Source organism: Stomoxys calcitrans, chromosome 2, assembly GCF_963082655.1.
Source record: "Stomoxys calcitrans chromosome 2, idStoCalc2.1, whole genome shotgun sequence".
Lineage (NCBI taxonomy): Eukaryota > Metazoa > Arthropoda > Insecta > Diptera > Muscidae > Stomoxys > Stomoxys calcitrans.
Window position 1 is genome coordinate 224,134,715 of NC_081553.1, and position 71,649 is coordinate 224,206,363.

Below are 71,649 nucleotides of genomic sequence, written 5' to 3' on the forward strand. Positions count from 1 at the left end.
TGATTCCATCGGGTCAATCCGGTACATACAACCTGCTGCGATGGGATTAATCGGTATTTATTATCTGTTGTCGCTCGATACGATAATCATTTATTTAATAATAACAACAGACAACCACTTCATGAAAAACGAATATAGTACTAGCCTTAAGAGAGAAGAAAAAAGATTTTGGGGGAACATAAAAACTCAAGGTGGATTAATGAAGGTGGTCTCACGCGAACAGCTGAAAACAGCCGGCCAGTTTGATGGTATTTTGAAGTCAGTTATGTGTTTACATTCACAGCAAACAACCCCATTTTTTGTATGTTCTCTTTGTTTGTGTTTCTCTTACTAGTTTCTTTGGTTGTGTTGAGAACATGCCAATTTTGAAATAACATCTTAATTACGAGATGGCGGATTGCACCATATGATTTGAGGTTGTTGTACAAAATTGTGTCGCCATGGCATGTGAGCAAAAATGAACAACAAACAAACAAACGAGACAAAATTACAATATTCAAGAGAGCGATTGTTAATGCGGATGGATAATGGTAGGTATTTGAGAAAAAAAGAGTTCTGAGCTTGACAATAAGTTTTTATACCCTCCACCATAGGATGGGGGTATACGAATTTCGGCATTGGAAATAATCGTCAAAGACCCCATAAAGTTTATATATTCTTGATCATCATGACATTTAAAGTTGATCTAGCAATGTCCGTTCATCCCTCTGTCTGTTGAAAGCACGCTAACTTTCGAAGGAGTAAAGCTGGCCGCTTGAAATTTTGCACAAATACTTCATTAGTATAGATCGGTTGGAATTGTAAATGGGCCGTATTGCTCCATGTTTTGATATAGCTGCCATATAAACCGTTCTTGGGTCTTGACTTCTTGAGCCTCAAGGGGGCCCACTCTCGTCCGATTTGACTGAAATTTTGCACGTGGTGTTTTGGTAACACTTCCAAAAACTATGCTAAGTATGATTCAAATCGGTTCATAACCTGATACAGCTGCCACATAAACCGATCGATCTTGGATCTTGACTTCTTCAGCTTTTAGAGTTCGCAATTCTCGTCCGATTTGACTGAAATTTTGCACTTGGTGTTTTGGTATCACTTTCAACAACTATGCTAAGAATGGTTCAAATCGGTTCATAATCTGATATAGCTGCCATATAAACCAATCTTGGGTCTTGACTTCTTTAGCCGCTAGAGGGCTCATTTCTCATCCGATGTGGCTGAAATTTTGCATTAAGTGTTTTGTTTTGACTTCCAACAACTGTGCTAAGTATGGTTCAAATCGGTTCAAAACCTGATATAGCTGCCATATAAACCTCACTGGCATCTTGACTTCTTGAGCCACTAGAGGGCGCAATTCTTATCTTATTTGGCTGAAATTTCTACAACGGCTTTTGCCATGACCTTCAACACACGTGTCCAATATGGTGTGAATCGATCTATAGCCTGATACAGCTCCCATATAAACCGATCTCCCGATTATGCTTCTTGAGCACCTACAAAGCTCAATTCCTATCCGAATGGACTGAAATATTGCAAATTTGCAAATTTTGCCCATGAACATTCCACTAAGGAACAGGGGCAAGCTTCTCACATAACAATGAGTGCAGTCCGATTCAAGTTTTAAGCTTAATGATAAGGGGCCTCCTTTTTATAGCCGAGTCCGAACGGCGTGCCGCAGTGCGACACCTCTTTGAAGAGAAGTTTTACATGGCATAGTACCTTTCAAATGTTGCCAGCATTAGGAGGGGAAAACCACCGCTGAAAATTTTTTCTGAGGGTCTCGCCAGGATTTGAACCCAAGCGTTCAGCGTCATTGGCGGACATGCTAAACTCTGCGCTACGGTGGCCTCCACTTAAATATTACCCAATGATTTCTACTATGGACTTCAACGTTCAAGAAATCATTGGGTAATATTTCAGTGGAGGCCACCGTAGCGCAGAGTTTAGCATGTCCGCCTAAAAAACTTGAATGCCGAAACCACCCAATAATTTCTACTATGGACTTCAACGTTCAATTCATTTATGGTCCGAATCGGATTTAACTTGATATTGCTTCAAAAGCATAACATTTCTTAGCCATTATTCTTGTTTGCCTAAAAGGAGATACCGGGAAAAGAACTCGACAAATGCGACCCATAGTGGAGGGTATATAATATTCGGTCCGGACGAACTTGGCACGCTTTTACTTTTTTAATTTTCAAAAAAAAAAATTGGTGAAATTTTTCTTAAAAAATTATTTTCAAAAGACAAAATAAAATTTTTTTAAGACAAATTGTCAATAAAAATTTTACAAAGATTTGGTGGCAGATTTCTTTAGTTTTCTTGCAGCGAAATATGGGGCAAGTAGCCGTTCAACCTATCGTAGATGCCAACAATTCCAGTGGTCTAGTCATAAATACAACTTATGCTTGTCAACCACTCTGTTGATTTGATCACAATCGTCTGTTCCCACCGCAAATTGGATCTACAAATTACGTTTGCCTTGTTTAGGTCAATCCCTCGGTGTAGATTGCCCTCTCCCTTGTTATTAACCAAAAGTAAGCAGTTGACTTTTAGTAAAAGTGAAACAAGTTCTTTTATTTTGTGTTTAATTTAAAATTTTTATTATTTATAACTTTGAGCTAAATTTATATATATCGTTAAAACTTAGTTTAAATTGAATATAAAAATAAATTAATAATAATAACAATAAAAATTTTATGAAAAATAGGTAAAATATATGCATGTCCACAAAAATAATAGAACTCTTCTAAATGGACAAATCTAGATCGGTCAAGAAGAATAGGATTTTTATAATAGTTTTCTATAAAGGAGATCAGTTTGGATTTCTTTAAAAGCCTGGGGCTCATGTTCTAGTACAACTTGTCTTAACTAACATTAAGTTTAAAATTTGCTTCTTTTTTCAAAATAAATGCAATCATCATATATTCTTTTTGAGCTTTTTCAATTGCTACGGATTTGGTTACTAACATTGGATTTTAATTTATTTTTAATGTAATTAAAAGAACTAATGGTCGTTTGTGGTAGTTTTTTTTTTAGTTGATTCAGAGGGGAAAAGTATAAATTTGTTTTTGGCAAATGTTTGCTTAAGCTTTCTTTCTTTTGTTTTATATATGTATGTATTAATAAATATTCTTATATTGTCCTAATGGAGCTTAAATTTTATTGCTAAGTAATCACAATATTTACCAAGTTATCCAAGGGCAGCTCTGTGTTATTATTATTGGAATGGGGATTAAAATTAGTAGCCGCCACATCTTCTTCGTCATGCATTTTCTTCATGTGCCCTAGAAAATTGTGAAAATGAAACTGATTAGCATGTATTAAGCTGAGTAAGAAGCAACTCCCTTTTTTGGATTTAAATCTCGACGTAATGGCTGACTTATACACCACGACATCCACCTTTGTAAAATTGTATATGTTTTATATTTTATAACTTACATTTGAACTTTATGTGCGTCACAAAGCTTTCACTGCACAAATCGCATTTGTAGTAAGTTTTTCCACTGTGTATACGCTCATGAAGACGCAATGACTTTTCAAAAAGATACGATCGGCCACACGTCGAACAGGTGAAATTCTTTTCAAGTACTAGAAGAACAAAAAACAAGAAATGAAGAAAAACTATAAAATAACAAGTAAAAGCGTGCTAAGTTCGGCCGGGCCGAATCTTATATACCCTCCACCATGGATCGCATTTGTCGAGTTCTTTTCCCGGCATCTCTTCTTAGACAAAAAAAGGATATAAGAAAAGATTTGCTCTGCTATTGCAGCGATATCAAGATATGGTCCGGTTTGGACCACAATTAAATTATACGTTGGAGACCTGTGTAAAATGTCAGCCAATTCGAATAAGAATTGCGCCCTTTGGGGGCTCAAGAAGTAAAATAAAGAGATCGATTTATATGGGCGCTGTATCGGGCTATAGACCGATTTAGACCATAATAAATATGTATGTTGATGGTCATGAGAGAATCCGTCGTACAAAATTTCAGGCAAATCGGATAATAATTGCGACCTCTAGAGGCTCCCTCTAGAACCTCAAGAAGTCAAGTCCCCAGATCTGTTTATATGACAGCTATATCAGGTTATGAACCGATTTGAAACAAACTTGGCACAGTTGTTGGATTTCATAACAAAATACTACGTGCAAAATTTCATTCCAATCGGGTAAGAATTGGGCAATCTAGAGGCTCAAGAAGTCAAGTCCCTAGATCTGTTTATATGACAGCTATATCAGGTTATGAACCGATTTGAGCCATAGTTGGCACAGTTATTGGATATCATAACAAAACACGTCGTGCAAAATTTCATCCCAATCGGATAAGAATTGCGCACTCTAGAGGCTCTAGAGGCTCAAGAAGTCAAGACCCAAGATCGGTTTATATGGCAGCTATATCAAAACATGGATCGATATGGCCCATTTACAATACCTACCGACCTACACTAATAAAAAGTATTTGTGCAAAATTTCAAGCGGCTAGCTTTACTTTTTTGGAAGTTAGCGTGCTTTCGACAGACAGACAGACGGACGTATTTGGCTAGATCGACATAAAATGTCGCGACGATCAAGAATATATATACTTTATGGGGTCTCAGACGAATATTTCGAGTAGTTACAAACAGAATGACGAAATTAGTATACCCCCATCCTATGGTGGAGGGTATAAAAATAGTTTCATTCGTATAATCAGTTGAAATATGAGAAATGCTGTCATTGTTTGCAAAATAGCAAACATGTTTTTTATTATCTCTTTGGATTTAAAAAGTGTACGTGAGTGCTATTTAAATCCGAATCATGGGGAAGGATGTAAGGCTTTGCTGGGTCCCAGGTCATCAATTGATAATGGGGAACGAGGATCCGACTGGTGCTACGGTGTTAGTGAGCCCTTACCTTTGTGAGCTTCTACGTTAAACAAGCTGTTAAAGCGTGGGCTGTTGCTGTGCATTGCAAAGTGGCGAAGGCCTTGTGGCCGAGTATTTGACGTAACAGGACATCTCTTATACTGGGGCTGAGCAAGCATAACTTCGCACTGTTGATAGGAGTTCGGACTGGTCATTGCAACGTAGGTTAGGTTAGGTTTAAGTGGCAGTCTGCCATCAGACTCACTTAGACGTTTTCGATCATTGTGATACCATAAGAACAGAAGAAGGAAGATGCCTTCTAGTTCCTACCGTTGAACCATCCATATCGCTTTAAAAAGCCCAATAACTTGCGAATGTTCACATCCGCTAAATCAGACACGTTATCAAAGAAATGAGAACCTAAAGTGGAACTCCTTCTAACTGCTAGAGCGGGACACACACACAGAAGGTGTTCTATAGTCTCTTCTTCCTCGATGTCCTCGCAGCTTATGCAAAAGTCGTTGCTGGCAACCTTCATTCTGTCAGCATGTTTTCCGATTAGACAGTGACCTGTCATGACGGACACAATGACTGAGACGTCTGTTCTAGCTAATGACAGCAAAGCAGTTGACCTCTTCAAGTCTAGATGAGGCCACATAGTTTTGGAATGCTCACAGCCCCCTCTTCATCGCCCATCCCCATACTGCAAATCTCAAGACGCAAAATCTTAGAGATTGGTGTTTACTATACTTGGCTATTTAGAGCATGTATGTGTGATTCGCAAATTTTCCGTGAATCACCAATAGCCTTAAAAAAAAATTTTAATTTTTCACACATTTTTCTTTCACAATTTTTTTTATGTGGAGTTTGACAGTTATTCACGTAAAAAGCCAAACAGAATACCAACCCATAAAATAGAAACTGAAAGTTTGCTAAAATAACAGACACGACTGCTTTCGCTTTACAGCGGGCAAAAACTGCAAACAGCAAACTTTTTGTTGATATTACTAACATATTTAGCAGAGACTTTGTTGAATTAATTCACTTTCGTTCTATTCATTGGTGATCTTATTTACCTTCGTGACTCCTTCGATGTTGTGTTAAAACATATTTCAAGGCAAATCCTTTACCACAAATATCGCAAATGTTGGGCTTTTCTGAGGAATGTGTTTTCAAATGCCATTTCATATCTTGCGAACGTTTAAAACGCTTGGGGCACTGTGGACAAGCATGAGGCCTATGTAAAATAAAAAAAAAACTCATTACAAATTTGTTTGGAAAACCCCATGGCGAATTAATTAAAGGTGGTCTCATTTGTACAACAACCATAAATCATATGGTGCAATCCGCCATCTTGCCATCAAGCTGATCGACGTTTTGTCAGCACTCACAAAGAATTTTGTGTGCGTGTGTGTAAACGTGAAATGTGAGAAAAAAGATGACAACAACGTGAATGCAAACAAAAATCTAACATTTTAATATCGTCAAACCTGGCGGGCTGTTAACAGCTGTTCGCGTGAGACCACCTTTTTAAATCCGCCTTGGGAAAACCGTTTAGCAAACTTACCTTCCTTCCGTTGAATGCACAGCCATGTGTCTTTCTAAGGCAGACTTCATATTGAAGCGTTTATCACACTTTTCACATTGAAAAAGGCCGGTAAAGCTTTTTGGCTTTTTGTTCATGATAACACGCTTGTTGTTGGCTATTTTCACAGCGCCCTTATTCTCTTTGTGATCCTCGAGCATATGATCCTTTAGGATATGTTCATTTTCATACCTTTTATGGCAAAGCATACATTCTGTTTTCTCAATCAGTGTTAAATTATCCAAATGGTATTCGAGCATGTGAAGGCGTTTTTCAAAATATGAGGTAAAAACTGTAAATACAAATACTAATATGAGAAATTCCCTAAAAAAAAATTTAGTCATTTGCTACAAACCTTCGGTACAACGACCACATTTGTAAGGCTTTTCACCACCGTGTTGACGAAAGATGTGCCACCTTAGAGTTTTTAAATGGAAGAAATCTAAAATAAGAAAAATTAAAAAAAATCTTATATATAAAAATCAATTTGTGTTTGTTTGTGTGTTCCTTATAGACTCAAAAACGGCTGAACCGATTTTCTTGAGATTTTCACAGATGGTGCATAATGATCCCGTGGTGAAAATAGGTTACTATATTTTTTAATATCTGAATGGAGGGCGGACTCTCCCCCTTACCCTTATTTTCAGAAACGCCAGATCTCGGAGATGGGTGGTGCGATTTAAGCGAAAATTTGTGTGCCCTCTTATAGTAGTCTAAAAACAAAAATTTGGTATCTAAATTTTGGATGGGATATCTGGGGGAACGCCCCACCCCCAAAACCTACAAAATATATATATATAGACCAATTACGACAACATGGGACTCAAATGAAAGGTATTTAAGATGAGAAAACGTATCTGATATCCAAATGTCGGACCAAGTGTTTGGGGGACCACCCCAACCCCCAAAATACCCCTAAATCGGACATATTTTCCCACCATGGCAATATGGAACTCAAATAAAAGGTATTTACGAGTAGAATACGAAACTGATATCCAAATATGGGACCAAGTTTCTGGGGGCCACCCCTTCCCCAAAAAGCTATTTGAGTGTTCTACACTCGCGATTCTGATATCCAAATGTGAGACCAAGTATTTGGGCTGCCGTCCCTTCCCAAAAACATCCCCCAAAGAGTACAAATTTACGACCATAGCAATATGGGGCTCAAATGAAAGGTCTTTGGGAGTATAGCACGTATTTGGTATCAATATTCGGGAAAGTATCTATTGGGCCACCCCGCCACCATAACATCACCCATATAGGAAGTGTTTGCTGACCATTGAAATATGGGGCTCAAATAAGATGTATTTAAAAGTAGAACGCAAATATGATATATACTTCCAAGGCCAAATCAATGAGTGGGCGCCCCATTCCCCAAAACACCCCCAAACCGGTCATGTTTGCCGATTATGGAAATATGGGGCTCAAATGAAGGGTAGGTACTCAACCTAGTAACTTTGGGAGTAGACCACGAATCTGATATCAATATTCCGGACCAACCGTCTAGGGGACGTCCCACCACCATAACAACCCCCAAATAGGACGTATTTGCTTACTAAGACAATTTGGTTCTTCAAGACAGTGGAGCTCGATATTGATAGTTTTTGGGGCCATACATACATATTAGCCGAATTTTGCAATAAGGGGTTTTAATGAAAGCTATTAAGATTAGAAAACGAATTTGCCAATGCCAATAAGGTTCAAATAAATGATATATAGATACATGAGAATAGAGCACGATGCTGATATATTTTCAGGGCTTAGTGTTTGGGGGACCACCCCACTTCCCAAAACACCCCTAAATTGGGCATATTTACCGACCATGTCAATGTGGGGCGGAAATGAAAGGTATTGGGGGGTAGAGCACGAAATTGATACCCTCTTTTGGGACCAATTTTCTAGGGGTCTACCCCTTTTCCAAAATAGACCACAAACAGCAATTATTTAGTGATTATCGAATTATGGGGCTCAAATAAAAGTATTTGGGAGTAGAATACGAATATTCAATGTGTGACCATATATTTGGGGCACCGCTCTTTCCTCAAAAACCCCACAAAGGGTAAAAATTTGCCAATATGTGGCTCAAATGAAAGGTATTTGAGATTAGAAAACTAATTTGAAAACCAATTTTGGGGCCAAGTGTCTAGGGAACCACCTCACCCCCGAAACCACACCTAAATCGGACATCATGAAAATAGGTCCGATTAATGGCATTAAACCCTCCGAGCGAATTCGTGGTCCAATAAAGATCATATGGAATTCAGATAAAGGCACTTATATGGTTATACTGTTAGTCAAGCGATATGCAGATGGCATTTTCGTAGCATGGTATTTCACTAAAAGCTCTTTAATTGTCGAAAATAAATATTCAAAGGATAATTTTGTTCCATAGAAAAGAAGGCGCAGCAGAGCGGGCCCGGTTCAGCTAGTATTATATAAATTTAATTATAAGGAAAATAAGTGAAAATTACGTTTTTAGAAAGTTTCTAATTTCGACCACTTTCTTATGAAATTTTAATTTTAATAAAAACAAATCACCTGGCATAACATTTTCATTGACAAATTTTGATCTTCTAGTCCAATGAATCATACTTACATTTACCACAAAAGGAACAAACTTCCTGACTACGAAATCCCGTATGCGTTTCCTCATGCACCTTTAAATGCCTTTGATTTATAAACAGACGATCACAATAGCTGCACTTCAACTGTTCCTTGGGATTATGCCATTTCATGTGATAGTTCAAACTTTTACTGGAACAAAAACTTTTCGCACAGAGAGTACAATCAAAGTCGGCACCGCTGTGGTATTTTTCCACATGATTTCTCAAATTGAATTTATCGGCATACTTCTTGCCACACGTATCACAGGAATATAATTTTTGACTATGCACTTCCTTGAGATGTGTGGTTCTTGAGGCGGCATCCATGAAACTAACACGACAATAGGGACAATTATATGGCAGCTCTGAGCTGTGCAACTCGGTAATGTGAGCCAATAGCTCTTGTTGGGTGTGAAAGTTTTCGCTTCCGCTATTCTTCCATTTGTAACAGTATTTACATTCAAATGATATTTTCAAATTGTTATCGCTAACGATTTTATTGTGTTCGTTGTTGTCGTTGTCGTTTGGTGGTATCTGGAAGGTTTGTTCTAGGTTTGGATAGATATTATTTTGATTTTGGTCTTGGTTATCTTCATTCTCAATGTAATTTTCATCGGCCTCTTCAATGATGTCCAATTCATCGATGAGCTCCTCAATGAGATCGTTTTCGTCTAAATCGTTGGTATCTTCTGGTAGTAGTTCGTTATTCGTTATGGAAGTATCATTGCTATCGCTTAAAAAATTGTTGGGTTCTCCAAAAGTGGTTTTTTCGATTCGATTTTCTAAAACGGCAGTGTCATTAATATTTACGTTTGGCATGGTTTTAAATGAAACCTCGGTGTTGTCGCGTTCTTCGTCTAAGTGTAAAATGCCATTGGATGCATCGGGGTCATCTGAAATAACAATGAAAGATATGAGTTTATTTTTATAACATCGTATCTTATTTGTGTAATCCTCACCATAGTTTGGAGGGAAAATAACTGTGTATCTAAATTTATATCCTGATCTCCTTGACTTTCTAAGTAAACCTTACCCATTCCGCCCATCGGTCGAATCACGAATTAGGCAGCACGCTTAAAATTTTGCATAGATTCTACTCATTGAAGAGGATTGTACATATAATGCACTAATGACCTTTTACTCCATAAACGCTCATAAATAGATATAGCAACCTTCAACTTACCTTAAGGGTAGTATGCACCTCTGGCGAAATTGTCATTATCATAAGAATGATAGGTATTTCGTTACCTGTACCGCTTGCAAGTAGGCAGCTCAAATGAAATTTTGTTTGCGTAGCATAATAGGCATTGGCGAATTTTTCCTTGCAACTACGAATTAAAATGTATGCTTAAAAGCTCCGTTCAACATAAAGTGAAGGTATTTGCAAACAAAAACTAATTAATTTCAGCACATATGTACTTTATTAGCCAAAAATGATTAAAATTCGGCCAAAATTATAAATCGATGTTTGTCGCCATCCCTGTACCACACCACTACTGTGGTACAGGGTATTATAACTTAGTGAATTTCTTTGTAACACCCAAAAGGAAGAGAGATAGACCCATTGATAAGTATACCGATCGACTTAGAATCACTTTCTGATTCGATTTAACTATGTCCGTCTGTCTGTCCGTCCGTCTATCCATGTTAAGTTGTGTACAAAGTACAGGTTGTAGTTTTTATCCGATCGTCTTCAAATTTGGTACAGGCATGTTTTTCGGCCCAGAGACAAAGCCTATTGAAATTGGAAAAATCGCTTCAGATCTAGATATAGCTCCCATATATATGTTCGTCCGATTTTATTATAAATAAAATGGTCATTTGTTAACCGATTCTATTGAAATTTGGCAGGAAGTATTTTTTTACAACTCTCGACACTACATGTGAATTTCATGGAAATCGGTTTAGATTTAGATATAGCTCTCATATATATATATATATCGCCCGATTTTCACTTCTGGAGCCACTGCAAGCACATTTATTGACCAATCTTGGCAAAATATTCCACAACTTTATCTGAGAAATTTGCTCGAAATCGGTTCAATATTAGATATAACTCCCATATATATGTTCGTCAGATTTTGGGTAATTTGCCATAATATTGTCATTTGTCAACCGTAGTTTTTACAGTTTGAACATATTTGCTCGGTGAGGTTCATCAAAATTGGTTCAGAATTGGATATAGGTCCCACTTTGTACTTATAGGGTAGGTGTAGGGTATTATACAGTCGTCATCGCCCGACATTTGCCCTTCCTTACTGATGTTTTATATTTTTCAGTGGCGACTTAAATATTTTGGCTGCAACTGAAAATTTCGCCAGAGATTCTTACCCATCTTTACCGATACCGTTACGGAAAATTTCGCTGGCAAGTACGCAGCTCAAATGAAATGTTCTTTTGGTAACAGGGTGATATAATGGCATTGTAGAATTTTTTCATGCAATTACCAATGAAAATTTATATTGTAATAGGCCAATGCAAGATTAAAATCAATTATTTGCAAATAAAAACGATCAATTTTAGTGCATATGTACTTTGTTAGGCAAAAATTTTTAAAATTCGACCAAAATAATAAATCGATGTTTTTCAGTGGTGACATAAATGTTTTGGGTGCAACCGACAATTTCGCTAGAGTTGCATACTTAGCTTTAACTTCTTGAGCCTCTAGAAGCCATAATGTTGGATATCCAAGGTTCGATGTGACCCTTTTACAATAGTGAGGTAATAGTGGCAGTCTGCAATAGACACAAATATAGTTTTTAGTTCATGTTACCTTCCGCCTTGAGCGCCCAGGTAGTTGATTTGGTAATGAGCCGGTCACTTGTAATAAGTGACCACTGCCATTAAAAATTTACCGTGCCTTATTCTTTACCCTAATATAGCAAATATGAAACCAATATCCGATGTTGGGGTGTTAAGTTCAGCTTGGTCGAAATTTATATACCCTCCACCATGTATCGCAATTTAATAAGAATTTCTGCCAGTTGGTGCTTCAGCAGTAAAATCGATAGATCGGTTCATATGGGAGTTTATCCAGTTATAGAGAAAATTTACTTGGTACATATGTTGAATATCATGGAAAAAAATGGCTAGAGGCTCAAGAAGTATAATCGGATGAAAGGTTTATAAGAGAGATTATCAGGCTATGAACCGATTCGGACGCGCAAAATTTCAGCCAAATCGGTTAAGAAATGCACCCTCAAGAAGAACAATCGGCACATCGGTTTATTTGGCAGCTATATCAGATATGGACTGATTTGAACCATACATGCCGTAGATGTTGGAAGTTTCAGCCCAATCAGATGTGAATTATTGCCACTACAAGTAGTCCATGTAGAATAATATGGAAGAGAAAATGACGACTCGTGAAAAAGCCTCGAGACACTCACGATTGACACGAATTTTTTTTCTGACTTCGCTCACGCAGGAAGAATTATGATTCAATCACGGTCACTAGATTGGATTTGGATTAGAGATCGTTTGCGCCGGAAAATTCTACTATAGTCTCCTTAATACACCAAAACCCAAAACTCTACATAAGCACTGGAAATCAGCAAAACGGAAAACCAATTTAGTAATAAAGTCGAATGTTGAAGTAAACGCCCTCAATAGGCTTAAGAGCTCGAATCAAGAGATTGGTTTATTCGGGAGCTATATCAGGTAATATACTGATTGGGACCATACTTGACAGTTTTTGAGAGTTATAGCAGAAGTCATTGCCCAAAATTTCAACCAAATGGATGATAATTACACACTAATCTACTCATAGAATAGATTATTTGAGTAAAAAATTATGGGTGACTGAAATTGGATGCATGACAACATATATGTATATTTGTATGTAGTTGTGATTGTAATATCAATTCTTTTCCTATTGGTTGAGAGTTGATAGATATTGAGTACTTTTGTAAATATAGAATCACAGATAGTTCTCAATGCCAGATTAAGAACTCAAAGTTAGGCTAAGATTTTGAATATAAATAGTTGCTTGAAAATAAGGAGAGCCCAGACTGGTTATGAAAGCTTCCAAATCCAAATCCCAATCGGATGAAAAATACTCCTTTTATGGGCTCAATACTCTTTATCGGGAGATCGGTCTATGTGGCAGCTATAGTCAAATATGTTCCGATCTGGACGACATTCTACAAAAGGGTTAAGAGGGGTACCAGAACTCGCTGTGCCAAATTTCATCGAAATCGGATGAAAAATGGTTCTTTTATGGGCTCAAATACTCTATATAGGGAGATCGGTCTATGTGGCAGCTATAGTCAAATATGTTTCGATCTGGACGACATTCAACAAACAGGCGTAGAGGTCTATCAAAACTTACTGTTTCAAATTTGATCAAATTCGAATGAAAAATACTCCTTTTATGGGCTCAATACTCTATTTCGGGAGATCGGCCTATATGGCAGCTATATCCAAACATGGTCCGATCTAGACGATATTCAACAAAAGCGTTAAGAGGGGTACCAGAATTCGCTGTGCCAAATTTCATCGAAATCGGATGAAAAATGGTTCTTTTATGGGCTCAATACTCTTTATCGGGAGATCGGCCTATATGGCAGATGTATCCAAATATGGTCCCATCTGGACCACATTTGACAGGAATGGGTAGGGGTCTACCAGAACACATTGTACCAAATTTCATCGAATTCGGTTAATAAATGAATCTTTTATGGCCTCAATAGCCTATATCGGGAGATCGTGTGGTAGGTCTAAGGGCAGCTATATCCAAATATAGCCCGATCTGAACCGCACTTCACTAATCTGAATAGGGGTCTACCAGAACTCACTGTGTCAAATTTCATGGAAATCCGATGAAAAATTACCAATTAATTACCTCAAGACTTTAAGTGTGGAGATCGGTCTATTTAGCGACTATATATAACTAAAATCCGACTTTATGAGATTAGAAGGTCAAGTTTATATACAAAGAATACGAAATCATCAAAAATTGATTGGAAAACTTTTATACCCAATATATCTGCAAAAGTATAAATACCCAAAAAGGGCATTTATTGGGTATTTACCCAATAAATACCCAAGCGTTGGGTATTTACCCGGTAGAAACCCATCTCTAGATTAGGTTAGATTGAAAAGGGGGTGCAGATATTAATCCGCCCCATGCCACTATGGACATACACCTAAGCCCCCCATAGGATTTTCGCCGTCCTACCGACCGTTTCGCTGTTCCACAATGTTGCATGCGCATACGTCGCCAACTCCCTTAACTCGGTCTGCGTAAACCCGAAAGCCTTCGAGTTAACCAAGTTTATTAACGGCAGTCCTCTGGCCTTCACCACCAAATCGTCTGCTCTTTCATTTTCCGTTACTCCGTTATGGCCCGGCACCCAAACGATGCGGATTTTGCCATCCTCAGAGAAGGCGTTAATCTTCTTCTTACACTGCAAGACTGTTCGTGACCTTACCGTCCTTGTTGTTATTGCCATTATGGTAATTTTACTGTCGGTAAAGATGTTCACACTCGACGTCCTCGCGTTAGCACCCATCTCTAACCAAGTGTACTTTTACTACCGTTTACTGTACACTAGCAGAAAACATATCCGAGCCCCTGAAGTCGCGATCCTCTTTGCATAAATACACCCGACACCAACCTCCGAGATGACAACCACACCTCTTGTTATGCTACTTAGCCAGTACTCTTTCAAAGATAACTAGCTCTTAAGACGGATTTCTTGGCCCAGATTCATTGGCGGAGTACATAGCCGGGGTGAACACTGTATAGTGAATCCAGGACATCTCTGGGGGAACTCAGACCCCGCTGATACCATTAAATCTCTCGGTAAACCCTTATCGCTGTTCAAAGTCGTTCTCTTCCATTTCGCAGTAGAGCCAGGACATCTCTGGGGAAACTCAGACCCCACTAATACCATTAAATGTCTGGGTAAATCCTTATCGCTTTTAAGGGCATTCTCTTCCATTATCCCCGATATTATATATAGCTGTGTGTTGGAGTTTACCGTCACTAGCCTCAGTGTGATGGAGTTTACCGTCAGTAGCCTCAGTGCTTGAGTTAAATAATCCAAGACTTCCCTTTCTTCAAAGAAGTCATGGCATACCTATGCATTGTCCTTGCCTTTACATTTGGGAATATTTTAGGAGTCCTTTGTTGTCTAGGCCTAATTATTTTTATAGACTGATAATTTTTTGGTCACTTGTGTTACTTAAATAAGCGATAGAGAACAAAGGACTATCCTAAAAATATCACATACACCCAAGGGGCTACATTAAGCAATGTACATTTAAAATATGTATGAACACATTCCCATAATAAGCCTGAATGTGTAAACTACTCCATTAGGGTAATTAAAAATAATGTCCTATATTTAAAATGCAAATCGTTGAATTGCCCATAAATATGTCTGAACAGGATGTGTGGCATGGCATAATCGCATATGCCTAACGTTTGCCACCCACATGTGGGTGGATATAAACACAAACACCCGGAAGTCTAAATAGCTATTAACTGGAAATTGCAAATCGTATGGATAAGATTCAAACACAAAAAGTACTTTACGAGCCTATAGGACGAATGATGGCACAAGTAGTGTAAGGGTAGGATGGATATTTTTGAAACGAATCAGATATCAAAAAGGTTCATTGACCTGCCTCAATAAAAAGCGAAACGAAAATGCAAAAACGACACGCCAACCAGAGTACTAACGTACAACACACCCACACAAACTATTGAATGGTGCTGTTTGAATTACTGCAAAAATTTATGCTACTCCCTGTGAATAAATGAGTGGGCAAGTGAATCTGCCTTTTTGTCTGGCGTTGTTGTGTACTCACCATTTTTGCTATTTCTCTTAGGCAGAATACTCTCAATGGGCTTCTTGGGGGGTTCTGGAGGAGAGACAACATTTGCTACTGCTGCCTCCGTTGCTATTATAACAACATCATTGTGAGAGGTTGGTGCTGTGTGCGAAGCCAATGCTGTTGTTGTGTTTCCTGCTAAGTCATTATCCCGTCCATTACTGGACTGCTCGAAACCCTCGAATACTTCATTGTCCTCCTGTATGCTTTGTGTATCGATTTTATCGAATATATTGCTTAAAATCTGTTGGGCCTCCATGCATTGTAGACGAAATTGCGATACGGTGCAAAATTTCGAAAAACAATCGGTGCAAATTTTCTGTGGCAGCCCATCATTGCAGGATACCTGCAACATTGGTGGTAGAACAGACAAAAAATGGAACTTTACGATTTTTATCTATATAAACTATGTGGGCTACATATGTGTGTAGTTTCATGTGTATGTGTGAGCGTGTGTGCGTGTATGTGACATCTGAATATAAATACCTTAATTTTCCATGTATTTAATTCAATATGTATTCGCTCTGTTTCAGGTTTCCAATGCTGTGCATTGAATAGATCCAACCATTGCGTGGGATTATCAAAATCACATTTAGCACAAGTGCGACATGTTTCCATGGTGGTTAGGAAAACTTTATTTTCTTACGATCTGCACTTGCTTGCTTCTCGAACTAACTGTTCAACAGTTTAAGTTATTTATTGGCCTACTTTTGTTTTATCCAATTTTCAATTTATCTATTTCAGCTGCAGCACACAAAAGCCCTAACACTACAACAGTCCATGGTGTTTGAGTGTTGTTTGCTTATTTTCCAGAGTTTTTCTTCAAATTTGACATCCTTCGAAGTCGAGTTCCAATTGGCAACTGATGGTGAATTCTCCCAAAAAATCGTTATTTCATTAAAACCGTTCAAAGTAGTAGGTATGTCCTTTTTCTGTGTCGAAGGCACGACCACACCACAGCACAAACACACAGCGTGCATAACAAAATAAAATTATGTTATGCTCGTGTGTGTATTTTATGTTTTCCTAGTCGGATTTTTCACACGATGATGTGGATGTTGATGACGAAGCGGCAGGGGATGGGATAACGATTACAACAATTTTGAACATACACACAAGTTGTCGTAGTCGTTTTCGTCGTAGTAGTAACACAGATTTTCAGCTTGAAAGCCTCGGTCAAACTAATTTCTGTTGTTTGTTTATATGCCTGATGGTTGTTGATTGGTGTTTTGCTGGAGCACAAGCTACCATTACATCTCTAAGTGTATGTGTGTGTGTACAACAACATGCTCCTGAGGGAGCGCACAAAAGTTACTAGGTTGAGTACATGCTTCTTAGTCTTTTTGCAAAACATTTAACACACACGCATACGCACCCATTACACACAAACTCATTGCGCGCTCTTTCGACAGACGACCTTCATCAAGTTTTGTTGTTTTTTTGCTTTTCTCTTTTATTTTTTCGTTTTCACCATTTCACACATACTACGTACAAGGGCTGTCAGGTTTCAAGTCAACTACAAAATACAAGTGCTTATGCATTGTTGTTCTTGTTCTTTGGCATTCGTTCATATTGTTTTGTTACACTTTTAGAAGGGGTTAAAAACCTGGCACCTTGTATTTGTTATAGCCCATTAGCAAGACCACACATACACAGATTCCCTTAGATTTTATAAGCAACACACACCACGGGTTTCATTATTTTGGGGGATGCCTGCTTGCTATACAAATCTCAGCTGAGTTTTCTTACGCCTATCTTTTGTCACAACAAAAAGAGTGTCTGCCGGAAATATGAGAAATATTTGTTGTTTCTCTTCTTCTATCATTTGCAAGTTGTTTACATTTTTGTAAGGAAGACCTCTAAATGGCATTTGCGCATTGGGAGCCTTGGAAGTGTCATTCTAAACGTTCTCTCATACTGTGCTCATCACAAGTCAAAAATAAATTTAAACTAAGGCTTGGCGCCAAGACAGCTCTGCCTAGTAAAATTAGTGTTTCAAGACAGTAAAATATGTAGAAAACGTTTTAAATTCCTTTGTTTTCTTCGTATAGTTCAAATTGAATGGCAAATTTCGTTCTTGGTGGCGTATGTTTCATGAGATAAACTTTTACTGCATTAAGTATACGCACAATGGTGCATTTACTACTATCAGACCCTATTGTTTGCTGTAATGCTGACTGATAACTTTTGGCTCTGAAAAACGGACGTTAGAATAATAAAAATGTGAAATTGTCATAGAAAATCGAAATTTTATTTGGAAAATTGAAATTTTCATAGAAAATTGAAATGTTCATAGAAAATTGAAATTTTCATAGAAAATTAAAATTTTCATAGAAAATTGAAATTTTCATAAAAAATTGAAATTTTCATAGAAAATTGAAATTTTCATAAAAAATTGAAATTTTCATAGAAAATTGAAATTTTCATAGAAAATTGAAATTTTCATAGAAAATTGAAATTTTCATAGAAAATTGAAATTTTCATAGAAAATTGAAATTTATTTAAAAAATTTAAAAAATTGAAATTTTCATAGAAAATAGAAAATTTTCAAAATTTAAAAATTGAAATTTTCATAGAAAATTTAAATTTTCTATGAAAATTGAAATTTTCATAGAAAATCGAAAATTTCATAGAAAATTGAAATTTTCATAGAAAATTTCAATTTTCATAGAAAATTGAAATTTTCATAGAAAATTTAAATTTTCATAGAAAATCGAAAATTTTATAGAAAATTGAAATTTTCATAGAAAATTGAAATTTTCATAGAAAATTGAAATTTTCATAGAAAATTTAAATTTTCATAGAAAATTGAAATTTTCATAGAAAATTTAAATTTTCATAGAAAATTGAAATTTTCATAGAAAATTGAAATTTTCATAGAAAATTGAAACTTTCATAGAAAATTGAAATTTTCATAGAAAATTGAAATTTTCATAGAAGATTGAAATTTTCATAGAAAATTGAAATTTTCATAGAAAATTCAAATTTTCGTAGAAAATTGAAATTTTCATAGAAAATTGAAACTTTCATAGAAAATTGAAATTTTCATAGAAAATTGAAACTCATAGAAAATTGAAATTTTCATTGAAAATTGAAATTTTCATTGAAAATTGAAATTTTCATTGAAAATTGAAATTTTCATTGAAAATTGAAATTTTCATTGAAAATTGAAATTTTCATAGAAAATTGAAATTTTCATAGAAAATTGAAATTTTCATAGAAAATTGAAATTTTTATAGAAAATTGAAATTTTCATAGAAAATTGAAATTTTCATAGAAAATTGAAATTTTCATAGAAAATTGAAATTTTCATAGAAAATTGAAATTTTCATAGAAAATTGAAATTTTCATAGAAAATTGAAATTTTCATAGAAAATTGAAATTTTCATAGAAAATTGAAATTTTCATAGAAAATTGAAGTTTTCATAGAAAATTGAAATTTTCATAGAAAATTGAAATTTTCATAGAAAATTGAAATTTTCATAGAAAATTAAAATTGCCGCGTGCGACACATTTTTGGAGAAAAGTTTTAACACGGCATAGTACCTCACAAATGTCGCCAGCATTAGGAAGGGATAAGCACCGCTGAAAATTTTTTCTGATGTTCTCGCCAGGATTCGTACCCTGTCGTTCAGCGCCATACGCGGACATGCTTACCTCTGCGCTACGGTGGCCTTCAATATTCATTACCGTTTTGGAGGCCACCGTAGAGAAGAGGTTAGCATGTCCCCCTATGACGCTGGGTTCGAGTCCTGGCAGAAACATCAGAAAATTTTTCAGCGGTGGTTATCCCTTCCTAATGCTGGCAACAATTGTGATGTACTTTGGCATGTAAAAACTTCTCCCCAAAGAGGTATACGGCACGCCGGTCGGACTCTGCTATAAAAAGATGTCCCTTATTATTGAGCTTAAAATTGAATCGGACAGCACTCATTAATGTGTGAGAAAATTTCCCCAGTTTCTCAATGGAATGTTCATGGGCAAGTTTGCAATTTGCAATAAAATAATTGTTATCCTTCCTATAGTTGGTTGTTATGAAATTGAAACTCTGTAAATAAAACAAATTTCAAGAAAACAATATTTTAAAAATATTTTTTTTGTATATAGTTAAGCATATAGAAAATTTTATATAAATTGTAGTTTTTATTTCTATTTATCATGGCATGATAAAGAATAATAGAATTTATTCAATTATTATAGCTAAAACTAGAATAATTTACATGTCCTAAGCTAGAAAGTAGTAACATCAGAAAAAATAGTAGTAATGTCGTTTACTACATAACCACAAAATAGCCACATGTTATTGCTAATCTGGAGGTAATATACCCATTTGTTGTAAGCAAAGTTTGGCTGCCTGAAATTTGGCTTCTTTCTTTGTGTTGCACAATTTTGCTGGAGTATAGGTTTCATTATTCACCTGCACCGAGAACAAAAACATTCGACTATGTGATGGTCCATTTTCATGGACAAGAGTATATAGCGGTGGGGTCCATTTGTATTTTGTGGTGATTTCATTTAATAGACAAACTGGATGTTTGTCTTGGGGATTTGGAGGAATTGGTGGTGGGGCTCCTCCTCCTCCTCCGCCGCCACCGCCACCGCCGCTACCACCACCTCGTCTTGGTTTCACTGGCCTAAGATCTTCTTGTGCAACTAGTCCACGTTTATCCAATTTCACATCAAGAAGCAAAGGTTGTAAAGAACCATTCTTTTCTCTGCCTAAGCCTTCGCCTGGTTTCCAACCCATTTTCTGTAAAAGGTGCATTCCCATGCCGCCGGTGACCGGTTTGGTTGATGTTAATTGATCTCGTTTAGCCCAGACTTGAGGCCCTGAATTTAACTGACTTGGTTTGAGCACATTAACCCCAGTACTGCCAGTAAATTGTCCTGGCAGATGTTTAGAGGCAGCCCATGAAGACATTTCCCTTTGCGAGTAATATAACATTTTGGCAGCTTCAGAATCCATAGGATTTTCCTAAAATGAAACTTTTTGTTTAAAGTAAGTTTGAACCACAAATCGTAACCCAGTTTTTCTATTACCTGTAGTCTCCTCATGGCATTAAGGCGTTTCGATATTATGGATGATACATCCATGGTATGTGCCGGAGGATCTGGAAACACAGAATCTCTACTAGAAGAAGGGACGGGTACATCGGGTGTAAAGTTATTCGGAACAACTGGTATTGGGGGAGGTACAATAGGAGGTACAGATGGGGCTGGAACTGCTGGCGGAACTGGCTGTGGTGGAGGAACACACATGAAGGGTAATTGAGGCGTCAACGCAATGTTGGAAGGAGGATTATTATTTGTTGGAGGTAGTACTGTTTGGGTTGAAGCAGCAGCCCCCATGGAAGTTGATGTTGGATCGTCCACTGGTTTAAATGCGGGCTCTTGTTCACTTTCCTTGGGCAAAGGTTTACCAAGAGCATTTTTGGGTGCTATACTTTTAAATATACTTGTCGATTGTGTTGCTGCCGGCAATACTGGCAAAGGTTGGAGTTTTTCTTTAGGCTCTACTGGAACCCATGCTTCAGTCATGCGATGTTGCTGGCCCGAGGAAACAGGAAATTGCATTGTTATGGTCTTGGTTTGTTCATCGGTTTTGGCAGGGGCTGGTAAAATGGGTTTTGAGTTTCGTATATGCATTACAATGGGTTCCCGTTCCTTCAATTGAAAGGGATGATGGAAAGCTTTTGCATTTCCACTTTTGTCAATGTCTGATCCTTCATCTGAGCTTAAATCGGATAGATGTTCTCCATTTGAAATTTTCTTACAAAACTCAGTTAGATCTTCCACCGTTCGACCACCGTAGCGCATTTTGAGTAGCACTTTGTCTTTAATATCTTCTGTCATATTGTCGCAGCCGGGAAGATTTCCTCGCTTAAACATACTTATGGCATTCTTGCGAGCAATTTCCAAAAGACGTTTTTTGTCTATTCCTAAATCTCGAGATCTCGAACGCGACTTTGAACGACGTGAATGATAGTTGCTTCTGCGGTGATGACTGCGATATCGATCATTGCTATAAGTTCGGTCAGTCTCTCTGCTCCTGCTACGATGTGAACCAGAGTAAAAACTATTGCTACTTTTATATTTTTTACAATCTGTATCTTTCTCTTTTCTTTCAAGATAAGACTCCTCATCGGACAATGAAATCTCAGATATATCGCCATCAGATACTTTACGGGCGCTAGTTTTCTCTTCAACTTCCTTTTTAATCCTGATGGGTTCCTCTTTAACTCGTTCACTTTGTCTATCTTTGGAGCTGCTTTTGTAATCTTTTTCCCGAAAGCCATCATAGAATGAGTTGTACTTCTTTTCCTTATCATCAGTTTTACGTCGCTTGCTATTATCCACATCATCTTTTTCATGATGCCTCTTAAAATCTGTGGAAGTTCGGTGGGATGATGTGTCATTATGTTTTTTGTTGTCTAATGAGTCTTTGCTATAGTGCCTGTCCTCCTCACGGCTTGAATACTTATAGCTATCTACACGTGGATCTTTTGATTTTGATTTGGCTTTATCTGGAGGTTTATCCGATTCTTTTGCTTTCTTTTCCTCCCGGGATTTGTCTCTGTCCCTTTCCTTGTCCTTGCTCTTTTTCTTTGATTTTGATTTGTCTCCATCTTTATGCTTATGCTTGTGTTTCTTTTTCTTCTTGTGTTTACCACCAGAACCTTGTCCATTGGCAGCATCACCTTCATCACTGTGCTCCTCATTGGGTTTGTTTTTCTTGTTCTTCTTTTTCTTCTCTTTCTTGTGTTTCAAAGATTTCTCAATTAAATTTTTATCGTCCAGCAATTCTTCTGGAGGTGCAGCATTGAACACTTTAAATAGCTCTGCCAAAATCTCGTTCGAACTTTTGACAGGTTCTATATTTTTCTTGTCTTCTTCCGGCTCTTCTGGATGATCTTGAGAGCTTTGAGAGTCGGTTTCATCGGAATCTTCACCATCATCTTCAGAAGTGTTACCATCATATAGGTAGGTCTTGTCCTTCAATGATGATAGCTGCTCATTACATACTGGCTTATCCTGCTTATTCTTTTGATCTATAAGTTTCTTTTCGATTTCTGGGTCAATTTTTTCCTTCTTAATTTTGGCTGCATCTACCGCCTTGCCCGAACCATCTTCATTAGACACATCTTGGGCCATATTTAAATCCTTTTTAACAATGAGCACAAATAATTTTGTGGCAGAACACGATTAACAACAATTATAATCCAGTTCAATTAGATTCATCTCACTAAACACAAGGAATGGATAGGTTCCAATCTAAATAAAATATAAATTCGCTCATTTACTTATTAGTGGATCTAACGTAATGTGAAGTAAACGTGTCAGCTGTTTTCTATTGGCATGCAATCTGGACAGAATACCGACGGCAAACGCCCAAATTTTTTGTATCAAAATCGCTCTGACCAAATTCTTTTCAGGGCAGTATACACCTCTGGCGAAATGTTTATACTATAAAGAAATGCATTGACTGCAGTGTTTTATTTTAGTCCTATCGAGGGCAAGTCAGAAGTTCTGGATAAAAGTGCCGGTTCTGAATAGAAGTGCCGGTAACTGTACGGTTACCGTTACCGAAATTTTCTCTCGCAGGTACACTCCAAGCAATATGAAAATTGGCAATTCGAAGAAGAATTCAAAGAAATTCGACCAAAATTCTTCACAAATATTTTTCAGTGTCGACATAAATGTCTTGGCTGCAACCCATGGCGAAACAATTAAAGGTGGCCTCATTCGTGCAACAACCACAAATTATATGGTGCAATTCGCCATCCTGTCATCAAGCTGATCGAAGTTTTGCCGACACACACAAAGAAATTTGTGTTCGTGCGTGTATACGTGTGCGTACATGAGCAGAGAATAATCGAAAAAGAAGATAACAACAAAGAGAATGCAAACAAAAATCGGTCTTCTGAATATCGTCAAACCTGGCTGGCTGTTACCAGCTGTTCGCGTGAGACCACATTTTTAAATCTGCCTTGGGCCATAACCATTATATAAAACGTCGATCAATCAATTTTATAATCGACTATTCGGGTTATTTATCTACTAAAAGTCGTCTGTGACATTTTCACACAAAAAGTCCAATAATCGATTAGTCGATAATCACTTTTAAGGTCCCCACTTCGTTCTCTAAATCCTAATATTGAAATATAAAATATATAAAATATAATAATTATAAAAATATATTCTGTGGCCTGAAAAACGGAAAAGTGTATAATATGATTGAATTAAGGCAAAGAAATTATAGATGTGCTTTTAATAAACACGACGGGCCGATATTAAAAATACCACTTGGTTTTTAGTACATACAAAGAAAAAACGTAAAAACTGAAGAGGAAGGAAATTCGGTCGGTGTCTGTCGTCGCTTAAGATTTTTTTTCGAAATGTATTGCCTGCCCTTTAGATGTTGATATAATTTTGCTGAGAAAGAACAACAGAACAATTTTTACTTCCATCGAAACAAAGGCAATCAGCAATTTTTAAGTGTCTCGGTGTCTCTGTGGCTGATACCCATTTTCGTCAGTCTGTCTGGTTTTTTTTCTTCTACCTCTTGCCCCGTATGTTCTAGTGGGAGCTAGTGGTGACAATAAGCAGCAACCTGAAGCCACGAACGGTAAGTTTGAGTTGTAGCAAATAATGAAATAGCGTAATCAAATAATAATTACATATCTTCATACATTTCGTGGAATCTGTAATGCGTTTGTTAGTTTCATCAGTGACTCACTATTGGTGATTGAGTCCCATCAGACGTGAGTTTTGGTCATTGATGAAATATACTAGGGATGAAATACTAGGGAGTGTGTCCTTTTAAACGTTAATTGGGCATTCGTAAATTCAATGTCTTGTGTTGATTACATTTGTCGCAAAGTATTGTCATATTTAATATTTAAATGAAATGCTTAATTTTGCCAACCTGATTCTGGGCATGTTAGTTCAAGGAATTAACTACAAGTCTTTGGTAGAACTTTTCTGGTGCCATTGGTACGCCTTTTGGTACAATACAAAGTTTAGTTTTGAATTCCATCAGTGTGGTATTGTTAAGTTTTAGTACTCGGTTGTTTTAGAACAACTATTTTGTTTACATATGAAATTTGCCAAGCAAACATTTTGTTGACATGAATAATTTAAAAGGAAACATCTGCTTAGGAACATTCGCACAAATTCATAATAAGTAAATGCGTAGATTTCCTTTTAACTTTTATAAAAATGCCAAAAATCTAAATTTCATTTTTAGAATGGGTACATATATAAGACATAGTCTGTGTTGCCACAACGAGAAAATCTGACAACTTAAAGTTTTCAAAAAAAAAAACCTACCAAATCCCCACCTTGCTTACCAAAGTTAAAATTAATGTCTCCTGATCTAGCTTCAGGAATCTGGCTGGTTCAATGTGAGCCGTCTACAACGAAAGGCAGTTAGATTAGTTGGTTGTTGTGACCACATAACTGCATCTGGCACATTTCGCCGCTCAAAAATGACAGTTTTTTAAAGGTGTCAACAACTCTACTTGTCATATCTAGTATCACATACACTCAATATTTCAGCAAGAACACTGAGACTCTCCACTCGTTACCGTTGAATGTCCGTCCTCTAACCTCGAGCGATATGAGTTCTGTTTGTTGCACCATCCGTATACTTATTGGGGAAGAGTAGTTCCGGTTTTTCTAGGTATGTCCTTTTGTCATCTGAAATTGGTGGTGGGCGTTCCCCAAGGACTATATTGGTCTGGTAAAATGAAGTTGCATTGGCAACAGTTATAAGTGAATATAAAATATCATACGGTATTTTAACGTACGGATTAAGGCACACTGACACTATTGGGAAAATAGGCAAGTGAGTTGCAATTTTCTTGTAATTCGTGAATCGTTTTCTACTCTTGTGTCGTATTTTCACGTGGGTCGTGATTTTGTTATTAGATCCCGAACAATTTTGGAATCCTGAAAGTAGAGACGAATTTATCCTAGGAACCGCTCATGTGGCTTTGCGACCTGGGATACGGCATGTTTTCCTGGCTTAAGATCAGAGACCACACGACCTATTTTCCATATCTCAAGTGTTACTAGGGTGGAGATAAATAGATTCAGGGTAACTTTCAGGTATTGGCTTCCAATTCACTAGATGTTGCAGCATAAGCATTGATTTTTCGCCAGGGCCCATATGTTTGACGGCTTTGTCTATGCTATGTCTTCGGCTATCTCTCTGGCCCCGAAAATCTGTGGTTTTGCGTTAAATTTTGGCCTCCTTGCCTTCTGTAGAATGTTCCTTTTCCCTTTTCGCTCACTCACTCGAGTTGGCTTGTATTTTTCGGCGGTTTGCTCAGAGATTTATGCACATTCGCTAACTTTGCTGCTTCGGTCGTCAAATTAGGTTTCATGATTGGTAGCCCACGAACCCAGATGAAGCGGATGGCTGGGAGACGCGTTATTCCGTACCAATTTTGTTCGAAAATTTAACGCACTGTTGATGGCTCATCCCAGACTTGATAATCGACATTTTTCATAAGCTCCATACTGTTTATTTTAAAAAGGCAGTTCTATGAGTACCTCTATTTATTCCTCAATGTCAATTCTTTTTTATTTTAAATTCCCATACTTCCAACTTACAATATTTAACTACACTTTTGTTTTCAATGAACAGAAATTTCATTGGTATACAACCTTATAATGGAAACAAATCAGAAGGATGGCAATCAGTCTCAGCACCACAATCCAACGACCACAACCACACTGCGTAGTGTGGAATCACAACAGTCTCAAATTGGTCATCAACAGCATCGTCACAATCATCAAAATGAACTTTCACTGGAGGTGCAGCAGCATTTGAACGAGGAGGTTGCAGCTGCTAATTATGAAACCGTTTATGTTATAGAAGTAAGTAGCCATGGATCTAAACAAACAAACTTCTTTGATTCCATTTCTCAATGTTTGCAGGATGTTGGCCCAAATGTTTCTGCAAGCAGAGCTCAGTTTATTCCTCTAAGATCTTATGTAACGGACAATAACAGCGCTACTTCGTCGACAACAGTGAGCACTTCAAGTGAACCACCGCCACAACAGTTGCAGCAAAATCGTTTTTATTGGCCATATTTTCACCATCATCGCCACCATCCAGCGCAGCATCAACATCTACACCAACCCTATCAGCAGCTTGGACAATATTGCAATGCCTCACCGGTGTATGTATCTGATTTAGATATGGATGGCATGGGAACCAGTGCTGCTGCCAGCAGTACATCGTCGGCATATCAACACTCACGTGCCCAGTCGCATTACCATTGCAATATTCCGCCGCCAACGCCATCCTCCTTACGGCCTCACCACTACCACACACAATATAATGATGATTATCAAGGATATTACATGGTGCCTATGCATCAGCAGCCGTCTTCGTGCAACTGTAACTCGGCTGCAAGTAGCTCAACAAGTTCCGTAACACCACCACCGCAACCACTGCCAACATCAGCAACACCACAATGTGATACCCGCTGTTCAACTTGTCAACCCACCACTATGGCTCGAAGTTTGCCAAACTCAGAGTTTGTAGGTCCTTATCAGCGTGAGACTGAGCTAGGCAACAGGGCAAGCGGTGCTGGTGAATTGTATGCCGCCCCCTCAAGCACAAATGTCATCTTTAATAATGGCACTAATGGACATCGTGAAAGGCCTAGAAGAAGGATATACGAAGATGCCGCCTCATCGTCGTCTTCGTATGTCGCCGATGTAGAGATGCAGCGATTGTCTTCTAGAGATGAAGATGAAGTTGCTTCAACCACCTCAACTTCCATGACAGCGTTACATGGCGAGGAATTGGAATCTTGTCGCGGAACGCCCTATTCATTAGCTCGACCACCCTCGGCCTCTTCCGAGGCTGAACATGTGCAATTTGCCAACACGCGTACCACAAATACTACAACCACAACATCGGCAGCAGCTATGAAGAAACATAAGTCCACCACCACTAATGTTGTAGGCTCCTCTCCTACTTCAACCTCTTCTTCATCGGCAAATGCCGGGCCAAATGGAAATGGAGGTCGTCCTTCTGAAAGAGATGGCTCCAGGGAACGTTATATTGTCGATTTGGTGGAGTCCACCACTTCCAGCAATTCTCAAAGGCGGCTAAGTGATGATCAACCATCGACATCTCATCGTTTAAGAGAAACTTCCTTTAGTGGAAACTACTGGCAGAACTTGGATGAAGAAAGCAATGACCATTCTTCGCAAGCCTGGAATTTACATAAGCCGTCTTCGTCTTCGGCACCAGCGGCGCAGCCCTCTGAAGCCCTACAGATTGCAGATGACAGATCCAATTCGCCTTTCTCTCGTTTCCATGTACGCTACACAAGATCCGATGAAAGAGAGCGCGACGTGGAGGAAGAGGAGCCGGCGAGATCTTCAAAAATTCAAAGATTAAATTCCAACCACTCTGGGGGAGTGCACAGTCACAACGTCACATTGTTTCCGTCCGCACAAAGAGATGCCAGCACAGGTTCTTCTTCCAACGGCTCGTATGTCATAACATATGCTGGCCATCAAGCACCTGCAGGCGTTTCAGCGCGAAGATCACCTCAAGCCCTAGCTCCCGTATTACCACCGCCACCATTGCCTCCCAGACGTATACGTTTGGAAACAATAACAAGCTCCGATCAGGCCCAGAACTTTGTTCTGACAGACCAATTAAATGAAATCATATCAACGCGTGACATGGATGACCAACCCTCTACTTCTCGGGGTGGTAGGAGAGCCAGGTTGTTGGAGGCCTTAAATGTAAAACCTTCAACGTCGGAGCAGAATATCAAACCTCCAGCAGTGCTTACTGCTCCCGACTTGCAGTTGGATTGGCTTTCTGATGCAACCACTACCCCAAGTACAGATGGTGATGATGATGAAGTTGTTTTTGTACATTCTAGCAGGGAGCCAATACTCTCCATAGACTTAACGGCCGACGATGAATCTCCTTTAGCCTTGGAAATTCCAACTCAGGAGAATGCAGGCGAGTTGGAAGATGCCTCAATGGGAAGAGCACTAGTAAGGTCGCAACATTCACCAACAACTACATTTACTTCGTCGCCAACACCGGTGTCTGGTACGGCTGGAGCATCAGTTTCTATGCAGGGCGATGAATGGTACAACATGCAATACGCCCATCAATCGAATAGCGCAGTACGTCTTGGTTCCCATACGGCAGAACCGGCATCTACAAGACTCTGGCAAGCTCCTTGCATCGATTGTTATATGACCAACGATCAAAGCAATGAAACCTCGGCGGAACCTCTGGCGCCAGCGGATAGATTGCAAACGAATTTACCCATAGGCTCTTCTCTGTTGGACACCTCATCGAATTCATTGGCAACAACCATTGTTCCGCATTGTCACAGTACAAATTCTTCAAATAACAGCATGAGCCGTTTGAGAACCGTATGGCATCCATATTTGCCGGAGCCTGCTGTGTCACCCGCACCACCCATTGTGCCATCGGCTTCATTGCCGGTTATACCTAATTCACCACCGCCGATATTTATAGTCAACCCTTATGCCGATAGCTCACAACGGTTTGTGAATACCACGGTTGGGAGCGGTGCTCCAGTTGTTGCGCCATTGGGTTTGGTAGGTGTTATTAATCAAAATACACCTCAAAGGGCTTTACCACCATTGACACCTCTATACTTACAGCCCAGTTTGCAAGAGGCTGCAACCAATCAACGGCCCATAAATCCTCCACCTCTACCTTTCACCCCTCCTACGGCTATTTTTGGTGGTTCCACCACTCCCAGCGCCCAGCAATACCATCCACATTCCATGTATCATCGCCACCACGCACACTCAGCTCATACCACAACACGACCTCATGAAAATATAATAACCCATAATCATCATGGCCATTCCATGTCACATAGTCATGGATTGCCGCATACACATTCACTAACATTCCGGCCGGGTTCGAGCAATCATGGTGCACCACCACCCTATTTGGTCCATCAAAATCTTTGGCTGCGCCAACATAACGTTCAAGAAATCCATCGTCGTCATATGACTCCTACGCCCATTGACTTGTCGTCGAATCCTTTGAATTTAACCAGCAGTTTTCGTACAAGATTTCAGCAAATGGCCAATGCATGTTCCTGTGTACATGGCCGCAATGGACCTGTCTCTAGTTTGGATCCTGTAAGTTCTATCTATATATGATTTTGGAATGTTTTTGTTTATTACTTTAAATTTTTTCCCCTTGATTAGGCCTATTATCCTTATGATTCGCGCCCACAACCACAGAATCGTAGGTGTCCGGCTTTAAGACCAGCCGTTCATCATCACATGTTCCATCACTATTCTCCTGTGCATGTGGAAATTGATTTATCAACTCCTCGTATTGTTATTGGTTCTTCGATACGTCCGCCAAGAGGAGCAACTTTGGTAAGTTCATTCTATTTCAAAAAAAGTTTTGCTGTTTCATGCTCTACAAATTTCTTTTTATTTGTTTTTGTTTTATAGGAAATTATTGAACGCAATACATTGCCTCATAAATATCGTCGTGTTCGACGACCCAGTGAGACTGACGAAGATGCTGAGAAATGTGCCATTTGTTTGTCCCTCTTCGAAATTGAAAATGATGTGAGGTAAGTAAAATAGTATTGTCAAGCTTTTTTAAATTTTCCTCGTCAGTGGACAGATTTTATGAATTTGTTGCGTTTATTGTTTAATAATGAGAGAAGTATCGCCGCTGTTCCTTAATAGAATGTTCATCGGCAAATTTGCAATTGTATAATAAAACACATCATTTTGAGCGGGTTCAACTGCTATCTTAGGAGGCCAGAACAATGGCCTGTTTTGGAGGTTGATAATGTAGTTGATTTTTTCTGTTATGATTTTTTATGTTATAGTTACGAAAATTCGGTGTTCTTTAGGCCTCGGCTCTCAGCTAATGCTTGATCCATGCCCAACTTCTCATGTTTGACTTAAAGTCAAAATCTATCATATAAATTCTAGACAGCGATCCGTCATACTGACTTTTCGTTATCTTGCGTGATTTCCAATCATCTAACGATCAGGCTGCGGAGTCAAAATCATAGTCTGGCTCGGAGCCAAAGGAAGCTTGCTAAACTCAAAACCGGGATCCGACTCTGGGTATTCGTCGAAGTGAGCCACTCGCATGCACCTCTACATTTTGTAATGGTTCGATTATGGATGGCAACCTTAGTTCAATTGCGTTGTCAGTTGACAAATTTGCATTACGAATTGCAACTTTCAACTAAAGTTGATTTGTGAGGATTTTAACCATGGTGAAGCCTACAAACACCAACATATTTGTAATAAGCAAGCAAATGAACAATTTGAACACAAAAAAATTAAATTTCTTTTAATTTCACTGCTTATTTACTAATAAAAACAACAGAGCGACTACAAAAAACTGGTTGCCGAAAAATCTAATTTTTATACTCACCACCTGTTTGTAACTCCTTGAAATATTCGCCTCAGACCCCATAAAGTTTATATATTCTTGATCGTCGTGACATTTTAAGTCGAACTAGCCATGTCCGTGCGTCTGTCTGTCCAAAGCACGCTTACTTTTGAAGGAGTAAAGCTAGCCGCTTGAAATTTTGCACAAATACTTCTTATTAGTGTCGGTCGGTTGGGATTGTAAATGGGCCAAATTGGTCCATGTTTTTATATAGCTGCCATATAAAGCGGTCTTGAGTTTTGATTTCTTTAGCCTCCAGAGTTAAAGATTTGACTGAAATTTTGCACGTGGTGTTTTGATATCACTTCTAACAACTGTGCAAAGTATGGTTCAATCGGTTCATAGCCTGATACAGCTGCCATATAAACCGATCTTGGGTCTTGATTTCTTGAGCTTTTAGAAGGCGCAATTCGTATCCCATTTGTCTGTAATTTTGTACGTGTTGTTTTGATATCACTACCACCATTTGTGCGAAGTATGGTCCAAATCGGTTCATAACCTGGTATAGGTGCCATATAAACCGATCTTGGATCTTAACTTATTGAGCCACCAGAGGGCGCAGTCATCATCCGATTTGGCTAAAATTTTGCATGAGTATAGCGCAAAAAGGTACATAACCTGATATAGCTGCCATATAAACTGATCTGGAATCTTTACTTCTTGAGCCTTTAGAGAGCGCAATTGACATCCGATTTGGCACAAATTTCGTACCATGGCTTCTCCCATGGCATTCAACATACGTGTGCAATATGGTCTGAATCGATCTATAGCTTCATACAGATGCCGATTTTTACTATTGCAGGTTTCGTGGATTCGAATCTCGCCAGAAGCCTTGATCTGTCGCTACAGTGGTATCACAATGGACTTAAAATTGTCTTAGTGAGTCTGTAAAGGACTGCGACTCTTACCTAACCATGCCTGACGATGAGATTGCATTGTATGGTTGGGTCGGAATGCAAAGGAGATCAGGTAACGATAATCTGGTTGTGGTTTTGAGTGATTCATCCATCAAAAACTACTCTTTTAGCCGTTTACTCATTGCAGTGTTAAGAGAAATAGTACTCGATCCGGGTTATTATGGAAAAGTTAATGACATATGACTTGACGTGGCACAATCACGCACAAATGCCTTCCGGCGAAATTTTCTTATAGGATACATTCAGTATCGAATCGCTTATTTTTGTTCAATTTTGGTAGTATCGATAAGAAAAATATCTATCGATATTCATCAGACAAAAAATAAAATATCGATTGTGTATTCGATAATTTGCTAGCTCTTTTGTATTGTACGAGTTCCACAACAAACACACACACGCATCTGCGGAATAAGTTAAACAACTCTTAACTTTGAAAGCGTTTCAGGCGAAAAAAAATGATTTGGATTTGTTTACTTTTTAAAAATTGGCATATCATAAAGATCAAAAAGCTTTGTATTTTAAATAATTCATTAAATTTCTCTTTTTTTCAGACGATTGCCTTGCATGCATTTATTCCATACAGATTGTGTGGACCAATGGCTGGTGACCAATAAACACTGCCCCATATGTCGTGTGGATATTGAGACTCATCTCAATAAGGATGCTTTGATTGCAACCTCAACTAGTGGCAACACGGATAGTGGAGCCAATCGACCCTGGTGGCAATCGACTGCTGAGTGTTAAAAACCTCACCTGCATATGATGACCACAAAAGATATTTTTTCAAAAAGAATATCTAACCAAATCTCACATGATATGCTACACAGAAAATGTTACAAAACATATGAAAATTTTTAGTGTTCCTTTCCACAAAAACAAAAGAATAATAAGATGTCTATAAAAAATATTTAAAAAAAACACAAAGAAAATTAAGATTTATATTATATATATATATACATATTAATATTAATAACTTACCATACTACTATTGTTTTTAGTTCAAACACAAAATCTCATTGCATTGCACCAACAATTTATAATAATTTTTAAAAGTCAAATTTCTGTGAAATTTTGCTTATAAAACATTTATAACTTATGGTGTATTTATGCAGTGGAACAAAAAGGATGCAACTAAATAACGTAGCATTACTCCAAAAAAAAAAGAAATATTCGATTGTGATTTTGTTTTTGATTTATACATTTTGAAATTCTATATACCTTTGAATACTTGAATTTTCAAATTTTATAAAATAGCATTATATATAATAATTTATTATAATTTTTTTAATATTTTCCAAATTGTTGATCGTTGATCATCTGCAATATCATCTTGTTTTCTCTATTATAAATAAAATAAAACGTTTTTGTTATTCTTTTTTTTTGTTATATTTATAATTTTCTTTTTTGTTTTCTTTAAAATATTTTTCCAATATTTGTTTTGAATATGTTGTTTTGTTTCATCAGTTTGTTAGGATTTTCAGGAAAATTGTTCCATCACCTCCTACGCCTAAACATCCTATTACTTTTTTTGAGTTGATTTTTGTTTTTTTTTTTCTTAGAAATAATTTTGTGCCATATGTATATTATTTAGATGTTTTAGTGTTATATTTTTAGTTTGAAAAAAATTATACTATAAAATACATTTTTTTTTTATCAATTAAAATTATAAAATATTTATTTCTTATTATAAACTATGTAACAGCTAAAAAATAGAAAAAGTAAAAAAAATAATTATTTTCTAATAGTTCTTCCAAATATGTATATTTTTTATTGATTCATGTTCATTTTTATATATATAAAAAAAATTAATTGCATTAGCCATGGTTTTCACTTAGCTTTAAGCCTAGAAACAAAAACAAAAAATAAAAAACAGAAAATTATAAGCGTTGAAAGTTGAAGTTTTTCACCGCACTTCTTCAGTTTTTTGTAAATCCCCTCCCAAAAAGAAAAAAAAAATAATCCTCAATAAAAAAAAAACTGGTGTGGAGTTTATGCCAGTTAATTGAATATGAAAAAATCCCAACAAAATCTTATATATCATGTATGTATTTAATTATTATATAAACAATGAGTAATACTTATTATAAAAATAAAATTGAAATACACATGTATACAAAAGTTAGTCATTCGTTTATTTTTGGTATGGTGGATCTCGCGCTGATGTGTAATTTGGTTACACAAAGTTTTCGGATCTTCATTCAATTGGAAAATAGAAAATTCTCGCATCCGTTATCGAGCGAGTTTTTGTTCGAAGATTAACTCCGTTCCGTTAGCATAAATTGGATCATGGCTTACGATTGTAATTTGTCAAAAAGTTATCGATTTCGGGGAAGAACAAATCGATACGACAAGCACATTTTGGCACCGCAAAGATAGACAAACCAAATGGTGTTTGTTAAAAAAAATTTTATTACTACTAAAAAATAAATAAAACAGGTTTTAAACAATATGCCATCATTATTTACTGATATGTTACAGGTTTAACACAATAAATTGTTGTTTTATATGAAAGATGACAAAAAAGTATGTGGATTACGTCGCCTCCAGCACAGCCAACGGTGCTTGTTTGATGTTTGTGTTTTCGGGCAGGCACAAGTAGAACAACAGCCAATTGAACAAAGTCAGAACATTTTCCTTACAAAAATATCCTGCTCGCTTAAATTTAGTGGTTAAATGATGGTTTGGTTTTGGTTTAGTTTTTTCGAGTAGAAATAATCGATAACGGATGCCATAATCCAAAAAATGCGAAACTCGATCGTAATAAGTCGATTGCGGATGCAAGAATAAGGCCCAAGTTCACTACTTGCGATCTTTGACTTCACCTTTCATCTTCTGGAGGCAGAAGAAGAAGAAATAAATCGACATCTATTGATTTATCAATATGCTACTAGCTGGAATACAATGGACAAAGAAAATCTCTAAACCCTCCAATATCAAACAAGATTCACATAACAGACAATAAAAACATAGATAAACCATCGAATCTTTTAGGAGGCACCATGTACAAAGATTAGAAATAATCGAAGAAAATTAAGAGAGAATTTCAAGAGAATTATGTATGAGCAACGAATATGTTTTGGCTTATTTTCAATCGATTGTAAACATTTCGTTGCTTTTAAACTTCAAATTAGTCTTACAAAACAATTTTAACTTTCTTGTTATCTTCCCCAACTCCTTTTTCGTCTCTCTTAGGTGACTCTATAGACTATAGATTTCCTATAAAAATAAGAATTTGTACACTCCCAAACAAATGGCAAGAACGAACATCGATTTACAGGACGGGATGGTTGTGAGCACCATACATGCCGGAACATTGAGATCCGATCTGTATGGTGTTCATAGCTGTCACCAGAAGCTTAGCTGCATGCTACCGGGCGCGTCCACAGGTTGCGGCTAGTGGAATGCTCCATACGGTGTAACTGCAACGACAGTCGCGGACAATCAGCTGTAAAGAGCGGAGAGTCTCAGTGAGAGATCGCGCGGCACCGGCTCTTGCACAAATACTGAGTGCATATGATGCTCGATATGATAAGGCGAGTTAGTGGCGCTTTTATATAACCAACGGCCACCCCGTTCCAGCGGCGGCGATTGGTCCTTTGGACCGGAACAAGCTTGCTCATCTACAGGAGCTTGACGAGGTTCGCCACATCCACATGAAAATGTGGCTACAACAACAACTAGAAATCTTACAATCCCATTGCACCCGGTTGTACGTACCGGATTGACCCGACGGAATCATTCATCGGCAAAGACTGCGGCCTCAATGTACAACACACTGCTACAACAACAACATTTAAAATCTAACGTTTTCTTTTGTTTCATTTCATTTGTATAAGAGTCACCTAAGAGAGGAACAAATGGAATTAGGTGAATGGCCATTTTTCATTGAGAACAATGCGTGATCTAGTATATGGAGAGTCTGTATTTAACATAGGGCAAACGATTATCGTATGATTATCGTATTATCGCAACTTAATACAGAAATGGAAATTTCTGCAGCAAATGTCGCCGTTGACAACTCAACTAAGGTTGGGTTGTAATCCATAATTGACCCGTTAATACCCCGGGGCCAAGTTCTCGCATCTGTTATCGACCGAGTTTATGTTCGAAGATTAATTCCATGTGGTTCGCATAGGGCAAACGATTATCATATGGTCGTTTTAATATCCTGGGCCAAATTTTTCCATTCGTTATCGAGCGAGTTTTTGTTCGAAGATTAATTCCGTTCCGTAAATACTAATTGGATGCTTCCCTGCAAACATTTTCTATCGTACGAATCACTAAATCTGTACTTAAGGAAGTGGAAAACTATCCCAGGCGATATCACCTTTTAGTCTAATTAGTGTCTCGGTATGGGAGAAAACGTGCCACATGGCGATATACTCAACCGAGAGACTAAAACGGGCTACAAAAAGTTAAAAATTCGATTAAGTTCGTTATTAAAAAAAAAGAGTAAATTCACTTTTTTCCAAGTTTTTTCGGCTGTTAGGCGAAGATAATTACTTATTAAAATTTTTTATTTCTATTTCTTTATTTATTTTTCTTTTATTGTCGATCTTAATGATTGAAGATTTTTTGAAAGGATTGAACCCGACTGGGATTTGAACAGTCAACATCCCGATAGAGAGCCAAATGCTCTCCCTTTGTGCTACACGCCTTACTTGATTACAGAAGGTTAAGTAACCACACATTCACCTATGTGTAGGGATTTTTGAGCTAACGTCACAAGCATCAACAAAAAACCTATTTTTAGATTTGTACCAATAACAGTCGATGATTTGAAACTATAAAGTGAAACATGAATGATAGAATGTCGATAGAAATGTATTTTGTGTTTTTAAATCATGAAATCTCTACAATCTTTAAAAAGTACCTAAAAAGTGTGACTTCAGAGAGGGAATGAGAAATTAACTCCCAAATGTTTGGAGGGATGGCGAAGAAAGTTGTGTGCGTGTGTGTACATAAGCTGAGAATATGCGAGAACGAAGATGACAACAAAGAGAATGCGAATAAAAATCTGATATCTTAATACCGTCAAACCTGGCCGGATGTTCGAGAGGGACCACCCTTTTAAAAGCGCCTTGAATTGGATGATCACTTACGAAAATAAGTTGTCAAAAAGTTATCGATTTCGGAGAGGGAAAAATCGATCAGACGAGCTTCGCAAAGGTAAACAAAGTAAATGGTGGCTTTTTAAACAAGTTATTACTAGTAACATATAAATAAAAAAAACCTTTTAAACAATATGCCAGTGTTTTTTAACGGTATGTTAGTGTTTTTGCACAATAAATTGTTGTTTTATGTGAAAGAGAAGTAAAAAATATGTGGCTTATGTCGCCTCCATCACAGCCAACGGTGCTTCTCCAATACTAGTGCGTGTGTGTTGTTTTGGGCAGGCACAAGGAAAACAACAACCAAATGTGCTGTGGAATAGAGTTAGAAGCAATTCCTTAAAAACATTCTGCCGCATAACATGTAAGTGGATAAATTGGATTGGATTGGACAATATTATAATTTGCTTTGTCAATTCTGTTTTAAGCGCAAAGTTAGGAAATCTAAATTAATGGACCAAAAATGTGAATATATTATAATATTTATTTTATTTTACAAAATTAGTACTTCAATGTCCTATTTTTTACATAATTATTTGAAAACGTATTTTTTACATAATCACCCTTATTCGGTTGTCGAAGGCGAAAATCGACAGCAGTCGTGGTCGAAGAAGAATTTCACATTTCGTGGTATTCCGTATCCTTCGACAGTTTGATAATAGAAAAATATTGTGGTAATTAAAAAAATTGCATAAAAGTAGGTTCTATACTCTTTCGACAAAAAAAGCGCGATGAAGTTTAGAATGCAATTAACTTATATATCGATCGTTTTCTGTAAATTTGACAGTCGAATTTGACTTATGTGATACCAAAAATGTTCGTCTTCAACAACCATAATACCATTTTGTAAAAATGTTGACGAAGGCTACCGTAGCGCAGAGGTTAGCATATCCGAGAATCCTGGCGAAACCATCAGAAAAAAATTTTTAGCGATAGTTTTCCCCCTCCTAATGCTGGCAACATTTGTGAGGTACTACGCCTCAGTGTATAACACACTGGAAAACAACAACAACAACTATGTCATGTAAAACTTCTCTCTAAAGAGGTGTCGCACTGCGGCACGCCGTTCGGACTCGGCTATAAAAAGGAGGCCCCTCATCATTGAGCTTAAACTTGGATCGGACTGCTGTATTTTACGGCGTAGTTCTTAAAAAAACCTAAGTATTTTTCATAACCCCTTATTTTGACCCCAGGAACCCGAATATGAAGTCCGTTTTTGGGGCTCGGGTCCGTGGATCCCCCTAGGGGCCAAAAACATCCCTTGGAGGGAAGTAGTCCAACCTAAGCAATATGGGCTTCAAATGAAAGGTACTGAGTAGTACATTACGAATATGCAAACAAAGGTCCAAAATTTTGACCCGGTAAGGACCTACGGGGTCTTGAGAATTTGGAACCATCTTAAACCTAGGCAATATGGGTATCAATTTAAGGGTATGAACCAGTAGATTTCAAATATGGAGGAAATGAAGCTCTAGAAGAACTATAAATCAAAACAACTACATATTTATAAGAAATGAAAAAAATCGCGCTTTTTCTACAAAAAAAAAAAAATTTGGAAGGAAAATAGTTTTATTTAAAATACTTTTGCTATTTCCCACTGTTGGACATATGGAGGTGAAGAAAACCTCAAACCCGGCCAAAGGCCGGCAAATTGGTCCAAGTTTCAAAGTCAAACAGAGTTTTATTTTAAACTAGCTGGACAGGGCCCGCTCCGCTGCACTTTCTTTAACTCTCGAGTATCTATGTAGGGTGGGGACACTTCGCCCTAAATGTGTATATCGTGCTACTGTAGGCTATGTCCGCCTATGACGCTGAGCGCCTGCGTTCGAATCCTGGCGAAACGTCGGACAAAATTTAAAGCGGTGGTTATCCCCTCTTAATGCTGGCGACATTTGCTAGGTACCATACCATGCATGGTCATGTTAAAAATTATCCCCAAAGAGGTGTCGCACTGCGGCACACCGTACGGAGTCGGCTATAAAATAGGTCCCTTATCGTTTATAAATACAACTTGAATGGAAAAGCACTCATTGATGTATGAAAAGTTTGCCCCTGCTCGATTCCTGGGTAAATTTTTTACTCTACTCCCAGATGCCTTTATTTTGAGCTCCATATTACTGTATTGGTAAATATTTCGGGTTTAGGGGGTAATTCGGGCGTGGCCACTTGGCCATCAAAGTAAATATAAGATTCGTGCTCCACTTTCAGAAACATTTCGTACGAGTCCCATAATAACATGATAGGTAAATAAGTTGTGTTTGAAGGTGGGATGGACCAGAGGGTCTTTGTCCCGAAAATGAATATAAATTTCCCAAAAATCAATAAATATTCACCCCAAATAGATTTTATATAATAGGGAGGTATTTTGGGTGGGGCGGCTCACCAAACACATGGCTCTATATTGCCGTAATTGGTGTATATATCCATTCGGCGGGTTTTGGTCTGTCCCCGCGACACCCGTCGCCAACAATAAAAACCATGTTATTTTTTGGTGATTGTTAGAGTGTAAAAAATTTCGAACTAATCGCATTACCAATCTCGGAGATCTGATATTTTTGAAATTAGTAATAATAAAAAGCGCTTTTTAGGGGAGACATTTTTAGGGGATATCAAATTCGTGTTCACTCCCAAACCCCTTTACATTTTCACCATTTTGTCATGATCGATAAGTATGAACCCTTTGAAGGGTGTTGTGGGGCTGGGGAGGCCACCGGCACTTTGCCCTAAAAATAGATTTCAAATTCGTTCTTTACTCCAAAATACCGTTGATTTGAGTTCCATATTGCTATAGTCAGAAATAAAGTACAGTTTAAGGGGTGATTTAGGGCGTACCCCCAAAATTGGATATCAAATTCGTTTTCTACTCTCAAATACCTTTCATTTGAGTCCCATATTGCCGTAATGGGTCAATTAATCTATTCGACGTATTTTTAGAAGGAAAAGAGCCACCTTGACTTGAACGCAAATTTTAATTTCATATTTTTAATATACTCCCATATACCTTTCATTTGAATCCTATATAGTCATGGTCGGCTGATTTGCCCATGTGGGGGTGACGTGACCTCCCATTACTTGGACCTAATTTTTTATGCCATATTTTTAATCTACTGCCGGATACTTTTTATTTGAGTCCCATATTGATTGGAACGTCGAATGCTTCTGTTAGGAGGAGTTTTTGGGTTGGGGCGGCCCGCTGGGTACTTGGACCCAAATTTTTAATATGATTTTCATTTTCTAGTCTCCAATACCTTTCATTTGATACCCATATTGTGCCTATCAGTCCTCTTGGGATTTCTAAAAATTATATAACCTATGTTTTCTTTTTTTGATTCTACGGAGCAAACCGAGTCTCATATAGTCATGATGGGTCATATGCCCATTTGAGGAGTTTTTGGAGGTGGGGTGACCCCCTACACTTTGATCTGATTTTGTATGCCAGATTCGTAATCTTCCCCCGAATGCCTTTCATTTAAGCCCCATATTGATATGGACGACCAATTTATCTGTTTTTAAACATTTTGGGGTTAGGGCGACTTCCTGGGTCCTTGGACCCAATATTAATATCATATTTGTATTCTACTATTTAACACCTTTCATTTGATATCCGATTCATAAAGACAATATGTCTTTATCGGTTCACTTGTGATTTAAGGTGGTATTTTTGGAGTAACGGGGAGGGTCCGCCCCCTTCCGATATCAACAAATATAAAATATTTCTTCTTCCTGACCATATTCGTAATATACTCCCGAATACCTTTCATTTGAGTCCCATATTGTCATGATCGTCAAATAAACCTATTTTAAGGGGTTTTGGGGGTGGGGCGGCCCCCCATGTACTTAGACCCAACTTTTATTATGAAATTCGTACTCTACTCCTGAATACCTTTCATTTGAATCCCATATTGTCCCCATCGGTCCACTTTTATTTTTGGGTAGCATTTTTGTGGTAAGGGCAAACAACAAACAAACAAACACAAATTCAATTTTATATATAAGATTAAAAACTTTTGTGTATATCTCACTGTTGGACGTATGGAGGAGGAGAAACCCGTAAATAATTTGTCCAATTTTGGAAGGCAAATAGAGTTTTTTTGAAAATAACAGTAACGAATATAGTACCAGCCTTTATAGGAGAATGCCCTACTGAATGAAATGAGCAAGTTTTTTTTTCCTTCAAAATCTATTATTTAAAAAATGTAATTACGAAAAAATTTCGCGAAAAGCGAACATTGTACCAGATTTATAACGGATGCGAGAAATAGGCCCCAGCTGTTTTATTCAACGAAATAGCAAATTACAGTATAGGCTGTTCTTACACTTGGCACTGGCCATCCCAGAAACTCAGTCTCTCGCTGAGACTCTCCACTCGATACCGTGGATAGTCCGCGATTGCAGTTGCTACTCCATAAGGAGCTTTCAACTATCCCGTAACCTGAGAACGAGCCCGGTAGCTCTCAACTGAGCTTCTTATGAGACGATGCTCCAGCATGTGTGGTGATCATAGTTATCCCATGGTCTCGGCGTATGACGGGTTCTGGCTAAAAATGGACTTTAACTCCCTCGGCCCATGGCATGGCCATAAGTACTGAAAAGCACAAAAACATACATAATAATAAAGGATAAATATATATTTATTAAAAAAAAATGGAATAAATCACTTAATTTTTTGTCCAAATTTGCTCTGCTAGACATAGCGAAGAAACAAAAATTAATTAATTAACAAAATATGAACTAGCCTAGATTACAACAAAACTTAAACTGACAAAAAAACAAAACATCATCTATCGTGGATACAATGATAATCACATACTAATTAATATCAATTTTTAAACACATTCGAACGGTCTTTTGGTTTTTTGTTTGTTTTTGGTGTAAAGGGAAAATATCATACTTAATATAAATACATAAAATTACTTTTCTAAAGATTGTAACGAAGACATTTTAGAAGTTTCCTTCAATACTCTCAAGTCGGGATACAAGGCGCCGGCAACTATATATTGAGATTCGTATTTGTAATTTTGCTGGTATTCCTCAACAACAGCTTTACCAGAATTCTTCACCAATTTCTTGGCAATTCCTTTGGGCAACATGTAGTTAACATTACGGCTAACCACAAAGGCGTTGCCCAGAGTGTCAAAAGTTTCGGCAGCCACATTGCCCGCAGAAGTGCCATATCTAGAAAGAAGAAAAAAAATATATATGTAAATAATATGTGACATCTAGTTTTAGTCAAACTTACTTGTGATCTATGATCTTCACTGAATTTTCACTCAGATTATTACCCAATATAGCAGCCGACTTTTCCAAACCATCCACTATGGTAGTGAAACCTTCAACTGCCCCCGCAGCCAGTGTCAAGGCATTGGACATTTTTGAATTGGCCTCTTGGTCATCCAGACCACAAGTCTTTTGCAAAAGATTTGCTCCATGATGTTGTATGTGGGGAGCTAGAAATTTACCTATTGCCATGGATGCTGAGCCCACTTTGCCTGCCACCCAACCGGTAACTCCCACCGCAGCACTGGTGACATTTTTGGCCACCACAACGGTTGTTTGCACCTTCGAAGAAACAGGAGGGGCATCCTCTGGTGCTGGTTGCAACTTCGATATAATATAGGGAGTAGATTTTCTCATAAGATCTCCAGTCTTTTCGGCGCCCTTTATAAGGCCACGTGCTATAAAATCTGCAGTCGTAACAATATGCCTGGAAACTTGTTGGCTGGCATCACGAGGTGGTCTTACAGTTGCCGCTTCGGGTATCTCTTCAATGGTACCAGCCAACACGGCCTCAAGCAAATCCAAAAAGAATTGTTGCAAATCAGCAAAAGCTTCTTCGGACTGCTCAGAGTTGCGTGCAAGTATTAAACCAAATGCAGAGCCAGGTTCATCTGATTCTAAATCGGGTAAAATAAACGCGCCATATTCGGTACGATAGCAGGTGGTTACGGTGGAGACCAAAGGATAGATCCAAATTAAATCATTTACTTGTGATGAGCTTGAAGATGACGTTGCTACAGCTTCATAAGAATTTGAATCCGTGATGGAGCACTGTATAAAATATAAACCATTTAGGAAACTCCATTTTCCTCCTATGGTGCACATGACCAAAGACATTGAGGATTCACCCTGAGTAATGAAAAACAAATTATCAGTTCATCAACATTCATTCTTATTTTGATTTACCAACTTACCGCCATAGTTTTTACTTCGCCATTTGGTAAAATTTTATACAATTTCACTTTGGCTTGGAACAATGTATCATATATTACTGGACTTGTAGAATCGGCCATGATGTCTCTTAAAGCCTTTGTTATTTGTTTATAGGTTTTGGCCGGACCCCCACCATTGTTGGTTATGTCCAAATAGGTTTGAGGAGTCTCCATCAAGTTGGATTTTTTCTTAGCCATGGGTTCCGACAAATCTCCAATAAAACCACTTGCTTCTGCAGCTTCCTCAGTATCAATGGGTGCATGCTGCTGTCTTAGTATTTTCAGTCTATAGGTTACTTCGGTTTTGGCTCCTTTCAATTTTTGTATTATTTTACAGGCATCATTCCATTCCTTTTCCACATTATTCGTATTGTCCGGTAGACTGACGGGTATTGCAAAAATTTCGTCGATAAATTTAAGACCTTCTTCATAGGCAGCAATAGCATAAAGGGGTTTGTCATTCTCTTCCAGTTCTATGGCCTGCTCAATGTGACGTAACGCCAGCTTATTTGCTTCCTTTATGCGCTCATAGGAGGCAAGAAAATCAGCATCTGTGGTCATGGCTATAAGCTGTAAATGGAAAAAGTAAAAAAGAACATTAAAAACTTGAAACATAACAAACCTAAAAATAAAAATTATATTGGGTTGCCCAAAAAGTAATTGCGGATTTTTTAAAAGAAAGTAAATGCAAATGTGAACATTCGCAAGTTATTGGGTTTTTTAGAGCGGTCTGAATGGTTCAACGGTAGGAACTAGAAGGCATCTTCTTTCTTCTGTTCCAGTGGTATCACAATGGACGAAAAAGTCTGTGTGAGTCTGATGGCAGACTACCACTTAAACCTAACCTAACTCTTCTGAGAAAATCTGAGGGGGCTGGTAACCGTATCCAAAAAGGTAGCAATTCTCCTTCAATCTTTAATGTGATCACAATTCTATATATAGTCAAGGCCTTGTGAGCCTCCAATGTGAATCAGCAATCGCGTACAATGTTTATAATGCGTGCCACAAGATTCCTTCCTGCAGGGGTTAGCTGTGAGCACCACACAGGCTGGGATTATGAGGTCCGATCTGTGTGGTGCTCATAGCTGCCAGCTACCGGGCGCGTCCACAAGTTGTAGCTGCAGCAGTCAGCATTCGCAGACAATCAGCGGTATTGAGCAGAGAGTCTCAGTAAGAGGACGGAACGGTAACGGCTCTTGCACAAATACTTAGTGCCTATGATGCTCGATATGACAAGGCGAGTTATTGGCGTCTATAAAAAAACCAATTGGTCACCAAGATCCTACAGCGATCGGTCCTTCAGACCGGAACTAGCTTGCTCACCTATAGGAGCTTGACGAGTATCACCACCTCCACATGCAAATGTAGCTACAGCAATACAACAACAACCACAAGATTCCTTGCAGAATTGCAGGAGGCATCTATGAACCATAGGTATCTGACTCACTTAATGACCTCTTCGGTGTCGATTCCCTTAGGATTGAAAAAACTTGAAAACCTTCACGCTGCTGATCGTCTTCAGGTGCTAAACAAGCAACGCGTTCCATAGTCAACAACATACGTCTAGAGAAAATGACTCTCAGATCGGATGGCCATAAAATCTGCGATGCAATTGGCTACGATGTCATCGCCATGGTTTTAGCCTGCTTATTCGCCCGGGGTTCGTCGTAAGTCTTTTCGCACATAGCACTTTTTAAATGAAATTTTTTATTGTAACATTTATATTAACAAACCGTTTTCACTTTTCATTTGAAGTTTTTTTTTTTTGCAATTTACAACTTACTCGATAAACGTTGACATTGGTCATATCCAACCAATTATTCGTGTCACTCATATCGAAAGAATCAACAAAAATTGTTACAACACAATAAATTATTGGAAAATTTTTTCAATTAAAAATTCGTTCACAGGCCCTGCTGTCACACAACTATTAAATGACGAAATGCTTAAAAAAATCAGTGCACAAATATTTGTTTTATCTTCCAAGACTAGATGAGAACTGAGAACTCATCTGGTGGGGCCCATTCCTTTATTCATGTTTTTTTGGGGGAAAATTGTTTTTTTGTGCTTGAGAAGAAAATTGAATTTTTGCCAATTTTCTCCCCAAAAAAACAAATCAGAGATTGAGAGTAGCTAATGAAATTTGTATTTATGACGTTGCTAGGTGGAAAGATGCTTTACCAAGCCATGGCGGTAATGCCGGACCAAAGTTCATTTCATGGGAGATGATGAAATTGTTGTCGTCACACAAAAATATAATGTGATATTTTTTTCTTTACTCAGATGACTCACTTGTTGTGTCGCCTGTGTTTGGCATAGAAAAACGTGATACACCGGCAAAGATTGTGATGACAAATGTAGCAAAACAAAAAAAAAAAAACTAAAAACACTATGTAGAAAGGGGTTAGGTTAGGCAGGGCCGAATCTTATATACCCTTCAGCATGGTTCGAATTTGACAAGATCTTTGAATGACTTTTTCAAATAAGCAGTTCGGTTTATATATGTAGGTGCCAAATCAAGTTATGGACCGAATAGGAACATATATAGCATGGATGTTCAAACTTCTCATGTATTATTGAGTGCTCTCTCATTCAGATTTAGCTCAATGATAACATACAACACCTCTTTGATACAACACCTCTTTGTTAGGAACAAAATGAATAATTGAATCCCATGGCAACCGGTGGTACGTACCGGATTGACTGATGGAGTCCGTCATCGGCAAGGACTGTCGCCCCAGTGTATTCACTGCTACAACAACATCAACTACGTACAAAATTTCAGCCAGACCGGATAATAATTGCAACCTTTAGACACTCAAAAAGTCAAAGTCAAAGAAGTTTATATGGAAGCTACATTAATTTATGGATCGATTTGAACTTAACTTTGCGCCGTTGCCTATAACAAAATACCAAAATTTCACCCAAATCTGGTATTAATTGTAGTCTCTAAATGCTGAAAAAGTCAAATCGGGGAATTGGTTTATACGGGAGTTAAAGTTCAAAATGTAAGCCATGTCTAGTTATAACCCCGTCGTATAGAGACTCAAGAGTTAAAATCGAGAGATCGGTTTATATTGTAGCTATATCAGGTTATGCAATGCGAATTTGCCCATGCGGAAAGTGGAATGCTCCATATGTAGTAGCTGCAACGGCAGTTGCGGGCAATCAGCGGCATCGAGCGGCACCGTCTCTTGCACTAATACTGAGTGCCTATGTTGCTTGATATGACAACGCGAGTTATTGGAGCTTTTTAATAACCAATGGGCAACTTGTTCCCGCAGCGATCATTCCTTTGGACCGGAACGAGCTTGCTCACATACAGAAGCTTGACGAGGATCGCCACCTCCACATGAAAACGGGCTACAACAACAACAACAGTGTTGCCTCTTCCTACATTCGTTGGACAAAAATAGTTAGAGTTAACATAGAGCTCTAAAATTTCGCACAGATGTATATTTAAGTGTAATATAGAAAAAAAGTGAAGTATGGTCCAAATCGCTACCTCCACATGAAAACGGGCTACAACAACAACAACAGTGTTGCCTCTTCTTACATTCTTTGGACAAAAATAGTTAGAGTTAACATAGAGCTCTAAAATTTTGTACAGATGTATATTTAAGTGTAATACAGAAAAAAGTGAAGTATGGTCCAAATCGGTCTGCATCCTGATATAGTTTTTTATAAACCGATCTCCCGATTTAACTTTTTGAGCCTTCAGAGGTCGCATCGCCAATCGCCACAACTTGTGTCACATATATGGTGTAGGGTATAACAACTTTTGATTTTAATCAAATTTTAAATGTAAATGGTAGAACAAGCATGACCCATGAAAATGGTTAAGGGCCAATTTATTTTAATTAATAATACCTTAAGATTCAGCAAAATACACGGCATAGCTGTGAGCACCACAAAGGCTGGAACATTGAGGTCTGATCTGTGTGGTGTTCATTGCTATCACGAGAAGCTTAGCTGCGAGCTACCGGACGCATCCACAGGTTGCGGATAGTGGAATGCTTCATACGGAGTAGGTGCAACGGCAGTCGCGGACAATCAGCGATATCGTGCAGAGATTCTCAGTGAGAGGCCGGGCTGCACCGGCTCTTGCACAAATACTGAGTGCCTATGATGCTTGATATGGCAAGGCGAGTTATTGGCGCCTTTAAATAACCAATGCTCACCTGCAGGAGCTTGACAAAGATCGCCACCTCCACATGAAAATGTGGTTACAACAACAACAATCAGCTGTTTGGCAAGTGTAGGGAAGCAAGCAAATTTCCACCAGTCATTGTATATAGACTTTCTTAAAAGTTACTTAAAAATTAAATTGTTTACCAATCAGATTACGCCAGCAAAACAATCTCTATGTAAGGTATACAATTATGAAAGATAAAAAGATTCTACAATTACTAATGTATGAGCTGTTAATAGGTGTTGTTGTCACAAAGCTGAAAATTGTACATTTTATTTCCAGCCAAGTTGTTGTGTATGAAGGGAAGGGCCAGTGAAATTCAATACTCAGAAAGATTTGAATATTCAAACGAAGTCAAGCTAAACCTAGACCAACATATGTATTTGCAAATAGTCATTCAAGAACTTTTAATTTACAACAAAAGAAAGCAATAAACTTTGAACCTTGAACAAAAATAATAATAATAAGAAAAACAAAAAATGAAAATATTCAATACTCACCAAGTAATTTGTGCTTCACAATGACTGAATGATTAAATGCAGCCCTATGCAAATACGATATAGAAATTGATTTCGTTTAAACCTCTTTTTTAAATTATATTCCAATCTTAAAATGTATACTTGTTTATTTCACAATTAGTTTAACAATTAACTTCTTTATAACAGGTTGTTTCTGTTTTTGACTTCTGCAGCACCTCTACACTAACATTTGGATGAAGTTTACTATAGTAATGAAACGAATAAAACTTAACTCAAAACTTCTTATCAGCATTTTTGAAGTGCAATAAAAATGTTTTTTTTTTCTTTTCAATGTGCTTCTTTTCTCTTTTTAATAATTTTCTTGGTGATTTTATGTATTTTTTGCTCTTTTATGGCCATTGGCCATCGTTCAGCAGTCTGGTGTGTTTTCTTTCTGAATTCTCTTTTGAGATTGCTTGTTTCTGACGGATTAATTAGGGCTGCTGGTAGCAGCTGGGCGGCTGCTGTCAATGATGTCAGATACAACTCTGTATACAGTTGTATGTGTAAATAAAACCGTTAAAATTCCCTTGGCTTTGTGTTTAATTTAAAATATTCAAAGGCGGCCATCTTTTAAGCCAAAAAAAAAGAATTTGCGGAATTCCCAAATTAAAAAAATTAAATAAAATAGAATAAATGTAGCTTAAATGTAAAGAGGCAATTATGCTTATTAAAAAGGTTGCATTTGACACTTCAAGATTTACAACTAGCTGGTCCGGCGTTCTACACCCTTAAATGTTTGTGGCCCTCTTTTTTGATATGATCCAAATTTGATAATAATTTATATTAGTATTTAACTCCCAAATACTTTTCATTAGAATCCCATATTGTCCCGTTTGGAATATATGTACCTTTGGGGCATAATTTTTGGGGTGGGGCGACCCCCGGGAATTGATTTATGTAGGTTACGTATTTTACTCCCAAGCACCTTTCCTTCGAATCCCATATTGTCCCAATTGTACTACATATCCGCGTATAGGTTTTTTGGTGTGGGTTTGGCCGCTCTAGGATTTGCCTTCAAATGTTTATATAAGCTTCGTGTTCTACTTCCAATTACCTTTCATTTCATACCTACAGCGGTCAAAAAAAGTATTCATCATTCAATGTTTTTTTTTTAATAAGTCTACAAAAGACAATTGGAATAAAAACATATTAAACTAATGATGCAGTAGTGCTTGTGTGATATATATGTACACAATTTCATTGTTTTTAAAGAAAAAAATAGTATTTATTGGAACAAAAAGGGCCATTTTACAGCTGAACACAAAAAATTAAACAAAAAAAGTATTCATCATTGCAAAAAAACAAAAAAATAAATAACATAATTTAAAAAAATTAATACTTTGTTATTCGACCACCGCGTCTTATAACTTCTTTTAAACGGTTTGACATCGATTGGACTAATTTAGCGGTTATATTTTGGTCTATATTAGTCCATTCCTCCATTATCACCTGTTGCATTTGACTCTTGCTCGAAAAATTGCGCGTTCTCAATTTGCGTTCGAGATGTTCCCAAAGATGTTCAATTGGGTTCAAGTCGGGACTTTGAGGAGGAGTTTTAATGACTTTGGGGCAGTTATACAGCATCCACATATTGGTATTTAAAGCAGAATGTTTGGGGTCATTATCTTGATAATATTGAAAGTTATTACCAAGCCCAAGTTTTACAGCACTATCTTTTAAATTCCTCTTTAAAATGTCAATGTAATACTTATGATCCATTACTCCATTAATAATTTCAAGATTTCCCGCTCCTGAAGCCGCCATACACCCCCAAACCATTAAACCACCTCCACCATGTTTTACAGTAGCAACTGTGTTTCGTTCTTCAAGCTCTGTATTTGGTTTTCTGTACACTATGACCTTTCCATCGCACCCAAAAAGATTAAACTTGCTCTCGTCTGCAAAAATGACTGTTTTCCAAAATGATTCGGGTTGTTTTACATACATTTTTGCGAAGTTTAGCCTTTTCACTCGGTTTATTTTATTTATAAAGGGCTTCTTACGTGCAGTTCTTCCTCTGTAACTATGCCTTTTGAGTGTATTTCGAATTGTTTGTGTAGTAACTTCCTTCCCTAAATATTCCATAGTGTTTTTACGAAGAATGGTCGCATTTGTCTTCGGAGTTTTCTGAACTTGCCGCACTAGCCAACGCACATCTCCAACTGAAAGTGCTTTTGGTCGACCAGATCTTGGTTTATTGTCAACAGTTTTCGTTTCTGTCCACTTTCTGATGATGGATTGTATAGTAGATCGTGGTCTATTTAATATTTCACTGATAGTTTTTTGAGTTAAACCATTCCTGTGGTGTTTTATTATCAAAACTTTTACCTCATCAGAAACCTCGTTTTGCTTACGACCCATTTTGACAAAAACTATATTTTCAATGAAATTAAATATTTGCTGTCAAGGGCAAAGCCTCCTTTACTAAATAAAACAGAAAAGGGGGATTCCCAAATAATATTTGAATTTGACTTTGATGATAGCACATCAATGATGAATACTTTTTTTGTTCTGTTTTTGGTGTTATTATATAAAATTGCATTTTTTGCGCTAATTAAATTTATTTTTTGAATTTATTTTAAAACATATTACGAAAAATAAACTATTGCATAAAACTGCATTATTTGTTTACTTTAAATTTTCTTCAATTACCCAAAATAAGTGAATTTATTATCAATTTTGCTAATGATGAATACTTTTTTTGACCGCTGTATATAGACGAAATCTGTAAACATGTAATTTTTGGGCGTCTTTTGGCGTTGGCCGGGCTTACCGACACTTTTGCATAAATGCTAAGTGCCTGTGATACTCTATATGACAAGGCGAGTTCTTGGCGCTTTTAAATAACCAATGGCCATAAAAGTCCCACGGCGTTCGGTCCTAGTTTGTTTACAACAACAACAAATATAGCTACAACAACATTAGTATACCCATCCTATGGTATTGGGTATAAAAATGGACATATCAAAGAGTTCATACATCACATTAATGGGCCTTTCAATGGCCCCCTTAGATTTAGGTTATTGTTGTAGCAGTGTGTTGTACACTGAGGCGGCAGCCTTTGCCAATAAAGGACTTCATAACAAAGCGTTGCTTTGCTATCATTACATACAAGGGACACGTTACCAAATATCAAAAAATTGTATTGTTCCAAACTCTTATTAAAACCCCCCAATTGGTTCCTGTTTCAATTGTATCAATATAATTTTTGCCCAATTCGTTATACCTATGAGGTGCTATTATTTTGACTGCTTGATTTTTATTTTGATTGTATTGAAAATTGTATATGGTTGCTTGGTGGTGGTACTTGGTGTCTTAAGTCCCTGGAAGGTGCAATTTTTACTTGATTTGGGTGAAATTTTGTATTGTATTGTTATGACATCCTACATCCATCATAAGCATTTTCTAAATCGGTCTATAAACTGATATAATAGATTCCAAATCCCGATTAGTTTTCTATTAGATTTAGGTGACAACTAATTACTAAGCCCAGAAAGATTAAATGTTGTTGATTATTGACATGTATTAAATCTATACCAATCCCTGTTGGTTAATATTAAGGATACTGGACTGATATGATATTCATTTTTATTGAGACTAAAAATCGATTACTTTCAAATCAAACAAAACAATTTAGAAAACTTACATGTTCATTGTTCTTTTTCCTTGTATTTTTTTAATAAGTCGCTAAATTTCCTTAGAAATATATTTATGTCTTCTTCAGTTATTCCAATAGACGCAGCTACTGTGATATAAGGCAGACTTACAAGGTCTTCATGAGTACCCCAATCTGTGATAGAAAAAAAATTGATATTATTACTAATCGAAAAGTGATTTTCAAAAAAATAATTACTTTTAAATTCAAAATTGTCAATAGTTTTTGTACAGCCAGAAGCCACCACTCTTGTTCCCGATATGCCACGTGTATAAAGCATGGAGCCAAATTTTGTTGGTTCATCTATACTTAGAGATTCAAAAGTTATGGCTAAAGATATGCGATTGCTTTTAGTTTCTAAAACTTTGCAGCCATGTTGTTTGGATATCACATTTAATTTTTGTTTTAATTCCATAAAAAGATTTTTTCGAGCTTTTGATAAATTTAAATAGCCAGTTTTTCCTAATGACAGTAAGGTCATGAAAACATCTAAGGATTGTGAAGATGAGGCACGACCTACGAAAATAAATATTATAATATAAAATATGTAGGTTAAAACTTTACCATCTTACCCGCATAAGATTTGGCTACATTTTGCACTGTTGTCTCGTCAAATCCTGCCACAATGGCACCTCCCACGGGCACCATTAGGTTTTTATCCGTACTTTGTATAAACATATCAATTCTTCCTGTACGTTGGGCTTGTTGAATTTGATGACAATAATAAGTACTTTGAAGTCCATATGCATTATTGACTATATGAGGTATTTCATATTTCTTTGCCAATTCTGCTAGTTCTATAATGTTATCACAGTTTCTGGGTGCAAAACAACTCGTTGTAGACATTATGCAAAGGATTTCCTCTTTATTTAAGGCTTCCATTATCTTTTGGAATTCCTCTATGTTGGTATATAAGCTTTCATCTTCGTTGCTTCTCTGGGTGTTTATTATAACCGGTATAAATCCCGCTGTGGTCATACTTTTGAAACATGATTTTTGATCTATGCGTGACCATAAAATATGTTTAGCTTTGGGTCGTACTTTCCGCAAGCTTAGAAAACATAGAGTCAAAGTCATTCCTGTAGCCATTGGCACTAAAAAACAACTTTTACATGACTGCACCCCCATCGACTGTATAAGATCTAAAAGTAAGGCATTGGTTAACTGAGCCAATATAGTGGAGCCGACAGCTTTTGGTTGTGCTTCCAATAGATCACCCGATCTTCCAATGCCATGTCCAAAGCGATAATGGCGTTGAGCCACTAAACCTAATGGGAATAGAAAAAAGTTATTAAGAACATGGTATCAACTATACGATCAGTGGTCTTGAGTAGGAAGGGCAAATGAACCATGGTAACACATAACTTGCCCTTCAGAGTTTGTGTATAAACCCAGCAATCCGACAAGGCGAATTAAATCTTTTTATCCTGTTTTCCTTACTTACAACTTACCACAAGCTATTCTCGCCTCTCTTTCACCTAGACCTGCTTTATGTTCAAAATTATTAGAATCTAGGGCAGCAAGTTGATGGACCACATATTCAATAAGCTCATCACTCCATCCATTTTCGGGAAGCTTACGCTGAAATTACCAAAATCATTCATAGATTCATAGACATTTCTGTGTTAAAAACTCTACATACCTTATCAAACAATTCCTTAACTTGGATCTCCCTAGACTTTTGGGAATCTAAGGCCAGTTTTAAGTAATTAGCCGGTACTAGTTTTTCACTAATTTTACTAAAATCCATTTTTATATACATTTACATTTTTTTTTTGTTCTTTTTGGGGTTTGTTTTGGTTCTTTTTCTTCTGTCAATCATCGGAACTGATAACTTTGAGAAGCCTTGATAGAGTTGCCGTTCCAACAATTTTTGCTATGATGAATAACTTGAACGATAAATCGGACAACATGTGGCAACACGGGAAAATTACCGTTAATTCGAAAAAACTTCGTTGGCCTGCTATACAAACAGCGTTTTGCAGCGTTTCTTAAAAAGAAGAAAAGTGTTTAAAAAGGGCGTAAGCAAGGACTCTCCATGCTGGCTAAAATGTTCAACAAGTACTAGGGCGGTGTAGTTCATGATAGGTAGACCTACTTTACAAAAAACGTATGCAAAGAGAGAGATAGAGAGATAGGTAGTAACAACATATTGTTTTAAATTTTAGTATTTGTCTTTAATAAGTAACTAAAGCAATTATTTGAGATATTGTACAACAAAAACTTCTATGAAGTTGTGCGTAACAAAATGCAAATTCAGGACACATATTCATTACACTGAATTGTCCTGGTGAATATGATTGGTAAAATATAATATTCATATTAACAAAGGGAAGTGAAACCCAAAAAAAATGCATGCTCACGCACATTTGAAAGAACAATTTGGATTGCTTCGAACTTTTGCGTCAAGATCAAGTCCTTGGAAGAAATACACAAACAATTTCTTTTATACAGCATTCATGCGTACTCAGTTTCACATCGCCAGAACATAACAAAAGAAAATCAAGATCAGCAACAACATCATAATGACTGACTAAGATTACGATCTTTGAGCAGAAATAAAAAAGGGGAGGATTTTTGGTTCAATTCAATGTTTTTGTAGAAACATGCGTATATTTTTTAAATTTGAGGTTAGAACTGGCGTTGCTACTCAACCCTCTTACAGGACACACACGAGTGTAAATAATAATTAAAACGGCATTATGATCTTCATCAAAAAGTTATGAAAGGAGCTTCGCACAAAAGAAAGCGGAAGAAATCCTTTGTAAGAAAAACGCCTTTCAAAATGTTTGTATTCTCTTCAATTTGTTCTATTCACAATGGAAATGGGATTTATATATTGGAAATATTATTTTGGTGATCCTGGTTGTTGTTGTTGTAGCAGTGTGTTGTACACTGATTCCATCGGGTCAATCCGGTACGTACAACCGGCTGTCATGGGATTGCGGTGATCCTGGTGATAAGGATCGCCTCATTTGGTTTATGATTAAAGGAATTACTCGTGTATATTATATATATTGTATATCACAACAGGTCGCGTCATCAAGACTTCTTAAAGGAAGCGTGCATGACAATCCGCAAGACGCGTCAGCAGATATATTATCAGAACGGTGACAAAATTCAAATTGTCTTAAAGAAGTCTTTGAGGAAAATGTCATGACAGACGTTTGGACTTCTGGACGAATAATATTATTCGTGAATTATCTTTATATGTTATAATTCAATACTAACAAAAGTCTTAAAAGTAAATGTTAATCAATTTATTTCCTTTGAGATTTTAGTTTATTTTTAGTTTCTTCTTTAGAGAAAATTTTATATTGAAAGTTTGTCTTTAGAGCAAATTTCATAGAAATTTTGTCTTTAGAGAAAATTGCATTGAAATTTTGTCTTTAGAGAAAGTTTTACCGAAATTTTGTCTTCTTTGATTTTCTTTGAATTATTGTTTTTCTTTGAATTTTTTTTTTTTTTGAAAATTTCTTTGAAATTTTGTCTAGGATAATTTCACTGAAATATTGTCTTTAGAGAAATTTTGTCATTTTGGAAAATTTCTTTGAAATTTAGTCTTTAGAGAAAATTTTACTAAAATTTTGTCTTAAGAGTTAATTTCACTGAAATTTTGTCTTTAAAGAAAACTTCACTGAAATTTTGTTTTTTGAGCAAATTTCACTAAAAATATAAATTTTTTTTAAAGAAAAAAATTTTAAAATCTTATTGTCTTTTTAGGAAATTTCTTTGAAATGTTGTCATTAGAGGTAATTTTACTGAAATTTTGTCTTTAGAGAAAATTTGATTGACATTTTGTCTTTAGAGAAAATTTCATTGACATTTCGTCTTTAGGGAAAATTTTACTGAAATTTCGTCTTTAAAGAAAACTTCACTGAAATTTTGTCTTTTTCAAAAATTTTGTTTGCAGAGACAATTTCACTGAAATTTTGTCTTTAGAGAAAATTTTGTTACAATTTTGTCCATGGAGAAAAATTCGTTAAAATTTCATTTTTAATTTTTTTTGTTTTTACAGAAAATTTCACTGAAATTTTGGCTTTAGAAAAAAATTTTACTGAAATTTGGCTTAGAAAAAATTTCACGGAAAATTTACTGAAATTTTGTCTTTATAGAAAATTCCTCTGAAATTTTGTCTTTAGAGAATATTTCACTGACATTTTGTCTTTAGAGAAAATTTCACTAAGATTTTGTCTTTAGCGAAAATTTCACTGAAATTTTGTTTTTTTGAAAATTTTGTTTGTAGAGACAATTTTACTAAAATTTTGTCTTTAGAGAAAATTTTGTTGCAATTTTGTCCTAAGAGAAAATTTTGTTGCAATTTTGTCTTTAGAGAAAATTTTACTGAAGTTTCGTATTTAAAGAAAATTTCATTGAAATTTTTTCTTCTGCGAAAATTTTGTCTTTTTCGAAAATTGTGTTTGTAGAGATAATTTCAGTGAAATTTTGTCTTTAGAGAGAATTTCACCTTAATTTTGTCTTAAGATAAAATTTCACTTCAAACATGTCTTTTGAGGAAATTTCACTGATTTTTTGTCTTTTTAGAAAACTTTGACATTTTTGTCTTTATAGGATATTTTACTAACATTTTGTTTTTAGGGAAAATTTTACAGAATTTTTGTCTTTACAGAAAAATTCACAGAAATTTTGTATATAAAGAAAATTTTATTGAAACTCCTTCCGGGATTTTAACATAGGTTTTTGGCAGCCAGCCTAATCTTTGAACGACAGTGACCCAAAAATTGTGTTAAATTGCTTTGTTATAGCTTAAAATGTTTATATCGCCTTAAGTTAATTTCAGTCCAACGAGTCCTGACAGCATTGTATAGAATTTATACCCATCCTATAGGATGGGGACATACCAATCTAGTCACTCCGTTTGTAACACCACGAAATATTGATATGCGGCCCCATCTTGCACAGTTATTTCTACTTGATTTAGGTCGCTGGGGATGGCAAATGGGCCATATCGGTAAAGATTTGAATATAGCTCCCATATAAACCTCTCTCCCGATTTCACTTCCTAAGGCCTTTCAAGCCGTAATGTTTGTCCGATTGAGCTGAAATTTTGCATGTAGTGTTTCTGTTTCGACTTCCAAAAACTGTGCAAGCTACAGTCCAAATCGGTTTATAACCCGATATAGTTCCCACATAAACCAATCTCTCGATTTGTCATCTTAAGCCCCTGGAAGCCGCAATTTTTGCCCGATTTGGCTAAAATTTTGTACGTAGTGTTCTGTTATAACTGTGTCAAGTACGATCAAAATCGGTCTACAACCTGATATAGCTCCCATATAAACCGAACTCTCGATTATCATTTATGCCCTTCAACTAAATTTATTTAGAGTAAATTTTTACCAGAATCCATGTTGGTGGGAACCCAAGGTTCGGCCCGGCCCAACTTAACACGTTCTTACTTGTTACACATTAATCCCCATTTCATATTCATGAATCAGTAGTTGAACAAATGTCTAGTATTTGACAGTGGTATAGTAACTTAGTTACTCAACAATTATTTTACCACATCATTACAAAAAAATATACCAACAGAATTGGAGAAATCCTAAAAAAATAATAATAACTCACCCCTTGCCCTTTCAAGGCGATGGAAACAATTGACATTTAAATTAAACAAAAATTATTCTAGCATTGGAAAACAGGGACAATCTTAAACAGGGGTGATCTCAATATCCTTCTTCTTAACCTTGAAATCCCTGTCATAACTCCCCTAGTTTCTGTGTATGAATGGCCTTTTCAATAGAATTTCATCCCCAAAGTAACAATAAGAAGCGCATTTTGAACATCGTGAGAATTTAACGACGTCATTAAACAATAATAAAACGTAGTTTTTCCCGAATTTAATTAACATTGTACAAGGCAATAGGTTTGTAACATCCCAAATGGATGTTGTGAACAAGAAAAATCGGGAGAGTGGGTATGGATTTATGATATGAAAAAGCCTTTGGCCATTTGCCATACATTTCTATGGAGTTTTTCCATTTTTTGGAACGTGCTGATGCAAGGACATTTTTCAATCAGTTTTGTAATGAAGAGAAGAATAATGTTGGCCAATAGACGCTATTTTTGACTGGGCAAGAAAGGCAAGAGCAAAACCCAAGATATATTCATTTACAGGTAGTGGCAGTTGCCCAACAACAAAATATTGAGTGCACTATCTGTCAAAATCAGTGATTAGTGCAACTCTGATTTTTTGTATGTTGCTAGTTCACGCCTTTTTTCGTTGTTTGTGTGTGTGTGTGTTATGGTTCTTGACTATAATACACATACACAACCAAAACTCGTTGACATAGTGAACTTCTAGAGAAAAAATTTTACTCAGCTGTTTACGGTACACTACCTGGTAATTATGTCATGGCAAAAAACCACTTGGTTAGGGGAAATGCTTTAAGTATTCATAAGAAGGTTAAATTGTAAAACGATGATAGCAGACCAAGGCGGATTTAAGAAGGTGGTCTCACGCTAACAACTGGCCAGGTTTGACGGTATTATGATGTCAGGTTTTTGTTTGTATTCTCTTTGTTGTCATCTTTATTCTTTCATATTCTCTGTTCATATACGCAAACGTATGCACACACGCACACAAATTTCTTTGTGTGTGTTGACAAAACGTCGATTAGCTTGATGGCGGATTGCACCATATGGTTGTTGTACAAATGGACCACCTTTAATTGTTTCACGTTGATAGCAGATATGCATCAACGTGATATGCATCTCTCTTACACCCGAGTTCAGAACTTTAAATTCATATAAAGGCTGCAAAAAAAGCCAGTATCTTATTCCAAAAATGACTTAAGGCCTAACATTTGCAGATAAAAGACATGACTGCTTAGTTTTGAGATCCATTATTTGAGAGAGACGGGTAAATGTCAGCTACCGACACGGTTACTTAAGTTCGATCACCCGTGTTTGATTTCAAGATTTCACACTCGAACTTGATACAATAGCACTGCACCCATTCAATGATAGATAATTGCTGCTGTTCTGGGCTCTTTTGATCTCGTCTAGTCCGTTGTTTAGTAGCATAGGGTCTCCCCTTGGAATCAATCTTTATCGAGCACCATCCCACATGTTTATATACAAAACGGATTCCTTCTACTTCCTATATTATAGACATTGTGCTTCTGATCCTGTGTCTGATTTCGGTTTCGAACTATTGATATCAACATTTATTCGACTCCTGTTCTTTTCAAATCTTTAGAGGGTTTTATCATTGACAGCCGCAATAAGACTATGTCAATTCAATAATGAATCATTTATACTTTCTGGGCTCTTATGATCTTCTCTAGTCTGTCGCTAAGTAAAGGGTGATTTTTTTGAGGTTAGGATTTTCATGCATTAGTATTTGACAGATCACGTGGGATTTCAGACATGGTGTCAAAGAGAAAGATGCTCAGTATGCTTTGACATTTCATCATGAATAGACTTACTAACGAGCAACGCTTGCAAATCATTGAATTTTATTACCAAAATCAGTGTTCGGTTCGAAATGTGTTCATTCACCGTAACGTTGCGTCCAACAGCATCTTTGAAAAAATACGGTCCAATGATTCCACCAGCGTACAAACCACACCAAACAGTGCATTTTTCGGGATGCATGGGCAGTTCTTGAACGGCTTCTGGTTGCTCTTCACTCCAAATGCGGCAATTTTGCTTATTTACGTAGCCATTCAACCAGAAATGAGCCTCATCGCTGAACAAAATTTGTCAAAATTTGAACACATTTCGAACCGAACACTGATTTTGGTAATAAAATTCAATGATTTGCAAGCGTTGCTCGTTAGTAAGTCTATTCAAGATGAAATGTCAAAGCATACTGAGCATCTTTCTCTTTGACACCATGTCTGAAATCCCACGTGATCTGTCAAATACTAATGCATGAAAATCCTAACCTAAAAAAAATCACTCTTTAGAATTGGGTTTGTTAAAAACCCTTATACAATATTTGGTTTTTTGGGGTCATTTTTGTTTGGAATGGGTCTTAATCTGGCATGCACTATCCCACAAACCTATAGTCCAGACGTATTCTTTAAACTGCTTTTGTAGAGACGGGAGCTTCCAATCGAACATAGGTCTCATAGCGACGTCCTAACACGATAATCTGTGCCTGATATCGGTCTCGCATTCCAACTTCTGATACCAACACTTAATCGACACTTGTTCTTCTCCAATCTTTTGATGGTTTTATTAGTTACTGCCCCAAGAACACGGTACCAATTCAAAGATGGGTAATTTTTCTATTGTTCTGGGTTCGGAGCTCTTATGATCTGCTCTAGTCTGTCACTCAGAAAGAAATGGGTCTGTGAAAAAAACCGTTACATTCTCTTTTTGTGGGAAGATCTTCCTGTGAAATCTGTTTCAATTGGCACAATCCCACAAGCCTATGTTTCTTATACAAGCTTCATTGATGGTGTTCTATTCTCCTCTAGTCTGTCACTCAAAGAATCGTCTATACATTCTGAGTCTATCTAGCCATATCCATCAGCCCTTCTGTCGAAATCACGATAGCGGACGAACGCGTAAAGCTAACCGCTTGAAATTTTGCATAGATACTTCTTATTGATATAGGTCGTGGAGGATTGCAAATGGGCCATATATATAACCTCAATTTGACCTCTTCTGCCCTTGGAATTTTCATCCAATTTGGCTGAAATTTTGAACAATGACTTGAATTATGAACAGTGATGAATTGGTCTGTAAACAGATATAGCACCCATATAAAAAATTTGGTAGAACGACATGGGTTATGACTTCCAACATCCATGCTAAGTATGATCCGAATCGGTCTGTAAACAGATATAGCCCCCATATAAACCGATTATCGGATTTGAATTCTTGAGCCCTTAGAAGCCTCAGTTTTCATCTGATTTGGCTTAAATTTTGAACAAGGACTTGAGTTATGACTTCCAACATCCATGTTTAGTAGGCTACGAATTGGTCTATAAACAGATATAATGAGGAAAATTGCAAGAAAAAATTATAGTGACCATTATGGCTACCATTGCCGGCATCATTTTTGTTTGTTTTATCACGTGATTAGATTTGGATCTCACTCACGAAACATGTGACTCACGCGTGACACTACTACTTACGTGCACACCTCTACTCCACAGTCTCCTTTGTTATGCCCCAGATTGCTTTCTCGGTCTTCTTGTGAGCCTAGCAAAGCCCTCGCTCACTGCTGCCGTCGTCTCGCTGACTTCTATCGATTCTGCTGCTATGACTGTTTCATTGACACTCTCGCTGTCTGAGCTTGTATCGGAAACACCATCTTTACCTAAAGGGTGGGGACGAACTGCGCATACTTCTGAGTTATCCGCATTTTCCTCATTCGTTAGTCTGACGACTGGTTTTAAGCTTGAAGCCTTACTCTGGACTACAGGTGCCAAGGCATCCACAGATGTCTGGTCTTTAAAGTCCATTTTGAGAATTCAACTGGCCTTTATATCTGCCGCTCCACTGGAAACAGACGCGGATCACCAACAGTCCAGTGGATAATCCAATCAAACTAAGCTTGAACAGTTTTAAAAATTTTTGTATAATAGGTAGTACCCATTTCTGAAATAGAGATATTTTGGGAGGATCAAAATTAAAACACGTTCCGTTCATCGGTCGAGAGGATGCAGAAATCTTGAATTTTGGAGTAATAAATTGAAGAAGGAGCACAAAATACCAAATTATTTAAAGACATTTATTTCGTTCGGTCATAAAATAAACAAGTAAGAGCGTGTTTCGTGTTCGGCCGGGCCGTATCTTTTATACCCTCCACCATGGATCGCATTTGTCGAGTTCTTTGCGCCGTATCTCTTTTTAGGCAAACGGAATAAAGGATGGGAATTGTTATGCTATTGGAGATATATCAAGTAATAGTTCAATTCGGACCATAAGTGAATTGAATGTTGAAGAACATACTTGTAGTCTTTGGGTAATATTTCAGTCCATTCGGATAAGAATTGCGCCTTGTAGGGGCTCAAGAAGCATAATCGGGAGATCGTTTCATATGGGAGCTGTACCAGGCTATAGATCGATTAAGACCATATTGGACATGTATGTTGAAGATCGTGGGAGAAGCCGTTGTACAAAATTTCAACAAAATCGGATAAGAATTGCTGCCTCTAGAGGCTGAAGAAGTCAAGATCCCAGATCGGTTTATGTGGCAGCTATCTCATGCTATGGACCGATTTGAACCATACTTGGCATAGTTGTTGGATGTAATAAAAAAAATCAAATCGGATGAGAATTGCACCCTCTATTGGCTCAAGAAGTCAAGATCCAAGATCGGCTTATATGGTAGCTTTATCAGATTATAGGTCGATTTGAACCACACTTAGGACAGTTGTTGGAAATCATAACAAACAACTTTATTCACAATTACGCCCTCTAGTGGCTCAAGAAGTCAAGACACAAGATCGGTATATATGGCAGCTATATCAGGTTATCGACCGATTTAAACTATACTTATCACAGTTGTTGAAAGTCATAACAAAACACTACATGCATTTCAGCGAAATCGGATGAGAATTTCGCCCTCTAGTTGCTCAAGAAGTCAAAATCTCAGATCGGTTTATATGACAGCTTTATCAGGTTACGAACCTATTTAAACCATACTTAGCACAGTTGTTGAAAGTCATACCAAAACACAACGTGCAAATTTTCAGGCAAATGGGATTAGAATTGCCTCCTTTTGATGCTGAAGAAATCAAGACCTCAGATCGGTTTTTATGGCAACTTTATTAGTTTATGGATTGATTTGAACCATACTTAGCACAGTAGTTGGAAGTCATAACAAAACATTTCGTTCAAATTTCAGCAAAATTGGATGAAAATTTCGCCCTCTCGTGGCTCAAGAAGTCAAGATCTCAGATCGGGTTATATGGCAGCTATATCAGGTTATGAAACGATTTAAACCATACTTAGAACAGTTGTTGAAAGTGGCACCAAAACACAACGTGCAAATTTTCAGCCAAATCGGATAAGAATTGCGCCCTCTCGATGCTCAAGAAGTCAAAATCTCAGATCGGTTTATATGGCAGCTTATCAAAACGTGGACCGATTTGGCCCATTTACAATCACAACCGACCTACATTAAGATATATTTCTGCAAAATTTCAATTGTCTAGGTTTATTCCTTCTAAAGTAAGCGTGCTTTCGACAGACGGACGGACGGACGGGCATGGCTAGATCGACTTAAAATGTCATGACGATCAAGAATTTAAATATTGTAATTTATGGGGTCTTAGACGCATATTTCGAGGTGTTACAAACGGAATGACGAAATTAGTATACCCCTCCCCCCTCCTATGGTGGAGGGTATAAGAATATTGTTCAGGACACATCAATGATATTCCGGACACGCCAGCAACTCGGCTACTGGGGCGCTAAGGTTAGAAAGTAAGTAAAACGTTTAGTCACAACTTTTTGTGTGCAATTAAAAAAAATCCAAAAATTTTTTCGTTCTAATTAAATATTAACATCTTTTTCTGTTTGGTGTTTGCCATCACGATAAGAATCCGTGAATTGATATTTATCTCTTCTCCTGTTGGTATCGAAAAACAACACAGTTGTGTGCGTGTATAACAAAGCAAGCTAGGATCCTTTTGGGTCGTTTAATCCTTGCAACATAAACAGCTGCCTGTTGAATATTCTCCTTGCAAAATTCCATCGTACAGTTTACGACCTTAGTGTCTGCCAATAAGGAATTGCCAATGCACGTGCCATAAGACTAGTCTCGTACCAATGTCCTGATGGTACCACAAAAAAAAACCCCTGATGGCAACCAGTGAAACATAGCCACATACCTGGGCTATATCAAGATATTGCTATTTAAACATAAAGCAACCTGAAAACTTGGTGTCCCTTGAAAAAATGCCTAAAACTGTAGGATTTTGTAATGCACAACATAGGCATACTTCCTTGGTTTGTATTGCTCTAAGCAACAAGACCTCTTCTATTGCCTAACAGGCAAAAAAGCTTTGATGAAAGAAAAACAAGGACTTTAACTGAAAACTAAAGGTGTTTCAAAGTTTCTTTGTACACACAACATTCAAAGTTCATCCCCAAAGTGTATAGGAAAAGCATTAAGGCGAATAATCATCGCTGATGGCTGTGAACATCTGCCCTTCTTCCATCCAAATGGGAGCTGTATGAAGAATACGCGTCAATTTCTTAGCTTTCGTTTTGCGAACACACAAACATGCTGGCATTGTGTCGAAGGAAACGAAACCGGATTTTTGTGGGCATTGTATCATGGTCTGCTCAGATGCTCCTTTTTCAATATCCCTGCTTTGTGCTGCGTATCCTTTTGTAAGAAGATCAAAACTTGTTTAGTCATTGTTGTGAGACTTACACTCTACCTTTGCTTTGGCATTGCTTGGGTTCCATTATCATTCGTTTCTCCCCATCGCCTTTCTTTGCTCTCATCCTTGTATTATCCTTTCGTTATACCAGATGCCATGATCGTATTTTATTTTCATTGTTCGGATGCATACAAAGGCCTTGTCTCCAACATGTTTCACAATTTCTTAAACACGCTTGATTTATTTCTTCATGGTTATGGCTATGGGTTTTATCTTTCATCCTTGACAACAGAAGATCTTTTGATTCAATTAATTTTATTGTCGAAAGTACAAATGCCAAAAATGTTTTGATAGCATAAAAATGATAACATATAGTTTTAAAAGAAAAGAAAACAAAACTTTGTAGCTATTCCCAAGATTTGTCCAACTTACAATGGTAGATGGGTCACATTAAGCCATTATATATAGGCCCCCCCCTTTTATTTTATTCTTAACATAAATATTTATAACCTAGGCAACATGAAAGTTCAATTTCAATACGCTTAACTATGTCCATATGTGAGTTAATCTCTTTCAGCTGGTGGTTTTAAGATAAAGATATCTTCCGTTTACGAAGATTAGTCTTTATATTTTGCAGAAAATTTCCTTGTCTGAAACTGGTTAGGTTAGGCAGTCCTTTTCAGATAACCATACCATAGTAGCGACAGACCAAGGGCTATGTTGGAAACCGAATCCAGACCCCCGCACTGGCAATCCGAACACGCTACCAACTCTGCTACCGGGACGCCTAAACTGCTACTGTATGATTCACAGAAGTTCTCCCCTATTTTTACTGGCGGCCGAGTGTCAACGTGTAAAGTTAAGAGTTCAGACACCTTTGATCATATGAGACTGTCGAAAGTTTCCTTGACGTCAAATATGTGGAAGGCGACGATATATTTCTCTTGGGTATTTTTAAGGATCTGACGCATTGTAAATATATTTTGGACTTTCCAGGACCAAAGCCACACTGATTGAGGAGCTTCAGTCTCATTGACTATAAAATTTCAGTCTTACAAAGACAACGCAAAGGCATATACTGTTTTGTCTCTAAAAGAATCGAAAGAAGGCAGCAGTGCATACCATGGCAGGTTAGTCAAGACAAAGAAAGGACTTGCTTGGATGTGCAATCGACTCCATTTTCTCATTTTTATTGATATTTGTTAACATTCACAATAATTAGATTTTGACAATCTTAATGATGCTCATGGGGCCTATCCACTTTATGTTTTCGCAAGTGAATCTCGACTTTCTTACAATCCATGTCAGAGTTGCCATATAGAACCTTAAAATATTTACATTGATTATAGCCGCATTCATTTCATCTTCGATTCATTCAAAAAATTAACAAATTCTCACGGTGAAATTCCCATAAATCTGTGTAAAAGAACAGCAACATAAATGGCGATCAGCGAAGGATATCTTCAAGTTTATTACCATCCCACTAACATTTATTCCAAATTCAGACACTGGAGAATATAAAAAGGTAAAGGAAAGCAGACAAAGGAAAGGAGTTGTACTCGAAGACTGCTTCCCCAGAGACACATATACATTACTTCGTTGTACTCAAGTACCTACCAATCTACCTACATACATCTTTCCTATGTTATTTTGGTGGCCTCTTTCGCTGCCGGAACCATTGAGTGTTCGAGGACATTTTGTCGACAAGATACTGAAGAAGTTTAAGCAACATGTGAAAGATTTTCGCAAATTATCCACACATACTGAAGACCAAAAACCAAAAAATGGAAAAGACATTTCTTGCTCTTAAAGGCAATATGATATGAATGAATTGCGCCTGATGAGGTTGATCATTATCGTCATCATCATCATCAATATGCTGTAGCATTCACTGATGGAGCCTGCAAGAGCCACCACATACATATGTTACAATTGGCAGCTGCCCATTTTGAACAGACATTTTCCTTTGCCCGCTCAAAATAAGCTGCAGAATTTAGCACAAAAGAGATCCACACAAAAGAAGCTCCAATGCTCCCCAATTGTGATTATGGCATTGTTTTGTCTGACATTTTATTTTCTGAAAACGGATGTGAAGGAGTTATTTTTTTTGTGTGCCATTGTCAGTGTTTGGAGTCCAACAACATGTTGTTTTGTGGTGTCTACAATATTTGGAGCTTTGTTTCATGTGCGTTTACATTTCAGCGAATTGATGGATACGATGGCAGTGAGGACAGGTTTGTTAACAAGACGCAGCAATTATACTTATGCAAGTTAGTGCGATGGGGAGCAAGTTGTTTAAAGAGTAGTCGAATAAAATTAAAATCTCAGAAAAATAGGCGTGGCATGAAATACTTTTAAATGGCTGCTGTAAAAACGGTCTTGTCACAGACCCATGGTACAATCAAGAGGTCATTAACACAACAAAAATCTACCCCCAATAAAACTAATTTGTGTGGCAAATGCCGCAAATTGAAATGTCAAAGTGGTTTAGAAATAAACTTTGTTTTTCAACTGGTCTCCTTCAAATGTGTTTTATATTTGTATTTTCATCATTATACCACTGATTTGTTCGAAAAGAACACCTTTTTAAGATTTTAGAAAAAAATTACAGCCTTTGACAGTTAGATTTACTACAAAACAAAAATAAAAAAATTGTAATCAGCTGTTCGCACGACCTCACCTTATAAGTGCATCCTGTATCATTCAGATTGAATGGTGATACAACATGTTTTAATAAACGGCGGTAGAAAGCGGCAATACGATTAGCCGATTAGCTAATCGGGTATAACATTTTTCTCCATACAAATTAAGCAAGCATATCCGCTTAATGGGTAAATATAACACAGCTAGTATTACCATGAATGTTTTCAGCTAATTCTTTGTCTACATTTCTCTTATTATTGACATTTAATGTTTATGGAATATTTAATATCTAGAACCAAAGCGGATTTAAAAAGGTGGTCTCACGCGAACAGCTGTTAGCAGCCGGCCAGCTTTGACGGTATTAGATAAGGTTAAGTTGAAAAGAGGGTGCAGATATTAATCCGCCCCATGCCACTATGGACATACAACTAAGCCAGTAATCGGCTTCTTGTGCGCTCTAAAAACTATAAAGTAACCTCTAAAATAAATTTTAAGTTAGGAATTCCGGGTTACTTACAAAATCCTTAATTGTTTTCAATACCACTCCCCTAAGTTGCTTCATGTCTGGTATTGTGCCTCCACCTAAGTGCCGGTATCTGTTAGACACAAAAGGGGGGCAATGATAAAGAAAATGCTCCAACGTCTCATCATCTTCCTTGCATTCTCTACACATGCTATCACTTGCCGCACCGATTTTACATAAGTGGGCTCGTAGTCCTATATGTCCCGTTATGATACCAATAGATATACTGACCTCCTTCTTGCTTCCTTTCAGTAATAGCCTCGTCTTCTCACGATCTGGATCCGCCCATAGGATTTTCGCCGTCCTACTGACCGTTTCGCTGATCCACAATGTTACATGCGCTTTCGTCGCTCACTCCTTTAACACGGACTTTGTCGACCCAGGTTATTGTTATTGTTATTGTCCTTATGGCCAGGTTATTGTTATTGTCCTTATGGCAATTTTACTTTCGGTAAAGATGTTCACACTCGACGTCCTCTGTTAGCACCACACTACTTCACACTTTCCGTGATCGCCCGGATCTCCGCCCGCAGGATCGTATTATGGTCAGGCAGTCTAAAACGGTATTAAGATGACAGACTTTTGTTTGCATTTTCTTTGTTGTTATCTTCTTTCTCGCATATTCTCTGTTCATGTACGCACATGTATACACATATGCACACAAAATTCTTTATGTGTTGCCAAAACATCGATCAGCTTGATGGCAAGATGGCGAAATGCACCTTATGATTTGTGGTTCTTGTACAAATGAGACCACCTTTAATTGTTTCGTCATGATCTAGTACATTCTGACAATCATTATGTTCATGGGGGCACTACCACTATGTAAATATTTGTTTTGTTTTTTGACAGAACCTTCCATCCTGTCGTTATTTTTCTCTTTCTATCTAGCCTATACTCTCAGATTTGGAAGATTTGAATTTAGCATAGCCTCTTTCCCATGCGAACGATCCTTGTTATACCTTCCTCATTCTCAGTATCGTTTGCAAAATTTGCAGGCTCCAAAAACTGAAAGCATAATAACAACAAAACAACGTCCAAATCCAAAAAAAACAAACCCATCATGCAACTGACTCCATTTTCACCCGTACAAACAAAGCATGCAAGAGCAGACAGGCGATCGATTGGAAGGACAGACAGACACACAGCAACTTCGTCTGTTGATGATGATACATAAATTTTGCGACAGGTGTGTTTTGCCGGTGCATTACGCATTATTATAATTCGCTTTAGTTTGGTTTTCGGTTATGTTTCAACTGCAAATTGTATTTCTACTCTGCTGGCATGTTTGTGAATATGTTGTTTCCAAAAAGCAGCTTGAAAGCAGCCAAAAATTAAGTTTATTTTGGAATTCAAATGAATGAAATATCAGAAAAATCAGAAAATCGCATGTGAAATTTCCGCCAATTCCAGCTCAAAATCTCCCACGATTTTCTTCTTCCTCGTTTCGGGCTTTCATTGTTTTTAATGGTAAAACAAAGGATTGTCAAAAAGTCCCTGTATCTTGCAGAAACATAATACCCTACAAAAGGTTGTCTCCAATGCTATGAAGTATTATACTTTTAGTGATGTTAAATCTGAATTATGCTGAGGTATCAATCCAGGATTCACTGATAGAAGGTTAAGTCACTTGCCTCCAGATGCAAGGCGTTATCACAGCAATGATTTACCCCATAGTACATAGAGATTGCACCAACAAGTAGAACAATTTATGTAAGCAACACCCTTCGGACGGTGTTTGAATTATTCGGAAGACAAATATTTTCAAAACAAAATACTGATTTTAAATGGGTTAGGTTAGGTTGGAAAGAGGGTGCAGATATTAATCCGCCCCATGCCACTATGGACATAGACCTAATCCAGTAATCGGCTTGTTGTGCGCTCTAAAAACTATAAAGTAACCTCTAAAAAGAAAATTTTAAGTTAGCAATTCCGTGCTACTTACAAAATCCTTAATTGTTTTCAATACTACTCCCCTAAGTCGGGCTATGACAAAGGAAATGCTCCAACGTCTCATCATCTTCCTACACATGCTAACACTTGCCGCAACGATTTTACATAAGTGAGCTCGAAGTCCTATGTGTCCCGTTATGATACCAATAGGTATACTGACTTCCTTCTTACTTCTTTTTAGTAATAGCCTCGTCTTCTCACGATCTGGATCCCCCCATAGGAGTTTCGCCGTCCTACCGATCGTTTCGTTGTTCCACAATGTTGCATGCGCATTCGGTGTCCATGCAACATTGTGGGTTAACGAAGTTTATTGACGGCAGTCCTCTGGCCATCACCGCCAAATCGTCTGCCCTTTCATTTCCCCTTACTCCGTTATGGCCCGGCACCCAAACGAAATCTGCATCGTTTTGCCATCCTCAGAGAAGGCGTTCATCTACTTCTTACACTGCAAGACTGTTCGTGACCTTACCGTCCTGGTTGTCAGTGCCCTTATGGCAATTTTACTGTCGGTAAATATGTTCACACTAGACGTCCTCGCATTAGCACCACACCACTTCACGCATTCCGTGATCGTCCGGATCTCCGCCTGCAGGATCGTATTATGGTCAGGCAGTCTAAAACAGTTGTCAGTACCTGGGTTCTCAATGTAGACCCCCAGGCCAACTCTGTCCTCTAGTTTTGATCCATCCTGATTTTAAATAACATTTAAGGAAATACAAGCATTCTAAGTTTTTTTCCACCACCATTAAATGGACTTTAACTGTGCCATTTTCGACATTGAATAGGAAACTGAGCTTGTATGTGTCGCATCCAGGCGCGTATCGAGAAGGCATACAGATGTTGGGCTCTGATAATACCAATACTAATCTATACCTCGGTAGTATGATGAATGGGCGCTGGAGAGGAAGTGTAACAAAAGTACGTTACAACAGGTACAGATAACGTTTGGTCTTGGCATAGGCAGGCCGAAGAGAACCACATATACTGGATCTCTGTATGTTCGACCCATAGACATACAGATTAAGTACAAATCAGAGGGGCTGAAAGGGCCTGAGGACAGTCGTTGCCAAATTCGGTAAATACGAAACCTTTCAATGCGACGCAGTTCGAGCTAATGGCGAGAGTGAACAAATCGAATGGACGCCGCAAACCGTTTGGTGGGATCCCTATCGTGACAAAACGAGGCTAATACTGAAGGTTAGTCAAAAGAAGATTAGTATGGATTTCGGCATAATTACGGGACACATAGGACTACGTGCGCCTTTTTGTAGAATAAGTATGACAAGTGATAGCTTGTTTAGGGCAGGGGAGAAACGTCGAGAAGTTGGAGCATTTCCTATGGCATTGCCCCACTTTTGTGGCTAACAGATACAGACACTTGGGTGTTAATACGATAAATTTCAAACAATCTCTTTCAATAAAGAAATTCAAAATAGAGAGATTTCGAAGGATTTTATTCGTTCGCGTAAGCGGTAATTCGCCCCAGACTTGAACCGACTTAGGGGCATAGAATGGAAACATAGGGATTAGTTATAAAAGTATGTTAGCATGGAGTTCTTGAAATATCATTTTTAAGTTTGTGCATTTGTTTGCAAGGAGAAGAGCTAGACCCATTGATAAGTATACCGATCGACTCAGAATCACTTTCTGATTCGATTTAGCCATGTCTGTCTGTCGGTCTGTGAGTCCATGTATTCTTGAAATCAAAGTGCAGGTCGTATTTGTTGTCCAATCATCACGAAATTTTGCACATATCACTTTTTTGGCCCAAGGACGAACGGTATTGGTTTTTGGTAAAAATCGGTTCAGATTTAGATATAGCTCGCATATATATGTATCGCCCGATATACACTTAAATGGCCGTAGTAACTTCAATTTTCAACCGATCTGCACAAAATTTGGCATAGATTATTTTCTTGCTTATCTTAACATATTTGCAAAATTATATTAATATCGGTTCAGATTTAGATATAGCTCCCATATATATGTATCGCCCGATATGCACTTAAATGGCAATAGTAGCTACAATTTTCAACCGATCTGCACAAAATTTGGCACGGACTGTTTTGCTTTGTCAACCGATCTGCACAAAATTTTCTTGCTTCTCTTAACACATCTGCAAAATTTTATTAAAATCGGTTCAGATTTAGATGTCCTATCCGATGCGATTTCATCCGATGTGTGCTTTTAAAGCTGTAGAAGGCACAATTTTCGTCCGATCCTTACACGATTTGTTTCTTTTTTTGACGTCCCAATATGTGTGCAAAATTTCATT

At 37.3% G+C, this 71,649-nt stretch overlaps 5 protein-coding genes across 9 annotated transcripts; 1 reads left to right on the forward strand and 4 right to left on the reverse strand.

Moving 5' to 3' along the window:
* Window positions 1–2,713: 2,713 nt before the first annotated feature.
* Window positions 2,714–17,538, reverse strand: LOC106081877 (oocyte zinc finger protein XlCOF6). The gene is made up of 8 exons (XM_059363729.1): window positions 16,357–17,538; window positions 15,847–16,216; window positions 9,024–9,923; window positions 6,783–6,869; window positions 6,410–6,719; window positions 5,919–6,079; window positions 3,439–3,588; window positions 2,714–3,284 (listed from the first exon to the last, which is right to left on the reverse strand). Exons 1-8 carry the CDS (start codon window positions 16,486–16,488, stop codon window positions 3,166–3,168), a joined length of 2,229 nt encoding a protein of 742 aa, XP_059219712.1. The 5' UTR covers window positions 16,489–17,538; the 3' UTR covers window positions 2,714–3,165.
* A 2,466-nt stretch (window positions 17,539–20,004) lies between these two features.
* On the reverse strand, window positions 20,005–23,157 carry LOC106081909 (protein Son). Of its 2 annotated transcripts, none has more exons than XM_013244174.2 (2): window positions 20,911–23,157; window positions 20,005–20,845 (listed from the first exon to the last, which is right to left on the reverse strand). In XM_013244174.2, the coding sequence occupies exons 1-2, from the start codon at window positions 23,020–23,022 to the stop codon at window positions 20,177–20,179; spliced, it is 2,781 nt and encodes a 926-aa protein (XP_013099628.2). In that variant the 5' UTR covers window positions 23,023–23,157; the 3' UTR covers window positions 20,005–20,176. The 2 variants fall into 2 exon arrangements, with proteins under 2 accessions (XP_013099628.2, XP_013099629.2); XM_013244175.2 differs by having other exon boundaries at window positions 20,622–20,856.
* An 856-nt stretch (window positions 23,158–24,013) lies between these two features.
* Window positions 24,014–33,440, forward strand: LOC106081904 (mucin-5AC). Of its 2 annotated transcripts, XM_013244160.2 has the most exons (7): window positions 24,015–24,496; window positions 26,522–26,754; window positions 26,815–29,487; window positions 29,554–30,045; window positions 30,115–30,291; window positions 30,370–30,494; window positions 32,805–33,440. In XM_013244160.2, the coding sequence occupies exons 2-7, from the start codon at window positions 26,548–26,550 to the stop codon at window positions 32,995–32,997; spliced, it is 3,867 nt and encodes a 1,288-aa protein (XP_013099614.2). In that variant the 5' UTR covers window positions 24,015–24,496; window positions 26,522–26,547; the 3' UTR covers window positions 32,998–33,440. The 2 variants fall into 2 exon arrangements, with proteins under 2 accessions (XP_013099612.2, XP_013099614.2); XM_013244158.2 differs by having other exon boundaries at window positions 24,014–24,496; window positions 26,815–30,045.
* Window positions 33,441–41,967: 8,527 nt separating this feature from the next.
* Window positions 41,968–48,694, reverse strand: LOC106081906 (protein spartin). Of its 3 annotated transcripts, XM_059363517.1 has the most exons (5): window positions 48,517–48,694; window positions 48,266–48,309; window positions 43,556–44,143; window positions 42,604–43,490; window positions 41,968–42,539 (listed from the first exon to the last, which is right to left on the reverse strand). In XM_059363517.1, the coding sequence occupies exons 3-5, from the start codon at window positions 44,132–44,134 to the stop codon at window positions 42,275–42,277; spliced, it is 1,731 nt and encodes a 576-aa protein (XP_059219500.1). In that variant the 5' UTR covers window positions 44,135–44,143; window positions 48,266–48,309; window positions 48,517–48,694; the 3' UTR covers window positions 41,968–42,274. The 3 variants fall into 3 exon arrangements, with proteins under 3 accessions (XP_059219500.1, XP_059219499.1, XP_013099622.2); XM_059363516.1 differs by lacking the exons at window positions 48,266–48,309; window positions 48,517–48,694 and adding an exon at window positions 47,444–47,624; XM_013244168.2 differs by lacking the exons at window positions 48,266–48,309; window positions 48,517–48,694 and adding an exon at window positions 45,357–45,561.
* Window positions 48,695–51,928: 3,234 nt separating this feature from the next.
* Window positions 51,929–53,742, reverse strand: LOC106081885 (O-phosphoseryl-tRNA(Sec) selenium transferase). Its single transcript, XM_013244139.2, has 5 exons — window positions 53,584–53,742; window positions 53,393–53,522; window positions 52,514–53,209; window positions 52,140–52,457; window positions 51,929–52,076 (listed from the first exon to the last, which is right to left on the reverse strand). The coding sequence occupies exons 1-5, from the start codon at window positions 53,701–53,703 to the stop codon at window positions 51,937–51,939; spliced, it is 1,404 nt and encodes a 467-aa protein (XP_013099593.2). The 5' UTR covers window positions 53,704–53,742; the 3' UTR covers window positions 51,929–51,936.
* Window positions 53,743–71,649: the final 17,907 nt, after the last annotated feature.

Excerpts from the sequence above, each read along its gene's own strand:
- LOC106081877 (XM_059363729.1), bottom strand. The coding sequence starts at position 16,488 with ATGGAAACATGTCGCACTTGTGCTAAATGTGATTTTGATAATCCCACG. Across the intron at positions 6,870-9,023 it reads TTGTTCCTTTTGTGGTAAAT|ATTTCTTCCATTTAAAAACT; the intron begins GTAAGTATGATT and ends TTCTTATTTTAG. Across the intron at positions 3,285-3,438 it reads GACGCACATAAAGTTCAAAT|GGCACATGAAGAAAATGCAT; the intron begins GTAAGTTATAAA and ends ACAATTTTCTAG.
- LOC106081909 (XM_013244174.2), bottom strand. The coding sequence starts at position 23,022 with ATGGCCCAAGATGTGTCTAATGAAGATGGTTCGGGCAAGGCGGTAGAT. Across the intron at positions 20,846-20,910 it reads ATGCCATGAGGAGACTACAG|GAAAATCCTATGGATTCTGA; the intron begins GTAATAGAAAAA and ends GTTTCATTTTAG.
- LOC106081904 (XM_013244158.2), top strand. The coding sequence starts at position 26,548 with ATGGAAACAAATCAGAAGGATGGCAATCAGTCTCAGCACCACAATCCA. Across the intron at positions 30,046-30,114 it reads CTGTCTCTAGTTTGGATCCT|GCCTATTATCCTTATGATTC; the intron begins GTAAGTTCTATC and ends CCCCTTGATTAG. Across the intron at positions 30,495-32,804 it reads GAAATTGAAAATGATGTGAG|ACGATTGCCTTGCATGCATT; the intron begins GTAAGTAAAATA and ends TCTTTTTTTCAG.
- LOC106081906 (XM_013244168.2), bottom strand. The coding sequence starts at position 45,407 with ATGAGTGACACGAATAATTGGTTGGATATGACCAATGTCAACGTTTAT. Across the intron at positions 43,491-43,555 it reads GCGAAGTAAAAACTATGGCG|GGTGAATCCTCAATGTCTTT; the intron begins GTAAGTTGGTAA and ends TTCATTACTCAG. Across the intron at positions 42,540-42,603 it reads GTGAAGATCATAGATCACAA|ATATGGCACTTCTGCGGGCA; the intron begins GTAAGTTTGACT and ends TCTTCTTTCTAG.
- LOC106081885 (XM_013244139.2), bottom strand. The coding sequence starts at position 53,703 with ATGTATATAAAAATGGATTTTAGTAAAATTAGTGAAAAACTAGTACCG. Across the intron at positions 53,210-53,392 it reads AGAGGCGAGAATAGCTTGTG|GTTTAGTGGCTCAACGCCAT; the intron begins GTAAGTTGTAAG and ends TATTCCCATTAG. Across the intron at positions 52,458-52,513 it reads TGTAGCCAAATCTTATGCGG|GTCGTGCCTCATCTTCACAA; the intron begins GTAAGATGGTAA and ends TTATTTTCGTAG.